General features: G+C 37.6%; 2 protein-coding genes across 3 annotated transcripts in view; one reads left to right on the plus strand and one right to left on the minus strand.

Moving 5' to 3' along the window:
* Nucleotides 1-4226: 4226 nt before the first annotated feature.
* LOC5576642 (activating transcription factor of chaperone) lies at nt 4227-59204 on the minus strand. Of its 2 annotated transcripts, XM_021845927.1 has the most exons (4): nt 59042-59204; nt 49963-50241; nt 49767-49889; nt 4227-6239 (listed from the first exon to the last, which is right to left on the minus strand). In XM_021845927.1, exons 2-4 carry the CDS (start codon nt 50084-50086, stop codon nt 5269-5271), a joined length of 1218 nt encoding a protein of 405 aa, XP_021701619.1. In that variant the 5' UTR covers nt 50087-50241; nt 59042-59204; the 3' UTR covers nt 4227-5268. The 2 variants fall into 2 exon arrangements, with proteins under 2 accessions (XP_021701619.1, XP_021701620.1); XM_021845928.1 differs by lacking the exons at nt 49767-49889; nt 49963-50241; nt 59042-59204 and adding an exon at nt 33974-35237.
* An 11568-nt stretch (nt 59205-70772) lies between these two features.
* LOC5580259 (60S ribosomal protein L7) overlaps nt 70773-72089 on the plus strand; it is an 11950-nt gene continuing 10633 nt past the window's right edge. Inside the window, exons 1-2 of the mRNA XM_001656090.3 lie at nt 70773-70922; nt 71003-71334. Coding sequence (XP_001656140.1) covers nt 71003-71334 — 332 coding nt within the window. The 5' untranslated portion in view covers nt 70773-70922. The remainder of the gene's footprint in view (nt 70923-71002; nt 71335-72089) is intronic.

A 72089-nucleotide genomic window follows, 5' to 3' on the forward strand; every position in this document is an offset into this window, starting at 1 on the left:
GCGCACTTTCACCAAAATCCACCAACATCTGGTAAAATACTTACATTTTTGTTCAAAATTTATTTTTCATATATTGCTACAATAGTAATAAAAAAGCACACGAAGAATTTTCTTGACAAATTTACGTTTGTTACTTTAATAAAAAATAAAATAGCTTTAAAAATATTGAAAAACTTCCAAATTGACTGCCCGTTAGCAAAAATGCTAAGGGAGTACCTCATCACTTAAGTCATTTGAAGCAAATTAAAGAGAATATATTTTCGATTTTTAGTACGTAGGCTCTAGTTTATTTATCGAGCAATCATCACTGATAAAGTGCAACTTATTTTCTCTCTATTTTCTTATTCTTCTTAAGTGCGCATAGTAAGGAACCATTTTTCAACTATGTTCCTTACTATGCGCAGCAATTATAAAACGTTATTTTCAACATACAATCAACCCTCCAGAGGTCGATATTGAAGGGAACCATCGACTTGTCGACACCATCGAGATATGGAATAGAAATTCTTTGGAAAATTATTTGAGGGGTCCATCATGGTAAGGGAAGATTAAAAAATGACCTCAATCATATTTAAAGGATTTCTACACTCCGTCCCCTCAATCCCCTGTCGCGATTTTTACAGTACCTAATGCATGCATTGTCACATTTTCATAGACTCCACCTTCTCGTGAACGATGGACGTAATTTTTAAATGCTCCCTAACCATGCAATAACATAATTTTGATTTTTTGTATAGCTTCATGAGCCAATATCGAGAAATGGGACATCGAGGTTTAATCGCATTTGCAACATAGAAACGCCAATAAAGTGCTGTTATTGATCTGCAATAGGAATCGTTCATTAATTACGTCACGCTTATACAGAGCGGCGATACTTTTCGATTGAGTGATGAACACTACATTAAAAATGGATATACCCTTACGTTTAAACTATTCTGTTCGGGTTCGGGTTTCACATATAACAAACCAGCACCAGGTTCTTATTTATTTTCTTCAAACCCGGATCCGACCCGAATCGAGACAATAATTTGATACCAAACCCGGACCCGAACCGAATCAAAGAAATTTTTCGTTTTATATTTGCTAGTGAAAATACATAAACAGTCAAAGCTTATTTTCCCTTACACGCCAAGGGTGAACGCAAAAAAGACATAGTTTGTACCCTTTTTATATGTTGGTTTAGGTTTTAGAAAACTAAGTTAATTACATGTTTTGGAAATCATATGATGATTTCGATTGTTTTGAGAGTTGCACTTAATGGCATTCAATTGAATTATAGATAAAATTCACTTCACTTAGTAAACTTGTGTTAGAGACATTCGACGCTCCACTGGGGACGTAAAGCCGTATGAAGCAAGAAAATGAAGAGAAATTCGGAGTTTAAATGCTAGTAATGCTATTAGTAAAACACTTCAACTGTTATAAAGAATTTATCGAGTGCGCAGAGTTAGGAACCTAAATGCGCAGAATAAGGAGCATTGCAAAAATCAGTGCGCAGAGTTAGGAACACGGACACCCTTGAGAAAAATTAAAAAATTGCAATAAAAATCATTACTTAGTGAAGCTTTTATATTTTTTCCTTATACATAAGATCAATAAGTATTTGCTTCCAAAATTTCAGAATATTGTTTTTTGTTTTCAATTAATTACAGCTGTTTGAAATTTGAAAAGCCTTAAGTGCGCAGAGTATGGGGCCTTCACGGTATAATTCCGTTTTATTTCTTTTAACTACTCCCAATAAAACAAATATAATCTATTTTGTGATTAAAACTCATTTATCACTTCAAAATATGAGCATACTAGACTATTTAAAGCGAAATAAAAAAAATCAAAAAAAAAAATTTGGACTTAAAAAATTCGTTGTTAGAAAAACTTTTTTCCCTAAAATATGCCCAATTTATAATGTATGGACGACTTTTAGTAAATTTAATTACGAAACTTTTTGCTTAAGGATGATCAAAATCTGAAATGGCCGTTTTTTTTAAATCGACTTTAAAGTTTTGAATAATTGTTTTTTCGGTGTAGAAAATGTTTTTTTTATTTTTTCAATATTTTTTTTCTAAAACTTCAGGAAATTTCACGACAGTCCCCCATACAACACTTTTTTGTAGGTCTTACCGCTTTCGAGTTATACGGGTTTATAAAAAAAGTAAAAAAAAAACTTTGACCCTTTTCAAATGTTAGTCTAGATCGATTTTGAAAATACAAAATATGCAAAGTATCTTAGTTTCACATACTTTTGACATCCAGAAAGTTTCATTGAATTCTGATGGGGTGCTGCCAATCGCGTGTCGAGTTGGCGTGAAATCCGTCTTCCTCTACAAGATAAAAATGCCCATACGGTCATGTAGGATCTAAAAAACGTCGAAAATATTTGAATTGTGAAGTATTGTTTTTCATTATTTTGGACCCTCAAAGTCTATATTTTAGACACCAGGCATTTTTTATCGTTTGGCGACAAATTCCATGACACTGGTTGTATGATATGCTTGCCCAAAGACGGCTTCAATATCTGTGTGTAACGTGTTGTAACGGTTGCATGGATGAACCGATTAAATTAAATTTATTTCGGATAAAATAAAAACATTTTCTTTGTACAAACGGTTGATGCAAGTGCGAAATAGTCCTATCTTCCCAAATGGCATGCGAATTGAGTTGGTCTTTCGATTTAAACTGGGAAATTAGCAGGAAAATGGTCCAGGTGATCCAAAATATATTTGTTACCCTAACAAGAGGTCCTTCAAGTGATGAAAGCAGCAATTTCCCCAGAAACCCATTCCACCAGTTTTATTCTTGATAAATTCTTCAAAATATTCTTGCAAGATTTCTTCTAAGACTTCTTTTACAAGGAGTTTAAAAAAATCCAGGAAATTGAAACATTTCGTCAAAATTCCAGGGAAGTATTTTTATTTCAGAAGAATCTTTGAATGTTTTTTAAGATATACTCCAACATTTTCTTCAAGGATATTTCATCAATCCATCATGTCCATAAAACGCGTGGTCAATTTTACTGGGTGTTTGAACCACCCCCTTCCCCTCGTGGTCATTTGTCCATACACAAATTTTAAAATTTGTATCGACCGTAAATAAACCCCATAAAAAACCGTGGTTTACGAATGACCCCTTGAGAAATCAAACATTTACCTTTATTTTCTCCTAGATCTCCCAAATATTTTCCTGTGCATTTTTCTAAGGATGTTTCCAGAAGTTTTAAGGAATTTATCCAGATTTTTTTTTTCAATGATTTCTCCAGAAAATTGTTGAGGATTTTTGTTGTTGAAAATTTTAAAGAAATTTCTCAACAAACGAGAGGTATTTCTGAAGGAAATCCTCAAGTAAATTCTGATGAACTCTGATTCAGTAAATGCTCCCCAAATCAATTTTTGGTCCCTTGAGGAGGTACTGAAAGATTTTCAAGATGAATTGCTCAGATAATTATTTAAATTCAAACAATTTCCCGGATAAAACCTTGCAAAATTTTCTGGACTAATCCTTAAGGGATGGTACATAAATTATGTCACGCTGTATGTCAACGTTTTTGACCTCCTTTGTCACGTTTTATGTATGAGTCCTCCGAAAATTCTGTAAGGATTGTCACGCTTGGTTTGACCACCTAAACCACCTCCCCCCTCCCCCTTTGGAGCGTGACGTAATTCATTTTCTGGCGTGAAATCTTGAATGGACTTCAGAAGAATCCATGAAGATATGACTTGATAAATCTATTGAAGGAAGATTTTCCTGGAATAATCCCCGGGAGTGTTTATGGAGCAATTACTCATCGGATGCTTTGAGGAGTTTCTATGTAAATGGATGGAAGAACTAATTATAAAATTGGCGTAGGAGCTCTCGGAGGAAATTCTTGTAGGATTTTCTTGAAAAATCGATATATAAATTTCATTTAAACCTCTGGAATATCATTCCTTTGTAGATATTCTCGGAAAAATGTCGGTAGGAACTCATGGAAGAGCCTAGAGTAACAACTGTAGAATTACTAGCAAAATCTCTGAAGGATATCCTAGAATAATTTTCGAGTAATCCCTGTAGAAATTATTGGAAGTATCAGGGATGGAGTGCTGACAGATTTTCTGGTGCTCGATTTATCTGGAGCTCCTTTAGGCATTTGTTCCCTATTGATATAAGATAAAACCATGAACGTTTAACGATCCATATTGTCCCTTTTCTCCCTCATTCAAGGCAATTTCGGATAAAATCATACACCAATCATGTTTCTTCTTAACCCTTAGTTATATTACTCTCAAAGAAAACATCCATAGATTCCAGGTTAAGAAACGTTCAAATGGCATCACGTTGCACAGCAATGTGTTGCTTTCTCGTCTTGCATTGCACTGTTTAAACATTTCACTTTATCCATTTCCGTAACTTGATGTAATATTTCCCAATTGTTTTCTTGATCTTCATGTAAAAATATTGATCTTATTGTTATCAGTTAAAAGATGCTCATATAAACCATACCGCCAAACGATCCCCGATAGAATCGAAACTCGATTCGCTGTGCCGGATAAGAGTAGCATCTTCTGTGCAACATTGTTGCTGAAGAGTCAAAACGAAGTTCTAATTATGGGCTTTGGGAGATCGCACTAGATCTTGAGTGGCCACAAAAGGTTTCGATGTTTCCAGGAATTAAGAAGATTTGATTTTCTAAAAATTGACAATGAATGCTTGTCTCCCGGTGCGGAGGAAAAATCTCGCAGCGAAACGGGTTTTGGTATTCGAAGTCTTTTCCTCTTTATCGGCAACACAGCTATGCCCGAGAGCTCCGCCCCAATCCGCCGCATCTGCAGATCTTCAGTCACGCCAAGCGGACGTCATACACAGGGGGTCACGATTGCGGACGGATCTCTCGCGAGGTGGCAAGTCACGGGTCGAGTGCGTTACATCATCGTTTTTCCAATTGAAGATATAAGATTATAGACAGCGATCTCGAACCATTCCAAGAATAACTACAGATTTCTGCAATATGCCTATCGTCATCACGAATATTACACTCGGTCAATGAATCGTAAGTTGTTTTTAGCTTACTAACTAAACACAAGTTTTGTGTTAATAACGACTACAGCTAATAAGATTCCATAACACACGACACGGCCTCTAACCGTGGAAGTGAAGAATGAAGAATCCTTTCAAAGCAAATCTTACCGATAAGGGGGGGATGAGTTATACAATTATTAATTGATTTTTACTTCGATAATGTACGTGCTAAAATAAAAAATCAGAAATGTATAAGGTACAATAAGTATCTCGAAGCTCTCATTCGAGCAAGCCTTTCGCCTTGCAAACCTCGCGCATCAGGCTCTTGAGATAGCGGATCTCGCGCCCAATGTCGGCAGATTTGCTTTTCAGTTCGTCATTCTTCTCCTTCAGCTGACGTTCGACAATAAGGATCTCTTCGATTTCGGCCTTCTTCTTCTGGCGGTAACGGGTAGCGGCGTTCTTGTTCTGTTCCTTCTTGCGGGATTTCTTGTCCTCGATTCCGCGTACGGAGGGGCGAGTGCGCTTCTTGGAGACGCCACCGCCGGCAACTTTCTTGTAGTTGCTACTCGGGCTCCACTCGTCATCTTGGTCACGTGAGTACGCCGAACCGCAATAGGATGAGCTGGCGTCACTCATGGGGCACGAGCTAGACACCGAGCCATCCTCGGAGGACGAACACGAATCGTCATCGTTGCAGTCGGGGAGGTCCTTCGAGCGGGAACGGATAATTTCCTCCACCAATGCCATGTTGTTCTCGATGTTCTCCTCCTCACCCACCGGTTGGAAGCCGAAGCTGTCGGCCAACTCATACTCTCCGGGAACCTGTTGGAGGGGCTCCACAACGTCCGTTGGGAGTTGCTCCACAACGGTCGGTATCTGGTTCAGAACGATTCCACCGTTCAGAGAACCATCATACCCGTAGAATTCTCCACTACCTACGACCGGGGCTGGGTTTTGCTGGGGCAGCGATAGGTACGTGGGCTGCTCACCGGCACCATGGTACTGATCCTCCTGGGGTGGTGTTTGGGGCGGCGTCAGATGAGTCAACTCCACGTTCTCGTACACGTAGTCAAATTCCATCAGCAGCTCCTCGGTGTTCTGCACCTTGACCGGCGGGCGCTGGTTCGGGAAGGGGCCGAGTTCGGGGGCGATACCCACGAGGGCCGACGGGGCCGCTGGCGCTGAGACATAGCCACCGGCGACGGCGGACAGTTGGGGTATTTTCAACTTTTCACCAAGCCATTGATCTGGAAAAAAGTAGGAAGAAAGTATAAGATTAGAGAATGGCGCTGACTTGGTTGGTTGGGGTTATAAATCCTAAGGTAAAATTTAATCGCTTAACTCACGATCCGGGAACTTACGTTGTATTTTCTTACAGATCAACAGACATTTTTGGATTATCTGATGTGTGCTACGTCATCCAAACTGCTCTGGAGTTCAGAACAATCAGGAAATTGAGTCTTCTGTAAGTTTAACAGAAATTTAGGGATTTTTATCCATATCTGCAATGCTGTATTTTTCTGTTGAGGACTTTAGAATGGTCTAGAACCATAACAGTGGATTGGGGGAACGTCATTTGGCATAAAGTCATTTGGTACAATGCCGTTTGGCATAAAATTATATGGCATAACGGTCGTTTGGCATAATAAACAGTCATTTGGCATAATGGGCCTTTGGAATAATCATTGAAAACTAAGTTGAGGAGAAGTTTTTTGGTGGATACTCCCTATTTTCATGTTACCGCAATTTAGTGGTTTGAGCGCACCATTGAAAATCTGACAATGCTACTATATTTTTGGCATTATCATTGCTAATATTCTCATATGTGATTTTTCTTTCTTTTGATCATAGACTGTGCTTTCTAATTACGTTGTTGAACTAGTGGCTCGCGTTGTAACTACTAACATTTTCATCGACGATTTTCCCTTCTTTTGATCACAAGCTCTTCTTTGAAGTAGCACTATTTATTTTTCTAATTTCTTTTTTTATGTCAGACGTCCATTATGCGAAATGACCTTTATGTCAAACGGAGTAGCCCCCAGTAGATTTATTCGATGTATAAACCTATGAGGGGTATTTATCCAAGATATATTGAATCTTTCTTGACGGTCGTCAGGAATAATTAGATAATCTGAGATGCTGTAGGTCACCCAAATTGTCCTGGCCTTCACAAGATCAACAGTTTTTAATGTAGCGATTTTCACCATAGGGGCTGTCAATTAACTACGTGATCATTTGTTTAGGGATTTTCAGAAGATTTTAAATTAAAATATTAAAGATAAAAGATTTAAACAATAAAATATTTCTCATCAGCATTTGGGAGGGATCACAGCATTTGTTTTACGGGACGAAAGTTATCTTGATATAGGTTACTGTTTTGATTTTCTTATTTCAGTCGGAAGGTAGTTAATCAACAAGAAGAAGCTCGTAATAATTTTTGTTAGCGAAATTTATGTTTATGAGGAACCTACTGGCCTAAATTCATTGAAGATTTTAAAGCAGAGGTATAAAACAAAATAGTTTAAGCATTTTCAACAAATCTGTATAATTGATCGCTGGAAAATTTTCGATTGTAGACAACATTGTGGTAGATATCTTAAAAAATCGTGACTGAATTTCAGAAAAAAAACCTGGCGGAAATCAAAATTCAAAAATAGGCAAAATATAGAAAATCAGGCTAAATTTGTGGAAAATGATTCCAGGCGTACTTAAAATATTTAAATCAGTTGAAATGTAAATATTTTAAGTACGTTTCAATAAATGAATTATTGGAAAACGTGTTCGAGAACTAGCAGAGTCAGAACCAGGTTCGGGAGCGAAAATGAAAACACGTCTTTACTACTGAAAGGCTACACGCCAAGAGAACGAATTTTATTTAAAATTCCATAGCATAAGAAAAAACAGATTGCTGCGATCGTTTCCCATGGCAACGCCTCGACTATGGCTCGTGGCTGTTGCCGTCAACGTTTATGCAGCCATATTGCTCTTCGCAACACAGTGGAACTGATACGTTGATGTTGCACAAAATTGTGCTTCCTCCAACACTCCTCCTCAACATCAACTGTCTCCGTATTCTCGCAATCATAAAATACGTCTTCCGATGCGTCATCGTACTGACCATCAGAGATCGAATCGTATTCGTCATCATCGCTCGCAGGCTTTTTCTTCACGGTAGTAGATCCTTCCTTTTTAATCTTGCTTCCTCGATACTTCCGTTTTTGAATCACCTCTGAGCCAACAACACCGACCATCATGGCACTCTCTTTGAAAACGTTCAAAGTATACAATCCTCCAACATTATCAGCAATCGCAATAGTTTCACCTCCGAACACTAGCTGGCATTGCTTCTCGTCGAATTCAGCTTTTACCTTCTTCGCCGCTAGTTTTGAAACGGAAACCAAGTTCTCCTTCAGCGCAGGGGCATACAAAACGTCCGTCAACGTAACCGAAACTATTTGATTTCGAACAACGCAGTCAATCGTACAGTCCCCTATTCCACCGGTGCGTATCTTTCTCCCACTCGCAGTCGAAATAACCGGGCAAACACTCGTATCTAACTTCGAAAACGCTTTACGGTTGTTAGCCATGTGCGACGTCGCGCCAGAGTCTACCACCCACGTGTTCGCGTCACGCGCACCACTGCTAACCATAAAGGTGAACGAATAGTTTTCGCTTTCGCGCACTATCTTAGCTTCATCTGTCTTCTTTTCCTTTTTCTCACCTCTTTCTTCCAGGAACGCTTTGCAGTTTCGCTTCATGTGACCTTCCTGCCCACAAAAGTAGCAAACTACATCCTTCCGACGCGTGGTTCCACTGGTCCGCAACACCTGCTCGTCCAAACTACTCCTTCGATTCCCTTGCTTATCCGCTTCATCTATCAGCTTCACCTTGACCAAATCGAGAGTCAGCTCCTCCTCGTTCCGGGCCTCCAGAGCAGTAGTCAGTGGATTGAACGAATCCGGCAAGCCACGCAAAATTAACGCCACTTTGAGACACTCTCTCATTTCGAAGCCAGAGTTTTCGAGTCGAACGTACAACTTTTCGATGTCAGCCAGATATGCCTCCATGTCGTCACCGCACTGGTAATTCTGGTTCGTAATTTGCTTCAGCAACGTTACCTTCTGTCCCAACGACGCCTTCTGATGGTGGTCCTTCAATGCCAACCACGTGTCCCTTGCCGTCGCTTTCCCTCGAATAAGCCCGTACTGGCTCTCATCCACCGTCAGCTGAATCGTGGCCAACGCTTTTTCATCTCCTTCGCGCCACGCATCCGTCACCGGGTCGGGTGGAGTACCGGGGTCAACATACTTCCACATTTGCTCGCGTCGTAGCAGTGCTTGCATCGAGAAACACCACGCCTCGTAGTTCGTGTTGGCCAGCTTCACGATTCGTGCCCACTCCATCTTCAGACAGCTTCCGGAAAACAGGGAACTTCTCACCTGAGCTATATTTTCTGGAACGGCTTCTGCTTCTCAATTCCGCGGGTCACGTTTGCTGGGCCGATAACCTGTTCGAGAACTAGCAGAGTCAGAACCAGGTTCGGGAGCGAAAATGAAAACACGTCTTTACTACTGAAAGGCTACACGCCAAGAGAACGAATTTTATTTAAAATTCCATAGCATAAGAAAAAACAGATTGCTGCGATCGTTCCCCATGGCAACGCCTCGACTATGGCTCGTGGCTGTTGCCGTCAACGTTTATGCAGCCATATTGCTCTTCGCAACACAGTGGAACTGATACGTTGATGTTGCACAAAATTGTGCTTCCTCCAACAAAACGATCATATCACTCAGAGACGACTCGTAACCTCACGTTATGTATCTGTTCTGCAATCCTGAAAATGACTAATGACATATTCCGAACACTTAAGGCCAACAGTGACTTCAAATGCATCTGATAGGCACAAATTAGCTGATATTTGTGAAAATTTCAATTTCTTCACAAAGTTTAACTGTTAGCTGTGGGGTTGGCTGATAAAATTGTACCTATATTTAAACTTGTTTAGTAATGTTTTTACGTTAAAAAGTAGAACAACATTTTGATTCAAATGCCGAACACTGTGTTCATTCTGTCTTGTATTCTGATTCTCAGCCAACATGTCAAACCTTTTGGAGAGTCTTTTAGTATATAAAGAAAAAAAAAATAAATTTTTTGTTACAGTGCTTTACTTGGTTTAAGTTATTTTTATAAGTCGGGGCAAGATGAGCACCCCTTATGGAAAAAGGAACATTATTTGGAAATCATTCAAATATGCTTAGCAATGCTTGGACTAGTTGCCTTAGCTCTATTACATTTGCTAATTAGCTTGTATTCATAAAATTGAGTCGTTATATAGTCGTTTCTCATCTTTCGCTCGTATTTCTAGTAAAATAAAACAAGTAATGCATTTATATCTTTTAACTGAGAATGGATTCAACAATTTTCTGCACAAACCAAATTTGAAATGCATAGTTTGATGCAAAATATACGATGCTTATTAATGATAACTTATTGATAATTAAAAAAATGCAATTTAAGAGAGTGCCCTTCTTGCCACGCAGGGCTGCTCATCTTGTCCCGCAGTGTATTTAAGCCAACTGAAAAACATCTATTTTCTTTAGTCATTTTATTCAATCAAATTTTCCTTTTTTTTTTTGAACCCGTTATCTTTATGGGTGATAGAAAACATGTTTATATAAAATATTCCATGTCATTTGAAATAAAAAATAATGGCCACATTCAGTAAAATAGGTTTATCCTTAAGGTGCTCATCTTGCCCCACCATACCCTACCACCGCATCTACGCGAATTCATGTGGATATAAATTAGGGCGATTAATTCGTTACATATAGACGGATAATTTGACGGAAACCAATCAGATCAAAATTATATCTTCTATTCTAGTTGATTCTATTTGGGGCCCCTAAAGTCCGAATCTAGCCTAGGTTTCTTACGAAGATCCTATGTGAGAGTGATGTTCAGGATAAGAATCAAAATCAAAATTTCGTCAGAAATCTGCCTAGCATCACGTGAAAATCCTGGTCAGGATTTTGCGAGAATTGTCATACTAGATTCCGCGAAATCTTGCTAAAGAACTTTGAAACCCCTGTGCAAGTTTGCCAAGTCACGTTAAAGACGTGCAAAAACCGCGACAGCTGTAACAGTTCTGCTAATATCCAGAGAGAAAACAACTCTTAATTTCAGTAATTCTGTCACGTTTAAAAATGAAGGATAGTGAGGTCAATGCCCATCTGACTCCGTGGATATTTCTTCACACAAGTAGTACTAGTTGAGTTGTTTAGGGAAATTAAGTTTTTTGCATGTGTGAAATCAATCTTTGAAAGTGAAACCTCAAGTTTTCATACGGTGCCATGACGAGTTATTATTATATGAATTGAAATGTCGTTAAGTCTGTAGATTGAAATCTTTTTAAATATCTTGTAAGATCAAAATCGAAGCGTTTTTGTGTTATACTCAGAAACATGAGCACTTTCAAGCAAGACAAAAAAATAATAATTTTATTAGTAAGCAACGCAATTTCATTTTTTCTCAAAATAAATTATTATGTCATTCTTTAGATCAAACACACAGACACTTGGAAATTCTATTTTATAGATCATTGTGCTTTCTCCATGAACTATTTTTTGTTAATCAATCGATTGCCAACCAACTACAACAGGTGGGCATGATATGTGAAAAAATTGAGAACCGCTGCATTATGATCACAATAAATCATAAATTATTAAAATTAACACCTTAACACCTTATCGCCAATCACACGAGCGTTAGTCATGTTTTAGTCAAATTATGTAACGCCACCTCTGATTCACTCCCCTCCCTCCCTGCTTCAATTTACAGTTTGTGTAAGGCAAGTAAACTTTCGATAATTAAAGAACTTTCTTTGATTGTAATTTCATGAACATATCATGGTATTGTCAAATAAATCAAGAAAGTGCACTAAGAGGTAAAACAAAGAGAGTGGAACTTGAGTAGCTAAAATTTACGCCAAAACTTATCGTAAGTTTAATGGAACAAATACCTATTTGGATGAGGGCAGTCACATAAATATGAATTTTAATCACTATTTTCCTGCACAGCGGAAAATCCACGATGACCCAAAAAACATCATTTCAAACAAGGTGCAACCCTTTGCTTACGCAATCGCTATCAGCTGCCGTATACAGCGGCACGCACAAAACCCAAACTTTCACAACCACTTCCTCTGCAAGCAGCTCTCTGGGTTGTTGCAACAGTGATACCATATTAGTTATTCATACCCAACCCAATCACGCATAATCGCCGAATTTCAGACCAAATATCCCACACATATCATACGGGACGCAGCTTCACCAGGTACCTACATAAATCTACAAACTCTTCATCAAACATTTCCGCTCGTAACGTGAAGAGTCAGACTTTTGCGCTGCTGCCGTGATTGGGGCGCACGTGAATAGTTTCGTTGCTCCACCGGTGCCTCGTCGCCACCGCCAATCCCTACTTCTCCTCTACCGTTCGACCTTTCGGTGGTGGTTCGTACATTCATTGACACCAATCTTGCTGCACTGCTCGTTACCGGAGACTCAAAAAAACGGCCCAACCCAACCTCTGGCGAAATTCTTCAGCCCCAACTTCTAGAACTAGATCACACTCAAACCATCTAAGCGAACTCTGGCGCAAGAACTTTCTCTCCTCGCGATCGATAATCGGTGACTAATGTCGCTCGATGCGAAGACCAAGCCGAAGGCGCGCTAAACCGTCCCTCGAGCTGCTGCTGATAAGAACATGTACGAACTTGAACCATCCTCACGCGAATATGGCCAGGCCGAAAAAACCTTCGAAATCGTTCGCCATGTCCATCTGATGAACATGGGTCGCTAAATACAATACAGCAGGTCATGAATTTCTCGCGGCTCTTATCTCCGTTACGATTCGCAATAGCGCACAACCGATGAAGATAGGAGATGACGGCCGCGCAATGATTGTGCTTTGCAATCGTTTGTGCGATTATCCTGTTCACAACAAGGAATATGAAATACATTCAACAATAATTTATAATTTCAGAAGAAATAATTATGATTTGACGCCACAATGATTATTGTTAAAACTTATAAGTTTGACTTACGTTTTCGGTTGACAATTTTGTTGCTAATTTTCATAAATCATTCCATGAATTTTTCATACCAAGGCCATGAAATGACGTAATAAATAAGGTGATACTTGTGAATGAGTGCCTTCAATTTCAGACAAGTACAAATTTGACATGTTTGAGCACAATTTGCTGAATTTGTATCATAGAACGTCTAGTTTTGAGTGTTAAAAATGCAGAATTCGGCAACTTTAGTCAACTTGCATGCAAGTTTAGCAGCTTGTACGACAATTAATTTGCAAAATTAGCCACAGAATCCAAGCTTCATGTGATAAACAATACTTATCAATAAAGTGCATAATACTCCCGATGATCATTATTTATTGATGACTTGAAAATTTGTATGTTGCCGTATAAGGAAAAAGAAGAATTGTATGGAGACTGCATGCATGCTGAAAAGGTACATATAATTTATATTTAATCGTGCTAGCTTAACCAAATTATATCTTAAATGAAAGCTGGAATCCTAATTTGCATGCTTGGTACATTAGATCACTAAAAAGATTTGTCAAACTTTAATACTTTAAATTCCATGCAAACATAGAAACCAAGATTATTATAATGACCTTGATAGAAACAGTGTTTTATTCAACTTTGGCTCAAAATTGTGACGCACTGGAACATTTCTGAGAACTGCATCAGCTTTAGCAACCCCAAATTTTCTAGAGACACATAATTTGATCCTTGGAAGACGCGAAAATGCCATTTTTGTTACGCTGTGCTAATCATCTAGTCAGTGTATTTTCCATGGGATACAACTGGATCCCCTTTGAAGATATCTTCAGAATTTTATTATTAAACTAGTACAAATTTTAAATTTTTAATAAGGTTTTTTGTTAAAAAAAAATTTCATGAAAATGTATTCACTGTAGTCTATTCTTTAACCGACACACAGTTAGGCTTACCAGATGGTATCCCTCGGGGGGACATGTCCTCCTTTTTGATCATATGTCCTCCCGTCCTCCCTTGTTGTGGAAATGTCCTCCTTTTTCCAAAGTAAGCAAATATAACTTTTGAAATGCATTCACATAACTTCATTTTCTATTTGTTCAAACATTTCTATCTTCAATTCTGTTGAAGATTCAAGCTGTTAGAATTAAGATTAACGAAAGTTCACCAGGTTTTTTGAACACATGTGTAGTTAACAATCCATCTATCTATCTTCTATCTTCTAAATAAATAAAAATGGAATAGTGTTTGTATGTCACGAGTTTGCTTGAAAACGGATCGTTGGATTTGAATGATTCTTTCTACATTTTGTTTATCAAGAGTTCCGACGTTTTTGCGTGTATAATAAGCTGAGGATACTCACCGGGAAAGTAAAAAAAGCGAGTAAACGGAAGTATCATTTTGTATGAGACATTTCATGGCCAACTTGATGGCAAGACGAAGTTTTCCGGGACCACTAGTAATCAATATTTTGTTGAAATCGCTGTATAAAAAACTGTCAATATTTTAAAATTCCAGCTGTTTTTTTGTGGTTTTCGTTTGATAACAATATTTTTAAATTATTTTTGGAGTAATTCAGGTATGATTATACTATTTTACTAAAGACTCCAGCACTCCTATAATCATTACTTGGGTCCCAAGAGTATTAATACCCCGAGTTTCCATGTAAAGTTAATCTGCAATAAGGACGTGGCCAGAGCATATCAAGATTTTGAAAACAAAAAAGAAATCCTCCTTTTTCAAAGCCAGTCACACGAAATGTCCTCCTTTCCAAAATTTTCATCTGGTATGCCTACACACAGTGAGCATAATACCGTCGAATGAATTTGAGTTTTGAACAGAAATCTTCGTAATTTAATAACCATTGGATTACCGAACAGCTCAATATAAGCGTCAATTTAGAAATCTTCTGCTTGAAGTGTCAATGATTACGTTCATGGGTTCTTGAACGTTAAGATTTCAACCACGAATTTGTAAAAGCATATCAAAGTTTCCCTGAGTAATTTCTGCAAATATTCTTCCAGAAATCGTTTTATCTTGGCATTTTTTTAAGGAATCGTTAAAGAGTTTCTAAAGAGAGTTACAACGTAACCTCTGATGAAACGCCTTCTTGAGGGATACCTGATGAGCAGAATAGGACAGAACGAATACAACATTCTTAGAATGAATGAACAGAATTCCAGCTAAGATTATCATTCAATCTGGGGCAAAGTTCTTTCAAAGCCATCGGCAAAGTTTCCATATAAACCTGAGAAGGATTTTTATGAAATCCTAGACATTCCCACAGATTCCAGTATGAAACCTAGATATATTTGTAGAAATTCTAAACGCAATTTTGAGGCAAGAATCTCGCAATATTAAGTATAGGATTGTCACGTACCAGGTTCGAATTAGGATCAAATTCTTTGTGAATTTCTGACATAACTCTAGGAGTGATTCCCATAAAATCCTGAATATCATTCTCAGAGAGTCCGGGGCTTGATTTTAAAATAAACCCTGTGCGAGAGTCTGTCGTAACACTGAGTACAATTTCACAAGATTATCACTAAATCCTGGGAAAAGTTATTACAGAATCCTGACCAAGATACTCTGCTGCGATTATTTCTTTTTAAATTTCCTAAGTAAAATATACGGTTTCTGTTTATGGAAATGTGAAATTACTGGTAAACCTAAAATGTTGGCCCGCCACATAGCATTGTTTTTGATACGAGACCCGTGCTTCAAGAAGGTTTGGCAGCCCTGCTGTAAAACATAAAAGTTAAATATTGATGCTTGAATTAACTCCACATTATGGTATTTTCAATGTCAGAATACGATTTTTTTTTCTGAAAAAAAGTTACTTTAGTGACTTTTTATAGTGACCAGGTCGAAAATAGTGACCAAATCATTACCAGCCCTGCTCCAATTATATTAACAGAATTAAATCATTTAATATTACAACAAAATCGAGAAAATCTTTTTGAATAATAACAGTAAGTTTTACGGTCCTTTATCTTGAAATTTTGTTGATGGTACCAGACATTTATCCAGAGATTTCTTTAGGAAATTGTCCAAGAATTCAACAAAAACATCGTTCAGGTGAGAATTTCCTGAGTTCCGCTTATAATATCTACAGAAATTACTACAGGAACGTTTTGGGAAATCTTGTAAGAAAATTCGTTAGGGAAAAATTATAATTCTTATATCTGTAATGCTTTAAACCCGATTTTCTGTCTCATATTATGGTCGATCAAAAGTATTATTTCTTCTTCTTGGCATAACGTGCCCACTGGGACAAAGCCTGCACCTCAGCTCTTCAATGATCATTTCCACAGGTATTAAATGAGAGCTTTCTTTGCCAAAGTTGCCATTTTCGCATTCGTATATCGTGTACGATGATGATACTCTATGCCCAGGGAAATCAAGGAAATTTCCATTACCGACCAGGAATCGAACCCAGACACCTTCCGCATGGCTTTGCTTTGTAGCCGCGGACTCTAACCACTCGGCTAAGGAAGACCCCGACGGTCTTTCTAAGGTATAGAGTATCTTCGAGCTTTCACACATGCAAAAATGATCTATTAGTCATGAAAGATCTGTACCGGTTGGGACGAAACTCCAGAAGGAAGTGAAAGAGCAGATACAAAATGTTGTTGACAATGGAAAAGATTATCCATTGATCATAAGTAATAAACCTACTTGTAAGAGTACTAGGGAAACATAATCCGTCCACTCTCTAGTCAGATTCGAAGATCTCATTAAACAACTCAAACAGATCGGCATTACCTTGAGGCGATAATCATGTGCATGCGGCGTGCAGCGAAAAAGGCGAGTAAAATCGCACGTAATCTACGCTCCACAACCAATACACACGATCCCTGCCGCCAGAGTCACTAGAAGACCTCAATGCAACCATAGCAAATCGTCAATACAGTAGTTGACTGACACAACGCAACAACACAACAAACCGGGACCATTTTCTGATAATGAATGGTTCCTCATGTGTGGTCAACGAACGGTTTGTGCAGGATTAAGCGGAAGAACCTTGTGCGATTTTTTTTATTGCGAAACTGCGCAAACAAGAGCGACATTTGCCACCGGTAGCAGGAAGATTTAGTCTCTTATCTAACACAAGTCAATAGAGCGCGCACTGTTTTGGAGAAAATGATTTGATTAGGGCACAATATTTCATCATCCACAATCAATACCTGCCGAGGACATTGCGGGGGGAGTTACGGCCAAGCTTCGAATGATCATTGTTATCAAATGTTATGTAAAGTGAAAGTAAACCGAATTTCAAAACAACCTATGGACAGTTGATGTGAAGGGAAAGCTCATAAATTATGCGACGAAAATGTGAAAAAGACACATTCTTGTAATTCAGTTGTTTAGTAATGCAAAAGTTGCAGTTTTTGTAGATTGCTCAAAAGAGTTAATTTTTCTAAGTGTGACACAATTTCATTAACCTTCAATTTCTTAATTTTGATATTAATTATGATTGAACAAGATAGTCACAATGGCATTTCGATTCACAGCTCATCCTGAACTAAACATTTAAAAGTTCAATAGCAATTTCTATATTAATAGTTTCAGAAATGTAGAACAAACCAATTGTTCACAATCAGAATCAGAACGGAAAATTTACACATCGCTAGAATTTCGTGCATTTCCAAAACCACTGATAATCGGTTAAGCCCTCGCGCTTAGTCAAAAGTAGGTCAGAGCCGTGCATTAGACGACGTACGTACGATATAGAGCTACCTCGAACACGCCTCGATGGAAGGGGTTGTGAACCTTGGACCGTTTGTCATAATCGAAAACAACATTAAAGCTTCGACGCGTTTGTCTGTCATTATCAGTGAACGTCGTCGGTCGGCGTTGAGCTACATCATTGTCGATGCGTTTGCGTCCGATTTGTGATCACTCTAATCAGCGTTAAGTCGGTCGCCTTTAGGACGACCCAGATGGCATTGTCCACACTGACACTGACGGACTGGTTTGATGCGTTCCACTTGTAACACTGACTGTTCGAAGACAACGGATGCAGTGGAATTTCCCAATCTGCTGGAAATGTTATTGTGTTGAGGAATTGAGTCGAATAGTGATCCGATTATGCTAGATTATGCAAGTTACAGGATTTAGCCTGAATTGTATAAATCTCGCATAACTTGTGATCTCGCCTTAAAAGCTATTGGTAACCGAGTGTGTAGCTCATCGTTTCTAAGCGAATAAATGACCCAGAATGGAAACTATCACCACTGGGAGGAGGCTCTTCTCTTCATCGTATCATAGTTGAATAACGTGTAAATCGATTCGTGTGCTCGGTAACAACAATCTACACACTTGGTTACCAATGGCTTTAAGGATCACAGGTTATGCAAGAAATGTAGTAATTATTGGCTAAAGCATTATCTAGTTCGTTAGATTGTAAGATATGAGTCCTACAACTTAATGAAATAGATAATGCTTTAGACTAGTTTTTCGAGCAACAAATCTAAGCAGCCTTAAGCCCAGGTTCTACGAGTCAAATGAGGAAGAAAAGGGTGTCGCCAATCGTGATCAGATAATCATCAAATTCGGTAATTTCAACAGCCATTATCTCAAAAATTAGACGTGCTATGATATTTTCGAAAACGGGAATGAATTCAACAACCTTAGATTCAGTATATACCGGTATGTTGATGTTTAAGACAAAAAAGTATTCCGCAGTATTATCAAGGATAAGGCAGAGATATAGAGAAATATAGCTAACCGGAAGAACGTTACAAATGTGAGAAATTGACAGAATGGCAGAATAAAACAATCACTCACATTGAAGAGTAACGTTAATCTTCGTGTCACCAACAGGTTGACATTGTTGCGGTTACGAAACGAGATTGGAATACCTTTATCTTTGAAATCCAATAGCTCAGATCGCTCAGACCGCGAAGATGTTCCCGCGGCGATGTCGTAGTTCATTCTGTTGCCCCATTCCCTCGGAGAGTTACGCATATCATACCAATCCGTTTGAACGGAAGCATGTATTCAGCATACACCCCTTTTTCTTAAAACGATAAACATCAGCAACAGGTGTATTGAATGTCAGAAAAACATGCTGGGGAATTCCCCAAACCCATGCGGCCGCGCGCCCTCTGTTGCGTTGTTTACGAAGATTGTTGACGCCGGCAAGGGAAGAGAACGGTGGACGGGGGCGGGTTGGGGTGAGAGCTTGTAAGAGAGTATTTACGATAACCGGTAGAAGCGTTTATCGTTTAAGCTACTTATAAGGAAGTGGGTACAACCTTCTGAAAGGTGCATCTGCTTCATGGTAATCGTCACGCTTTCGCGGAACGTGACATGTTGCTTCTTGTTGTGGCATGATTAAGTTTGCACACTATAACCGGTTTGATACCTTCATCATTTTAATACTACTCCTTCACAGACATGTTTAATTCCAAAATGGAAGAGGAAGAATTCCGTTGTAGTGCAATACACGCAATTATCGGAAAAATGAACTAAAAAATAAATAAACATAATAAAAAAACATTCTGCGGTATCTGGATGTGGAAATGCCTTTTGAGTATAATATGTTGACTGTTTCAGAAATTATAGAAAAATGAAACTGAATACATATTTGAGTGATCAATTTCGAACGCTGAACTTTAGGTACACCTAGGAAACCTTGTCTTGTTTCTCAATAGGCTGTTTGAAACAAAATTCTACTAAAAAAGTGTCAGTTTCCTACCCCTGTTTTTCATATTATTCCTGTGAAGTTCTACAAGTTTGTGTATACATTAACACGTTGAAAGACTTCAAGAACCTACTGTGAAAGAATCAGGTGAATCCGTTGACTCGTTTTCATGTTATTTCGTGACATACAAACACCATTCCATTTTTATTTTTATTTATATAGAAGATAGATAGAGATAGTTTTAAGTAAATTTCAGTTGTAGAAACTGAAATAATTGAGGATTAGCACTGAATTTGTTTTAATTCGTTGGAAATAGTAGTATAAAATAAATTCATCAATTTAGAATGCTTTACGTTAATCACCAAGTTGCTTGTTTGAATTTCTTTCGCAGGGAGATGACATAAACCAAGCGGATTTTGGTTTTCACGCCGAACAGTAATCCATCTCAAAAACATAATATTCTTATGAAAAAAAAATACACCAAAAAATATTGAGGCACTACTGTAAAAGTTTCTATACGGGTTATTACAGAAATTTGTTAGGAGATGTCTCTAAGCACTTCTATCTAAATTTCTCCAGGATTTCCATTACGACATCTATCAATAATCCTCAGTTTTTTTCGGGTGTGCCTCTTGGATTTCTTTCAGCGGTTTATCCAATAATTACTCCAGCTATTCGCTCTTAAATATCTGCAAGGATTATTTCATGAACTATTTAGGGTTCTTAGCAGTATTCGCAAATTCTTTCAGGAATTCTTTAGAAATTCCTATATTGGTTGCTCCCGGTATTTTCCCAGGAATGTCATTTAGGAATTAGCCGGCACAAATTTGTTCAAGGGATTTATCCAGTATGAAAAGAACTAAGATTTTTCCTTTAGAAATTATTCCAGGGTTTCATCAGGAATTGCCATAAAGATTTCTCTATTTGTTCTTCTAGGAATTTCTCCAGAGATTCTTCTGGGAATTCATATAGGTAATCTACTAGTGAAGATAGTCATCGAGGAATTTCATCATATTGTTTCCATGGATTACTCCAAGATTTCTTTCAGCATTTTCTTCAAGATCGTGAAATTTACCAGATTTATGTTCAGGAAATTTTTTTCATGTACTACGCCAATGATTCACGATAGAACTCCATAGAGCTCATCTTCAAAAGTTTCCTAAAGAAATTTCTGCAAGCCACACTATGAATTCTTCCAGAAATTCATTCAAAGATTCCTTCAGAGGATCCCTGAAGACATTTTTCCAAAGATCACTGGAATGCTTTGCGAGAATAATCCATGATTTCTTCCGACGTTTCTGTAAAAGAATTCCAGTAATGATTTTTTTTTAGAGATTACTTCAAAAAATGTTCCAGTTAGGTATTCCCTAAAATCTAAAAAGGTCAAGATATTCCTCCTGAATTCGTTCTCAATCCCTTAAGTAAAAAAATCTCAGAATCCAAAGATGGTCATTACAATGGTCGTCTTGTGATCCTAGTCTCTTTTTCAATGGAGTTAATCTCAAGAAGTAGTGAGTAAATAAAGCTGTTCTTATTATTTGCTGCTTTCAGCTTGTGCATAGTACTGAAATAAAAATTTCCCTACTGTCTGTTATTTCCTTCGTGAGATTCGTGCATTTAAAGCTTCAGTTCAATATTCTAGTTTGTGAAACAATCTCAAGAGGAATGTTTGGAGTAATCAAACCAAACGTTTCTGTAGAGATTATTCCACACATTTATTTAAGAAATCTCTTAATTTTCTTAAGGATTTATTAAGTGATTTTCCCTTGCATTCCCTGAAAGATATGCCTGAGAATTCTTCGGGAAATTTTATTTGTCAAAGATTTCTTCAAGAATTTTATTTTGTTTTTCAAGAATCTCCATAAGGACTTCTTTAAATTTGTTTCCAGGATTCCTGCAGCAATTAACATCATTCCAAATGCATGAGACAAATATCACCTATACTTCCAACTGTAAAATTGACTTAAAATTGAGACAATATTTTTTTTTCAGATATTACTGCAAAAAATGCTTCGAAAATACCAGCAGCTGTTTTTAGAAACACCTTCACAATCATCAGTAATTCCTAGAGTAATTCTTCACAGATTCTTGGGAAAATTCCTACAAATTTTCCAACAAAAATTTCTCCAGCAATGTTGAAGACATGCTCCATGAACAGAATTCTAAAATTTGTAATGAAATCTTGTGGAATGGTGTTTTGTATATCACGAAATTGTTTAAGAAGGTGCTATCGGATTTGGAATATTCTTCCAATGTTATGTTCTCAAAGTGTTCCGACGTGTTTGCGTATTTAAAAATACTGAGGATATTGAACAGGAAAGTAAAAAATGGCAGTGAACGGAACTGTCATTTTGTACGGGACGTTTCATGGCGTTTTTCGACAACCTACATGATAGCGAGGCAGTTTTCCTAGACCACTAGTATTTGATAACACGAAAAAGAAGTTCTTGAAACTACTTTGGTAAGTTTTCCCCCTCAAATAACAAAATTAGTTGTTACAATAATTAAACTTGAATTTAAAAAAATGCGTTCAAATCTCAACCTTGACACCTTTGATCATGTTTGACGTTCACTTCGCTGACAATTATTTACTGGGGTTTAGCTTTTCAATACTGGGACAGTTCTGACCGTTCGGAAGATACACGATGAACATAATTCCCATAATTCGCCCTAAATTTGAGTTGAAATCTAGGCGTGTGGCATAAACTCGGAAAAAAGGTTTTTTTGTACTTAAACCAATACATCAGAAAATTGAGTAAACATATTTCTGACATAAGCTCTGGTGTTTGGTGCAAATATTGACAAAATAATTTTCAAACCAAATGTTATTATTGGACGGCCCCTTAAAACAACCCTTCAAACAGCCGTATTTGTGATTGTACAGGTTAAATCAGTTATATTTTTAAACTGTTAATTTTCTTCACGCCGATGTACGCCGCCGTGACACCGGTGGAAAAATACCGCCGTTGGAAAAAATGTCGCCGGTGGACAATGTCCTGGCGCCGCCGCCGATCAAAAAAAAGGGGGGGAATGAGACAAGGGTGGTACTGCCGGCTCTTTATTGCTACCCTATCGTGTCGCTGGTTCTAAAATGAAAACAATCATACAAAATATCGACCAAACAATGATAAAGGTGTAATCAATTTTCTCGAAAACATCTATTTTGTGAATTCAGCAGAATTTTCCAAACAAAATGCCAACAGCGCACTGCAAACACGTAGCAAATAACTGCTTGCAAACATTTTTACTTTTCTGCGTTAAGCCTTAAAACTGGTTCTGGATTTTCCATTTGACAGCCGTCCTCCACCCTTGGAATGAGAAAAACGATGGACGTCATATTTTATAATCATTCTTAGCGAACAGAAAAAAATACATATAAAAATTATTGTTGCCAACCATCCTCTGCGAGACACGTAGGATTGATTACTTTTCTGACGAGTCTATTTGAATTTTCAAGGTACATAAGTTTTCGAGAAATGTCCTCAATTTGTTTCACGTTTTTCATGAACAACCTCCTTTACCTATCATCCTTCCTAATCCGAAGCTACGCTCTGAATAGTTATAAACATTCGATCACACCTGTAAGTAAAAATCGAACACGAGTTAAACGCAGCATATGACCGGATCGAGCTCTTCCAGGCAACACCTTGTCGGGTGGATGGGTGAAGTGTTAATCCATGTCAGAGATAGGTCGTGCAAGTCGAACAATGAAGCTGTCGTCATCGCCGACTAGCGGTGCATTTGAAAGTCTAATCTACCGATTACAGACTTAACGATTTAATCTTCGTAATCTTCAGATTCCTTATGAATTTAGCGATACACTAATTGAGTGAATTGTGAGCGTTCATTTCCGAATGTACTTGGCGAAGGCGAATCGGAACGTTTAGCTCTCACGTCCGTTTATCTGTGAATCTCCGGGCATATACCAGGCATGTGCGTCTGTGTTTGATTGCTCAGAACTTAGCATTGTTCTGTTTGCAGTTCAATTATATAAATGGCAACTGGGACCGAACTGGATCGGTGAGCCGTACACTCCAAATACCGCGGGAACGGCCGAGTCAGTGGAAACCGGTTCCGATCGTATCGTATTTTATGAAAGCGATTCAAGGGTAAACCATCTAATTTGAATGATACCTTTTGCAGGCATGTCTCAGTATTCCGATGGAAAACAACTCTTCCGCGGCCAGAAGTACCTACACCCTTCGAGCCCAACGGCACTGGTCAGCTGCCTTCGGCGGTTGCAGCGTCAGTTCGAAATCAACAGCACAATGAATCGAACAAACATATTTGACCCGTCCTCATTTTGGCCGTTGCAGCAAAGTGACTTTAAAAATGCTGAACTGTTGGCCAGTAGAAGTAATAAATCAACGCCGCTTATCAGCTCGCAAGTCGCACTGCTACTGATTGACACACATGACACGCCAGGAGAGCTGGAGATTCACTTTGGTGGCTGGAGCTGAGGAAGGAAGGTTCAAAGTTTTTGAAATGTTCGTTTCGGTTGTATTGGTTGAAAAAAAAAATGCAAATTTTCGAGCTAATTTTGGTTTAGGAAAAAATCGTAGTGCATGGTATAACGTAACAATCTTCTAATCTAAATTTAGTATGTTTAGGATCGCAGCCTTAGGACTAATGTGGTGGATTATCGAAGATTTTCCCTCAACTTACGTCCAAGAATATTTGCTTTACCATTGTCGATGATAGTGATGTAGCAAAATGTTTCTTAAAACGCTGCTCCCGCTCTTTCTCTCTTTCTTTCAGTTATTCGACGGTGAACCAACTGGCAACTGATAATGTAGGTAAAACGGTACGTTTGCTTGGTGGTATCTGTTGTACGGTTTAAATTTGCCACCCGAAGCGATAAGGGAAACGGATTCGAAGTGATAATGTAGATGGATGATGAAGCTGCTCACTTGCGCTGGAATCATGAAGGACAAATGACAAGCTGGACGTTGCTAGAAGTATGAGATGAAATCCCCGGATGCCTTATTGTTAATCGTTATTCAATCAAATAACCCGACCAGCGAATTGGAACAGATTTTTGATTGATCTTGTTGAGGGAACAACCATAATGTTAATTAAGAAAATGGTCGAACATATAGCTATCTATAAAAATGAGGATTAGCTCAATTTTAAACAACAATAAACAAAGAACCTAATGTAAACTGTGCAGTACTGGGTGTCGACATGAACTTTCGAAATTTTGTATCTTCACCATAGTTCGATCGACTTTGATGAAATTTCACAAGATTCACAAATGAGTTGTATTTTTGATTTAGTTACTTTTCGATAACAGTTTCAGACTTGAAGACAAATTTGTTGTTGTACCTAGAGCATTTCTAAACAAAAATGGTGGGAAATGCAAAAAAAACCTTATCAATTTTTTGCCAAAAAATGTCATTTTTTAAGACAGGACAATAATGTGAAACTGCTCGTGAAAAAAGCTGAGAAATAGACACTGATCTGATGGGACGTAATGCCAGAAATAAGAGAAAGCATATGAGATGATTCACTTCAATTCAGTTTAATGTCGAAAATCATAGAATTCAAATCATCGTTCCAAAATCAGCCATTTGGAGCCCAATTGAAACATGACACCGAGTGTCAGAAAATAGCCAGAACCATTTCATAATTCATGACACGACAGCTTGGAATCAAAATTCAATAGTGTACCAAAACTTTGAAGGCACAAATCTCGCAAAAGAAGCATCAAACTACAGTGCAATTTCTATTCCAGATTTGTACACCAGAAGAATATTTAAAATGAGAAGATCGAATTTGAACGTTCATTATTTCAGCAGATTAGTGCCTTTGAAATCGTGAGCAGGGGCACAAGCCGGCCATTATGCTAGCCATGTTTGGATTCCGACATGTATCACCTTAACCCCTCTACCGGCAGCCTCATTTTTACACCACAAAAATTATTCAAACAGTGATAACTTTTTTGTGTAGTCTGCGTCTACATTTATCATTGGTCATATGGTTTTGAAGATATTCAAATATTTCTTGGGGGACCGACATTCCCCTTACAAAAATTCTTTAAGTGCCATTTTGCTTCTAGTTAATTTATATTTAAAAAAATAAAAAAAATTGGGCTATACAAAGTCAGGTTATAAGGAGCTTCTTTGAAAAATCATACAAATCGGTTGAGTTGCCAGAAATCTTAAAATTACAAAACTATGTTTTTTGAAGTTTTTAAGATCGTTATACGGCCAGACTGGTACCAGACACATAAATGTTCATTGGGTACTTTAAAACGATTGCACCAATTTGCTTCATTTTTTCACAACAAACTCCCATGGAAATATTGTTTCGAACAGCATCGACATAGATTTTCAAAATAGACGAGCTTCAATGTGTGAAAAAATGGTGCAAAAACATCGAAAAACGAAAAAGTTATCGCTGTTCGAATATTTTTTGTGGGAAAAAATGAAGCTGCCGGTAGAGGGGTTAAGGTGACACACAATGGCCGGCTTGTGCCCCTGCTCGCGATTTCAAAGGCACTAATCTGCTGAAATAATGAACGTTCAAAGTCGATCTTCTTATTTTAAGGTAGAGGGGTTAATAACATCTTGGTGAAAAATCATGGATTTTGAGCAGTCGAAAGGTATCAGTGCATGATATTCTGGACGTGGTCCCTTAGCATCCTAACTGGAACCGATATCCGGAGTCATGGCTGGTCGCGGTCAGACAGCAATATAATAGTGACTTAAAGTGACCAAAATGATCAAAATAGTGACCAATTAGTGACCTAAAAGTGACTTCAAAACTACAAGTATTAGCCATAAAATAGACTAGGAATGAAAATACGTTCTACATGGATGTTAACCAATGTACATATAAGGTGAATTTAGAATATAGAGAAGAGCAGTAATTATTACAAATATTCATATTCATTTACAAAAGCTTTCTCAGAAAATTTCCGTAGGTAATGTCTACGAAATATTTACCTGTGGTCTTCCAGAAAGCTAGCCCTATTTTTCTTGACACTTTTTCAAATCCTAAATCAGCCTTGAATTTAATTATCAACCGATCACGAAAACAGTGACCATTTTTATTTAAAAAAAAGCGACTTTAGCTGTTGGAAATAGTGACTTTTAAGTGACCATGTCGAAAAAAGTGATCAAGTCACTAAAAATTGACTTGCTACCAGCCCTGCCCGGCGACCACAATAGTTTTCAAACTGAAATAGGTGATATTTTGCATCAAATAGATATCCAACGATCCTGACAATACAGAATTTTGAAACTTTATTTGGCCCCCGTACAGTAAAGGTTTAAGCCATATTGTGTGGAAGACATTTTTTGTGTAAATATTTTCATTTTAAAGCCTTGATTGAAACTTTCTTTCTATTAAATCTGCATAGTTGTGGAAACATAACTGCTCTAAGCTACTAGTTTATAATCGAAAAAAACACGTTTGAAGTTCAAAATTTATGGTTTACTTTCATTGAAAGTATCTTCTTCAAAATAGTACTTAATGTAATTAAATTTCAACTCCAAGTTTTGTTTTTGGGCGACCTTGAAAGTCTTTTATTGATACATTACTTCAGTACACTAGTTCCCAACTTTTTCAGAGTTGCGACCCTCTTATTCCACACCTTTTAGAAAAATCATGTCTCCAATATTTATTTTTTATTAAAATAATAGAAGTAGTATTCATAATGCTGTTAGGTGTAAACAACATTCTTTCCAAGATAATGTGTTTGTCATAGAGCTTAAACGCATTTACTACCAAAAATCGCAAAAAAAAATCATAAGAGGCTATTTCAATTTTACACACTTAGGTTTTTTCTCGTTGTTCGGTAATTTTTTTTACCGGAAACGTACTGTAAATAAATATTTAACTGAAGTTTCGGTATCACAAACGAGATTTACCGAACACCCTTGAATATACAAGAAAATCAAAACAATATTCGTCGACTTTAGCCGAACTCGTCGTTTTATTTACCGAAAAAACTGTAAATCGTTTAGATTCACCGTAGACTGTAATTTTTTACCGTACTTCAGTTCATAGTGCCACACCGCTTTACCGAACAAATTGTGATTAGATATTTTTGAGTCCACCATATTTGTTTTGATGTGCTAGTCAACATGATAGTATCGCATCCGATAACGTTTAATATTCTGTGTTTCTGTGTTGTGGCCATGGACACTGTCTTCTGAAAAAAAAAATAAATGAAACTACAACAACAGGATGAGCGCCTGGAACTACTTTTCCGTAAGTACGAGCTGAGGGATTCTATTAAAAAAAACTATTTTTAAGATCGAATGAAATATTTTCGTTGTAGTATCCAACTGCCCAATTACGGTTCCGGATAGAATCGTCACATAAACGAGCATAACCACCCATGACGGAATCGGTGACGCTTTTGTGCAAAACCGCGCGTTAGAGTTGTTGGTGATGCCGCTAGTGGTTTCCCATTTTCATAAACAGACAAGCAGTCCATTTCATACGAATTTAAAACGAAAACGCGAAATAAATGGATAAACTTTTACTATCAATATGAAATTTGTTATTTTTATTTTGTTTTGATCATCCAATTCTATTCCGACTGCCTGCTGCTACGAACAATGCGTTCGTTAGTTTATTTTCCAATTCGTTCGGTAATAATTCACGAGCATATTGTAATTTTTTGACAGCTGCGTGTCGATTGAAATTACAGATTGTTCGGTAATCCTTAACTTTACCGGAAGCATTACCGAGCGCTCAGCGGTTTATATTTCGGTAAAAAAATTACCGGAGTCGGTGATATTTTCTAAGTGTGTATTTATCAAAGAGGTTTCCTCTACAATACATGTAAGATTTCTACAAAAAATATAACGAAAAATTTCATGAGAAAGGTTTTACCAAGATGTTGCTAATAATTGTTCAAAATATTTGCCGTTAGTTTATCAAACTTAATCGAAGATGGCAAAAGAAATTATCATGATATTTAACCCTTCAGTCGAAGCGCGGTTTGCAGCCGTCAGAACCACCACGCTGATGCTGTGCACGATAAGCGAGGTTATTTCACCACTGTTGTACAAAATACAACAGCGCGACGACTGAAGCACAGACAAACAGACGTAACACTGACGAAATTTCCATCGACCACTCATTTAATGATCATTTCAAATTCGCTATATTACAAATCTCACAACTAGTGGCGCGCGCATCGTTTTTCTTCGCGTTTGACGTTTCACACTACCGCCATCTGCTGGTCTTGTTGCACGAAACACCTTTTCGTGCAACATGCTCACTAGATGCTGATGGTGTAAACTGGGTGATGGATTTTGAATACATTTGTTCTAAGTGTTACGTCTGTTTGTCTGTGACTGAAGTGTTAAAGGAACCTGACATTTTTTGCAAAAGCTACAGGTTCATTTAGATTTAAGTATTTTATCCCATCTGCTGATACCTTCAAGATGAATCGTCAATACATACATTGTCGGCGCTTGGGTTTGAGTTTCCAACCAAATTCCTGGAAAATTTACTTTTATTCAAGAACTTTTGGCTATAATTGGGGTTTTGGGAGCAAACGTCCCGTTTTTTTTTCTTATTTGAAGAATAAAAATGCTATTCGTTATCACCAGCAACAAATCTCAGAATCATTTTAATAGCCAGATGTAAAAGGATTATATAATATCAAATTGTAAAGACATTTTGAAACTGGGAATTACTTGACAAAACAGCTGGAGAGAATTACGAAAGAATACTGGGCTAATATATAAAAATGGCGAAACAAACTTTCAAAACTGAAGCTTCTTTCATTCACCACAGGGTTATTCTGGTAATACGTCTCCACTGGGACAGAGCCTGCTCCTCAGTTTAGTGTTCTAAGATAACAGTTATTAAGGTATATAAGGTTATTATAGAACGAAGCCACATCTCAAATTTTCAAGAGCACAAGACTTGAGAACCAAACAGCGATCCGCGTTGAAAATATATCACATTGGTCACCACCAGCAAGCAAGCAAGTTGATTGGTTTTCAACGCGAACTGTTGTCAGATACTCTCGTCTTGTGCACTTGAAAACTCAAAGTTTGGCTTCGTTTTATAATCACCTTAACTGAGAGCTTGCTTTGCCTGAGTTGCCATTTTCTCATCCGTATATCGCGTGACAGATACGATGATACTTTATGCCCAAGGAAGTCAAAAGAATTTCCATTACGAAAAGATCCTAGACCGATTGGGAATCGAATCCAGACATCTTCAGCATTGCTTTTTGTCGCCAATGTTAGCACTAGACTAAGGATGGCACCTAGATTTATTACGTATAATTCTCGAAACCTTTCAGCATTAACAGATAGATTTGTAAATCCCTCCCTGCCTGTTGGTAGGGCACGTTAACAAGAAATTTGCGGAATATACCTAGGGTGGGGCAGATTAGGCTTCAGTTTGCAAAGATTGTTCCGCCCTTTTCATATATTAGCCTAGAATTATGTCTTAGTTCCCTACAGCCAATTGCCAAATATTTGAACGAATGTTCTGGAGAATATAAATAATATTTAATTTCGCACGTCCCACGTCCATACCGGCTCAGACTGGAAAGCTTTCTGCAAGAAGCTTTTGTGTGCCTAGTGATTACACACTAGACTCCATTGTCTGGCTGTGTTGTGTGCATCTCTCGAAGAACAAAATGGCCGCTTCAAATATAGATGTGTGAGCACAGACTGACAGACGTAAAAGTTTGAGAAATTTATATGATGCTAATCATATTATCATCCATCCATCCGGCACTAGATGGCGTTACTGTGCAAACGTCAAACAGGGGCAGTCCATAAACCATATAATCACATCTCGGTGAGTCGAGTACCGATGCATACACATTTGGCGACGTCCACAAATTACGTAACGCTACGGGGGGTGGGGAGGACCAAGCGTTAAAATCATAGAAATGTTTACAAATTTCAGGGCTGGTAGCAGTTAGACAGCAAAATAATAGTGACTTTAGTGACCAAAATGATCAAAATAGTGACCAAAAAGTGACTTCAAAATTACAAGTACTACTCATAAAAATGACTAGAAATGAAAGTACGTTGTATGTGAAATGAAAATACGTTATATTTGTAACCAATCTACATATTGGGTGAATTTAGAATGTAAAGAACTGCAGTAATTTCAAATCTTAAGCAATAAGCTATCCGGAATGAGACAAAAAGATGGCGCATTGGAGATTCTACACATCATTTTTAAACGAGACGATCATTAACTTGATATAGGTTACTATTTTATATTTCTGATATCAGTCGAAAAAAAGATCAAATACATGAACTACGGTACTCGTGATAGAATGTTTAGAATAATTCTTGTTCCTGATGAACTTACAGGCAAAAATTCATTGAAGATTTTGAAGTAGAGCCGCAAAACGAATTACTAGAAGCATTTCTCAACAAACTGTGGTAAAAATCGTGAATGTATTTCAAAGTATTCTGAAAAAATCCTTACAAAATTACAAGTTCAAAAACGAACGAAAAATTAAAACTCAAGCTAAATTTTCGACAGAATTTCTGTAAAATTAAACCATTTCCTCCAAATAAACAACGGTAACTCTAGAACACAACTGATTATTGGCGAACTCGAGACAAACCAAATTTGATGAATGTCTTACATAAAGATTTACCTTGCATAAAGAAATAACTAAATTAGAAATTTGATTTGTGTTGCTCATATGAGTTGCTCCATGAACAGGTGGATTGAAGGAAATCCACCTGTTCATGGAGCAACTCATATGAGCAACACAAATCAATTGATTAATTATTATCGTCCAATAATGTTCAAGCATAAATTATAGTAACGTGTTTTTTGTATAGAAAGAGTTGACCAAAACTGCCAATGGGTAATCAATGAAAACATGTATAGTTTATATCAGTGATTCCCAAAGTGGGCGAATTCGCCCCCCTGGGGGCGATTTTCAGGCTCAAGGGGGCAAAAATTTGTAAAACAGAATTTGGGGGGCGGAAAATCAAGAAAGGGGGCGAAAAAGCTAATATGGGAGCATTTGAAAATAATTATTCATAACCTTTGGAGGACACACATCTGAAGGTTAATCAATTCTAAACTTAAATATTTCCAGGACTATTTTACCTAAGATCGTTATATCTCTAATCATGGTCAATTTAAAATTATTATAGACAACATTACATGATTGTCAAACTCAAAATATTTGTGTTATTCATTGAGCTTCCTAAATATCATGTGAGTTTTAAGAATGGTCAGCATTTGAGATTTTCACGAGATTTTGCAGATGCCCAATATATATAAGGATATTTTTTTGTATGTGAACAAAAAAGGTTTGGAAGTTAATATTGCTGGCATCCAGATTTTTACAAAATAAATCAACAGTACGATTTGTGAGTTTTTTAATCATTTTTCAAAAAAAAAATATGGAAAATTTAGCCTACAAAAATCGCGTTCCAGCGATGCCAAAGACAAAAGAAACTCTATTATTAAATAGATATGAAGAAATTTCAGATATGCGTTGTATTTGTACCTCCAGAACGTCCGAAAAAATCGAGTTTTTCTTGGCGTTAGAAAAACACCCTTTTGATAAATTAAATTGAAAAATGAGTTGAAAAACATTCTGGATTTTCATATAATTTTCAGGATTTTTGGATTGGATAAAGGAAAGCGTTAGAAACGTCAGGCATTTATTACTCACAATTTCTGAAAATTATTCCAGTAATTTTAGAAATAGCGGATAAATGACAATTCACGGGGTGAGATCTTTCAAAAACGAACGCCTATGAATACATTACATTTGATAAGTTGAAACTGGAGCTAACTTTTACCAACTAAATCAGTGGCCTGCAATGTACGCAACATATTTTTAAAATCGATATTATAATTTACAGCCTAGGTCACTGATATTTAGGAAAATATTTTTAAATGTACATAATAGTTATTGTATTATGATTCTTTGGATATGCTAGTCAAATGCATTTTTTGAACTTATTAAAATATTTGAATTACATATCAGGGGGGCGATTCCAGATTAATATTGGCCTCAGGGGGGCGAAAGTTGAAAAAGTTTGGGAAGCACTGATTTATATGTTGTCTGCACTGATTTATTGTAATGTCTGCAATGGTTCCTAGGACGAGTTTATGACAAACTCTTTGAATTTTTGTTGTTATTTCTAACCGTCTGTGGCTTATTCTCCGGTGGAGTTTTGATGATGTTCTTTCAGGAGGCAGGTTTAGGATTCCTTCTATAACCGCAGATTACTGCAGAAAGTTCACTGGTAATTTATTCAGCACGTCTGTAAGATATTAGTCCTGCTTTGTGTCAAAATTAATCAAAATATTTCGGACAAAAATTTCTTCCCGTTTCCCGAAGTCGCTTTCTAAGTTTTGTCAGAATCTTCTTCTAAACTTTTCCCAGGAAATTTTTACATTTTCCGTTGGAAATGCCTATGGAATATTCACCTGAATTCTTCCAGAAAGTTAGTCGGGAGTCTCAATTTTACTTGAGTCAAGAATCTTAACACTTTGATTTCAATATCACACTATAGTTGCCTTGATAATGATAAATATCTATTTCTTTTTGATTATGTTTGAAAGCTATCCCTGCCTTAAATTTCATTATCATCAGATCACGAAAAAAGTGACTTTAGTTACCATTTTCCTGAAAAAAGTGACTTTAGTGACTTTTTGTCGAAAATAGTGACTTTTTAGTGACCAGGTCGAAAAAAGTGACCAAGTCACTAAAAAGTGACTTACTACCAGCCCTGAAATTTCCATACAAAAACCGTTACGGAGGGGGAAGGGTCAACAATTTCCAATTCCAGCGTTACGTAATAAATAGATGCTGCCTTTCAAACAATTTGTGTGATGCACGAGGGTGAAAGATGGTATATGCTCTTGAAAACAGTGCCACGAGATTTATGGACATCCCCATGGGAGAAAAGACGATGCAAACGAAGAGAGTGCTCAGGACGGTCGACTAGAAATTTTTGAACCAATCATTAATTGACGCAAATTGAATAAATTGTGACATCTCTTTGTCTGTGTATGTTAACCATATTTTAATTCATCACCGGATTTAGATGGATTTCCTACAAATAGAATTCCACATTCCACCCGTAATCGAAGCTGTAGAACATAAATTTGAAATGCAAATCCCCGTATTCCAATTCCAATCCCACCTGGACCGCAGGACGTCACCCAATATCAAGACTCGTTCAGTTGTGAATCAGTTACAGCATCCCACCCCCACGAACCCCTCTTAAAAGGAAGCAACGCCTGTCAACTTGGCATGATCGTCCGAAAGGAATACTAACCGTAGACATTCATTTTGGCTCTGCGCAACGGTTGGGATCGCGCGTCTTTTAAATTGCTGCTGAGCTGGGAGTATTTCCTGCTGCGGCTGTCTGTTGCAGTTAGTGCTGCTTGCTGTTGTTCCTACTTGTGCTGCGTAGTGTGCTTTTTTGTTTTAATTATTTATAAGGCGGTTCTCGCCACCGACACGGCGACGACCACTGGTCAGAGGGGAGCCGACTTTGTACAACGATTTGTCGGTGTCGATGTGAATTATCGAGGGGAAGGCTGCAGGCCTTTGGTACGATGAATATATTCGAATGGTTTTGACTTGTTTTTACAGCCTAGTATTGCAAATAATTATAACTAACGAAGGGATTTGTGTGTAAATATGGCTCGAAAATTTGACTACAGCTCTATTGGTTTTAAGGTCTCAGCGTCTTGGGTTGTCTGACATTCACTGAAAGTCTCTTTTGTTGGATACGAATAGATATTTTAAAACCCTTAATTGATACGAGTGGGGAATAGAGTTCATACAGAATAAAATGCTATTACGTAGTATTCTTAGAGAGAGTGTATCCAAAACGTTTAATCTTCTTGTCGTAGTATAGCTATTCGAAACAATTTTCCAATGAACAAAGGCTTTTTTTGTTGGTGCGGTAAAATACTAAACACAGCAATATCAGATCACAGATATCATTTCACTTCTTCTCGCTCTTCTTCAGATCCTTTCTTCCGGAGGTGTGCCAAAACAAATTACGTGATTGCAATAAATCTCTCTCTCTTTTTCGCCAAGCGATTCCTTATTTCCTTTAAAATAATTCCCACGTAGAGTATCCTTCCTTCCGAGTTTGCTTAATCCTTTCCCGTAAGTCCGGCTGAGTAGATATCCTCGTTGAAGAAAATACTCCCACAGCTCTCAGGCAGCAATTTTTGCGCGTCTCTTAACCAGCTTTTGTGAGTTGAAGACAATCTCGCGATTCCAGGTGTAACGATAAGCGAATGCGACGTACATGCTCACGGGTAGCATACAGTCCAAGGGGAACAGATTTACATCAACAGTCCGGCAACGAAACTCGGCTGTAGCCCCAAACTCATCACTCTTCTGCCACGCACCGATGACCCAAGGAGTCAATTTCTTCTTCGTAACTTTCCCACAAACACAGAAATTCTACTGCGATAGCAAAACGATTCGACGCAACACGCGAACGCGGTATTTATGCTCCAAGAGGCGTGAATATGCGCAACAGGTTTAAAACTGAGAGGAATCGAAACGACACGTATGCCACGACGCTGAGAAACGAACTGAGTGGGACCTTTTCGATTGGGTACACTGAACCAAGAAATATCATAGAAAGTATTAAAACCCTCACATACCCTACCAATAATTGAAATCCGATTCAAGTTATGTGCATCCATTGATATTTATATAAATAACACACAAAACACACTATGATATTTGATACAATTCATTTACCAACACTGTGGATTCTATATGAACAAAAGTCATGTATCAAATCCAATGAATGTTATGTGATTTGCCGATGTGAAAATTCAGACTGTTTTCTTGTTTTATTTGTACCTTCGTGATGGCGGAATTGGGCTTTCAATCTTTCATTGTGATGATTAGAACATGTTTTAATTTAAAGTGACATGAGTTGAAATTATGAAATAGTAAGCTTATATGTAAAACAAGGGTTAGTAGAGAATTTATTAAATAAATTGGATTATATAAATGTAAATAATTTTTTGCCTTGAATTTACAGGAAACATCACCTCGATTGGAAGCTGAAGATGACGAATAAAGGACGGGAGGAACAGAAATCAATTTCCCAATTCCCAGAAACCAAACCCAATTCGAACTCAATTGATTGTATATAGTTTTTAGGACAACGCACATAATTTATTAAATAAACAGTTTTAAATTATAATTCTATTGTTTTTCAATACTACTAAAAATCATCGAAAATTTATTATACTTTCACATAGAAATCACTGACAATAGCAATATTTGTCATCTGAATTTTTCATAACATTTATTGACAACATCTAATGGTTTTCATCTTCAGTTTGCATGAAATGTATGTGTTTTATCAGATGAATCTAATCAAGCTGAAATCGCACAAGTTTATGTGATAAATTGATGAGCGTCATATGGAAAGCTATATGGAAAAAAACTATATGTGTTTTCAGATAAATCTGATATGATTACTTGGTTCAGTGTAGGAAAAGCTTCGCATTGTCACTCCGTAGAGGTAGTATAACCAGTATAACAGACAAGTAGATAGAGAGTGATTCCAGCCAGGCTCGCACCAAGACAACGCAAAATATGAATACTAGCCGGACACCGCTCGACCGTCACTAATTCATTAACAATATTTAATAAACAACTAGACGGGCAGCCCACTTACGCAGACCACGGCAATTAGGGGCGTATGTGTGTTGGCGGATGACAACCCCGCCGCGCAGTTACTACCACAGCCCAATCAGAGAACCCTCAAGGGAGATTGACCTACAACATTGCGATCGGATCTACTATAGGGTGGATACTACCCACTTGGGGACCTTTATGGGCGTCAACGTGAGCATCATGGGCCAGGTCCGTGGGTACTTTGTACCAATATTTGGGCATGACTTATCATTAGTACAACGTAGACTCATTCTCGCTTGAGCTGTCTGATATTGAACATCCCTAACAGAGTTCCCGACTGATAACGCTTGCTTCAAGCTGATTATCTTCTTCCAGGAGCCCAAATAGCCGTACTGTAATCGCACAGCTATTCAGCAAGAACTTGCTGATAATGATGGGTTCCAATTCCACAGGTCAAGGATCTTCTCGAGTTTGAAATTTTCTCGACAGCCCAAAGGTTTAGTATCTTCGTTAGTGCTCAACACATGATATGAATAGGTATATACTATTGCAAAATTGGTTATTTGACACAGAAAACTCACAGATAATAACTGGGAAGCTCAGAAGCAGGCTATGTTCCAGTTGGAACGTGAAGATAGGAAGAAGTAAAAGTAGAAGGTTCGGTTATACAATCTTTCTGGGATCGGTTGGATTGGGAATCACATAGCAATATCGTTACCAATGCCTTCCTTTCCAAAGACGAAATTTCCAGAGAAGTGTTCATGCCTCACGAGCCATAGCAAAAGCATGTATTCATATGGTGTTAAGGGGCTGTTAATTATTCACGTAAGACAATTGTTGGAATTTTTTAAACCCCCTTCCCCCTGATTAGATGTTTCGTATGCAAAATTCCAATAAATTGTATGGTGCTTCATAAATCTCTTTCTCCAATTTCCTCTTACGTAATTATTGGACGCCTCCTAACAAATTATTACCAACCCATTTTGAGTTGGCCATTTCACAGATGACTCAACATTTTTATTCAATTTCAAGATTGATATTGATGCCAATAAGGCTCTTTCCACAATAGTTGAAGAACTTTACTTACTTTTGGAATTCAGACAGAGCCTGCTTCTCAGCTGAATGTTCTTATGAACACTTCCACAGTTATTAACTGAGAGCCAATGCTGCCATTTTCGCATTAGTATATGGTGTGGCAGGTACAATGATACGGGAAGTCATGGAAATTTCCATTACGAAAGATCCTGGACCGACCGAGCAGCCATTCAATGAAAACCCGTACCCTTAATTTTCAAGGGCTAGGGTAACCAGCTTTTCCTTCGCGCCAACAAAGATATTTACTGAAAGTTGTAGACTGAAATTAAGGGGTGGGTCACCAAATTCCGTGAAAATTTGCTAATTTGTTTCTTATCCGAAATAAGGATACACTTGTTTGTAGATTTTTGGATTACGGTGACCATTTCCGAAATAGGGTGACCAGAAAAATAGCGACTTTGCTAAAATTTTCTTTAAAAAATATATAACCTTTGAACGGCTTGACCGATTTTCAATTTTGGACGAAATGTAAGCTAAAAATTTTGACTTTTCAAGAAAAATATAAAATTCCAAGAAAAAAAAACTTTTTTACATGGAAAATAAATAAAAAAATTTCGTTTTTCCGTGTTTTGAAGACCTTGGGACATAAGGGGCTATTGCTGTTCTTATTTTTTTCTTTAGAGTTCAGAAAATTTTACGTTTACTGCCAAACTTTCAGCGATGTATGTTTTTTAGTTTTTGAGATTTATTTTTTTTTTTAAATAAAAAATCAGCCATTTTTTATCGGCACACACTATAGGTCTCAGCGCATTAGATTTTTTTTAAACAATCAACTTGTGAACAGCTCAACCGATTTCCAATCTTTTTTTATGGAATGAAAGCTTAATATTTCAACTTTTGAGCAAAAATAGAAAACTGAAAAAATATGTACATGAAAAATTATATAAATTTCTAGTTTGCCAAAATTGAACCATGCCAAAATCGTACAGCATCAAATTGCTTTCCAACTTCTGCACAATTTTTTTTGAAGACACAATCTTTCTAGGTGGTTAGAATCATGAGAATAGAATTTTTATGCACACTAGCGCAACGTAACGGCAAAATTGCACACCGAATAGTGCTGCTTCAAATTGCTTTCAGCATTCTGAGGAACTTTGTTGAAGAAATGATCTTTCTAGGTGGTCAAAATCATAAGCTAGAGCCTACTAGAATATGACCAAATTGAATGCACACTAGCGCCACATTGCGGCAAAATTGCGCGTTGTATGTTTCACTAAATGAACGCCACATTATTTGGGACAACTTTGCTAAGGACCGCAACTTTGTAGAAAATAAAGATTCCGAGATATTGAATCATAAATATTACAGCTATAGGTTAAGGATGACGCTAAACTTTTCAGAGTGCTGTAATATTCAACTAAGGTGTTGCAGTATTAGATGATGCGATTCTATACTTATGGTGGGTAGGGTACATATTATTATTATTTGTTACCAATAATTCTCAAAAGTTGTCGAATGGAGCCTATCCTTTTAACCAACCTACCCTTCTTCTTCTTGGCATTAACGTCCCCACTGGGACAGAGCCTGCGTTTCAGGTTAGTGTTCTTATGAGCACTTCCACAGTTATTAACTGAGAGCTTTGTATGCCAAAATTGCCATTTTCGTATATCGTGTGGCAGGTACGATGATGCTCTATGCCCAGGGAAATCAAGGAAAGTTCCATTACGAAAAGATCCTGGACCGACCGGGAATTGAACCCAGACACCTTCAGCATGGCTTTGCTTTGTAGCCGCGGACTCTTACCACTCGGCTAAGGAAGGCCTACCCTACTAACACAATTATTCCTATTCTGTAACGTCTGTGACGATAGTCTGGGTTCCCTGTATCTTCTTAAGTTAACGTTGATCTAACATTCCGTCCCTTCCTCAGCGATTGTAAGGACATGGTCAGGTACACACACACACACAATTTGTACAGTCGTTTATGCTATGCCAAATTCTTAAGGTATTTCTTTCCTACTTCGGATTGGACATTTGAGCATTGTCTTGGAAGAATCCTGTTGGATCCATTGGAAGATTTCCTATTGTAACAACTGGATGAATCTGTGCGAGAATTAGTGAAAAAAATATCTAGAGAATATCCTGGGATAATCTCTGGCAGGGTTGGGAAAAAATCTGAAACTCACTCTACAGTAGCCAAACAAAGCCAATCACAGTCAGCGAAGCCAGTGAAACTCACGCCCATCGCTGCTGTAGGCAAATGCCTTGAAAATTGCAAAACACCCGTTGCTAAGGGCAACCCGAAATTACTGTAGAAAAATGTTCTATTTCCCGCTGCATTTCCCGCATTTAGAGCCTTCAATGACACTCATGGTTTAGAAAATTCGTGCACCCAACAGAGGCTACTTGATGAGATTCACGTTTTTGAACTACTGTACTGGGAGAGCCACGTGATTTTCGCGAAAAGTCAAGCCTACTACTATTACTATTCCCAGCACTGATCTCTGGTAAAATTTTCATATTAATTTCTTTTAAAATTACCAAATGTAGTATGGTTGGACTGTTGGAGTGGTCAAAGGTCTCCTTGAAAAGAAATCTGGAGAAATTTCTGGAGGGATTCACGGAGGAGTCGCTGAAAGTATTCCAGAAGTAATCTCTGAAGACATCACTCACAAAATTCCTGATGCTTTTCCTCGACGAATCTGAGAAAAAATACTTGAAGAACATATGAAATGGTCGCGTTATAGAGTCTGAAGGTTCACTACAAGCAGAAAACTCTATGAACGCTTGCACAGCCAATAACAACTCACTACAAGCAGAAAAAAGAAAAGAAAAAAAGTGACTTTAGAGAAAATTTTGGCTAAAAAAAGACTTCAATGACCTTCCATTGAAAGCAGACACTTATATTGAAATAGTGACTAAGTCTCTGAAATAGACCTACCCTGCTACCCCAACAGAAAATTATCCCAAGATCTTCGAAGCTTCCCCAACGCTCCAGAGAGTCCATTCTCTAAGATTTGGAAGCTTCATAGCGACAGCCGGAATAGCATCTCTGAAGAGTGGCTTTTAGACTTAAGAGGTCTCGGTTTGTTCATCTTTACTAACTGATAGCATTTTAAGGTGAAAATGAATCGCAGCAACACCTCAAACCTTCAAGAGCACAAATCTGGAGAACCGGACAAATTTCAGCGTGAATAACTATCTGGTTTTCCAGATTTTGAAGATTTCAGATTTTTCGATTCATCTTCACTTTAAAATTGATAACGTCATGAAAGCTTCTTCTTCTTCTTGGCATTAACGTCCTCAATGGGACAGAGCCTGCTTCTCAGCTTAGTGTTCTTATGAGCACTTCCACAGTTATTAACTAAGAGCTTTCTATACCAAAGTTGACATTTTTGCATTCGTATATCGTATGGCAGGTACGATGATGCTTTATGTTCAGGGAAGTCAAGGAAATTTTCATTACGAAAAGATCCTGGACCTACCGGCAATCGAACCCAGACACCTTCAGCATGGCTTTGTTTTGTAGCCGTGGACTCTAACCGCTCGGCTAAGGAAGGCTTGGAATAAAATCGGGAGACCTCGGCAAATTGTCTAAGTTATATTGTTTTTAAAGAATTTGATTATTTGTTCAGCGATTACATAGAATAAATTTTATTTCCAGCATATCCAGAGAAGCCGGTTCCTAGCCCTCACTAAACCTATGCTTGCCTGGCACCACATATTAATTGCGTTGACAAGCTTGATTCGTAATTGATTGCCATTTTTTTTAGCCAAGGTCACCCTCATACCGTGATATCGGCAGGGCGTACCTACCTACCCAATAAGTGGATGAGATGTGTGACGGCGTTTACAAATCGCACAGTCTCTTAACTCAACCAAAACAATCAGGAAACTGCTGTAAACCAACTGTCGATTAGCACACAATTTATCATCTATCGGCAACGGCGGCGGCAGCAGCGTTTCTCGCGGTAGAATCAGAACAAACCAACACAAGCGGGTTGCGCAAAACGAGGGCGGGTCACGACGACTATCGCAAACCGATTAGCTTCGATTCCGCGTTCAATTAATAATCAATGTAGGTACATATGCCTTATACGACAGCGGAGCTTTTGCCTCGTTCCGGTAACTAGTTGATACACTCGAAGTGAGGGGTTTCTCGCTATCAAGGGATTTTCGCGATTTCTGTTTTGACTCTCGATTTGCTCTCAGGTCTAACCGGTGTATCATGGGGGAGAAAAATCACCTTACCATACACTGTGTCAACATCCCTAGAAAGGTGCCATGATCTACACAGGCCCGGTGTAAAGGGGCAGTATAAAATATAGCATAACTATTCAATATTATAAGTCAATGATATTTTTTATTCTTCGTATCTACATCTCACAGCGAGGTTTCGGTCTTTTAGTGCTCTTCAATTAGTTACATAAAATCATGAATGATTCTTTTTTTAATTCAACTAGAAATATTTTTTTGACGGCTCGGTACATCAGAAGTTTGTTATCTCTCACTATCTTCCATGAATAAAAATAAATGTGAATTGACGGTTTTAGACCAATTTTTGTGCTACCAAAATTGATTGATAATTGACCATCAGTCAATATTTCATAAAAAATACTATTCAAAACTGAAGTTCAAAACGCCAGTTCATGGCACGAAAAAATGCATTGAATTCCCTCCCCATACCTCAAATTCGGCACTGGGTCTTCGCATAACTTGTCCGTTCCGCATGGCTTATTGTATCGACGAAAGCAGAAGGCTTACTACTGGCATTTGCAGAATAACAATATTTTTGTGTACCAGCCTTGAACTTGCGACTAGATCGGTATCCATAGAGCAGTCGAGATCTATTTTTGTGCTGTTTTCGATCAATGAAGTCAACCACCAAGGTGGTAGGTCTCCCTCAGTCGACTTACAGTGACGAAGCATTTTTAAGCCACATTTTCAACCGCTCAGCAGCAAGCAAGGTGCTCCAGATTGTGCTGCTAAGGTTGAAAGCCTCAAAATATTATGGTGACTGGTTGAAACCAGTTTCCAGAGTGTGCAGAAATTAAACGCTGCCGATGATCATGGAACCACCACGTGACCAGGGCAGGTCCGAATTGATTTTGCACTGCAATGGGGTGTAAACACACGCATTCTTACATTGTAAAAGGACCCGGACTAGCTCTTAATCGCATTTCGGTAACTTTCCATCGCTTCAATGAAAACGACTTTTCGGAGGCGACAACCAATTGAATCTGTTATCTTAACCAGCTGGGCGCTGTTTATTATTTATAGATGCAGCCAGTTTCGATTAACAAATCCAGTCGAATCCAGTTTGCGAGATTGTGCATAGAGTGGCACGGAAATCTTTGCTAAGTGGAGTTTACACAATCTGAGAGAAAAAAATGGGTGGCTAATTTTCGGAAACATTCGTCTTTATGATTCATCTGAATTTTGAGGCATTGGGAGAAGATGTCTGATTTTTTTCGGAATAGCATTTCTTGGTGACATGAATATGAAATGCATAACATACTGCTTTGGATTTTACAACAAACATAATTAATTTACTACTTTCAATAATACTAGTTCAAATATGAAATTCAATTTACATTTAAAACGGTATATTCCTTGAAGATTGCTTAAGTTGTTTGAAATAAATAAATTAGGTGTGTCGATTTGTACACACAATTGTCACGAAAAACGCTATTCCACTCAAATCTGAGTTGTTTCAAGCTAGTTTCGTAGTTAACATCTCAAGTAGTTTGCATGTGATTCCATTAGAGAACTTAACTAAACATTTTAATTGATTCCAAGCAAGATTAAGTTTTCTCAGCTCAAGTATGAGACAATTGTATTTATCCAAACATTTCTTATTAGCATTAGCATTGAGCAATTTGCACAAACTCGTAGGTGATATAACCCTAAATTGCTATATGAGGGTTGTCTCCAATCCGATACCATTAACAGAGATTTTTGATTTGGAAGACCTCTAGATCCTCTCATAAGTCCCAAGTCTTCCAGGAATTGATCAGTATACTGCTCACACTATTATGGGTTACCTATTCATGATTATTAGCCACACTGCTTCAAATCCAAATCAAATGGAAATTACCCATAATAGTGGGGAAATTTCTTCAAAAATACTTACAGGGATTTCTCAGGATATTCTACAAAACTCTCGCTCTTCAAGAATACGTTCTGAAAATCAAGAGATTTCTCCTAAGTGTTGCGATTTCATTTCATATTGGTATCACCATGTTGCAATTTCTAGTCTGGCAAGAACAAGTAGTTTGATCCGTGTTTCGTGTCGGAATCGATAGAAACTGACGTTAGATCTTTGCTAATGCATTCTATACTATGTATATGAAGGATAAGCGTCGTGAGAAGTATTCGCGCAAAAACTGAAGGTGTTAATTGCGATGGATGGCGCCACTGCATTCGGAATCATCCGTAAATCACGTAACGCCGTAATGTTTTAACTGAAATAGCCGTAGTGGTAAAAACGCAGCTATGCAGCAAAACTATACTGAGAGTCACGGGGTTGAAATCTGTGCATGAATTATACACAATCTTTGATGGGATGTACGCATAATCCAGGCCAGGGTTGTCATCAAAATTAGGCAGATTTTGCACAAAATCTTAGCATTAGCATTATGCATTTCGCACAAATTCGTAGGTGGTACAGTCCTAGACCGTTGTATGAGGGTTGCCTCCTTCCCGCCCGTTACCAAAGTCAAAGATTTGGGACGAAACCTTGACTCTTTAACAATAATGACGGATCTTTCAAAAGTCGAGAGCTGTCCTGGCCACGTCCTTGCGAATGCTGAGGAATGGGAAGGAATGATAAATTGAACGCCTACTTAAGAAAGATGCAGAGAACTCTACGACCTTTCATAGGTGTTACGGGATGTTATGGAATGTTGATGGGATGGGAAAGGCCATAGGATACGTTTGGTAGACGTTCTGGCACATATAAATAATATTTAGGCGTTGATTCATATTGGAACAAACTCAACGAATTCTGCATTTGAAACCTTTGGCTTTCGGAAGCACACTGCCTAGCAAATACGAAAGCCGAGAAGAAAAACATTCCGGCGACGCAATAATCGAACTCGCTTGCTTGGGCTTTCGGAAGCACACTCAGGCATATTTTGCACAAAATCTTGGACAGGCATTTATCAGAATTTTGGACATGATTTTCACGGAAAATTTGTCAGTATTCTCACAGAATGCAACTTTCTCAAAAAATGCCACTAAATTCAAGTTATAATTGACACATAATCCTGGGTAGTATTTTCACATAATTTTAAAAAGGTTTTCTGAAATATTTTTTGACAAATTCTAATGAAATTTTGGAAGCATTTTCATAGAGCCATTCATAGTAGAATTTGGGAACTATGGGATTCTGACGTATTCCCAATCACAAAGTTTTTTTTAATTGGGCCGCGGGTTATAAGATTTGGGTTTGTTGTATTTTTATCAAAGAGGGGGTTCGGTGGAGCAAACTGAAAAGTACATTCATTTTTGCATGATTATGTTTGCACCGTTGCATACCGAAGGACACTCAATTTTTTTATTCATCCCAGTAAAAGAAGTGGGGTTCGTTTAAGATTGTTCATGTGTTAGTTGTCAACCTCGCAACTCAGCAGTCAAACAATCATGGATGAGTAGGCTCATCTGTTAGATTAATTGTCTCGTAATCCACAGTATTCTCGCATAAAGCCATGATTTCTAGTTACTCTGGTAGAATAATAATAATAATAATTTTTGACCTAGACAATAACATTCAGTTTTCACGAGTTTTTGACGAGTTTTATGACTAAATTATTTTTTACGACTTGAATGTGATTGAAATATTTTGCATGAAAATCTCAAGCGTGAAATTTGCGAAGCAGATCTCCAATGAGTTTGCTATCGTGCTCATTGATTGAGATTTGAATGTGAGTCTGTCTAACAACACTGTTCTAAATGCTACTGTAATTATAAAAAAGTGAAACTAATTACGAAAACCAAAAGCAATATTTTGAGCCATTTATTGAGGATTTTTTAATGTAATTCTTTGAAATATTCTTCGATAAATCACAGTAATAGCACTTAAAGTGGTAACTGGATTAGTTCCTTGAAGAATTTTTCAAATGACTGAGGATGGTACACAAATTATGTCACGCTAAATTTCAACTTTTTCGACCCCAAAAAGGGGGGGGGGCTTTGTCGCACTTTTTGTATGTTGTAAGGCTCGCACACCTCCCACCAAATGATGCGTACATAGAAGTATTTCAAGTAGAATTTTTGGAAGAATACTGAAAAAATACAAAAAGGAAGTATAAGAACGGCAATCCAAAAGATCCCTTGAATCGAAGAAGCAAACTCCGTTCGCCAAAATGTTGCACGTTGGATGGGAGAGGAGAAACTCGAATGTCGTTTCCTCGTTCCAAATTCAAAAGTACCCTCACCGTATTGCTTACCGAAAATTCACAAAAACCCGGTAGCGATGCGACCAATCTCGTCCAACACCTGTGCCCCAACAGAAAAACTGGCTGCTTGGTTGGTTGAAGAGATGAAGATGTATCCAATATCCCACGGTAAGAGCGTTAAGAATTCAGTAGAGTTGGTAGGAAAACTGAAACACGTTGAGCTACGACGAGGCGAAATTTTGGTATTATTTGCTTTTCCCAAGCAAACCAGTAAAAGATGCATTGAATAGCTTGCAAAGTCATCTAGAACGAAATCGCGTACCTCTCAACCAAATTGATGCGTATCTTCTAGTTGCTGGAGCTTGTATGAACCAGAATATCTTCTCGTTCAGGGGTAAGTTCTGCAAGCAAACGTTTGGCGTCAGCATGGGCAACAAACTGTCCCCACTATTAGCGGAGGCTTTCATGAGCGATCTAGAAGCAGAGTTGTCAAAGCATAAACTTTTCCCCAGAGTTTGGAGGCGCTACGTGGATGACATTTTTGCTGTTGTAAAAGAACGTTACCTGCAGCAAACACTCGATATGCTCAATGCCCGAATTTACGGTAGAGAAAGAAAACGAGGGCCAGCTCCCGTTTTCAGATTTGTTAGTCTCCAGGGGCCCAGATAGCTGTAGCGGTAAACGCGCTGCTATTCAGCATGACCAAGCTGAGGGTTGTGGGTTCGAATCCCACCGGTCGAGGATCTTTTCGGGTTGGAAATTTTCTCGACTTCCCAGGGCATAGAGTATCTTCGTACCTGCCACACGATATACAAATGCAAAAATGGTCATTGACATAGTAAGCTCTCAGTGAATAACTGTGGAAGTGCTCATAAGAACACTAAGCTGAGAAGCAGGCTCTGTCCCAGTGGGGACGTAACGCCAGAAAAGAAGAAAGAAGAAGAAGTCTCCAAAACAACAGACAATCCACTAAAGTTTGCTATTTACCGAAAACCCACGTCGACGGATCGGTGCATCACGTCGGATTGAAACCATTAAGGCCGCACGGGACGTCATTATAATCATCCTATCCATTTGAAGAAGCAGATCTCAAGTACCACTCCATATATGGATGTGAAAAATTTATCACTATATTCTATATATGTGGTGCACAATCGATTAAATTTTCAGCTTCATCGGTTCACTAAAGCTCGAGATTTGCTTCGGCAAAGTTTTGATGATAATTGTTAGAGTGAGACAAAAGATAGGGAAAATAACACGGTCTCCCGTGTCCCCTTAACGATGGAAAAAGAGGATTTTGTGGCAGAACGAAAAAGAATTCACTCTGCAGCCGAAGTGAAAGGACACGGTAGACTTCGTTGACAAAATCCTCCGTAAACATGAGCGAAAAAAGCATAGACAGACTGCCACAACTCTTCACCCTGACAAAGAAGAAATAAAAAGAATAAGTCTTCCGTTTTACCCCCGAATGACATGACAAACCCTATTCAGGCGGCTTTGAAACACCATGGTATTCATGTGGTGTATAAAAGCGGCAACACACCCAAAAAATGGTATACAAAAAGGAACTCTGGACATTTGCTGAAATCGTCGTAAAAAATCACTAACACGAACTTCAGATGCATTTTTGGATACAATTCTTAAGAAACAAAAACTTCTAGTAGAAACGTGAAGAATTGTATAGGAAAATCTGTTAGGAATTGCAGTAGAAATTCTTCGAAATTATGACTGGAGTAATTCCTGGAAAAAAATCAATAGATTATTTGGGAATTTCTGACAATTTCCTGAATAAATCCTGTTAAAGATTTGTTTAGAGCAAACAAATGGAAAAATTCTTTACTTATTGGACAGTTCTTACATAGAGCCTTGAACTGAACCTTTAACTGTAGTTTTGAACCGAAAACTTTTTACTACAGTATCACTGCAGTAGCTTCCTTTTCAAATTATGTCAAACGTCCATTATGCTAAATCACTGTTATGCCAAACGACTATTTTGACAAACGACTTTATACCAAACGGCATTATGTCAAATTGCATTATGCCAAACAGGGTACACCCATTGAGATGATAACTCCCATAGAAACTCTCCAATAATATTTGAAAGAATTTCTGGTGAAATTTGTAAATGAATTTCCGATTACTAATCTAAAAGATTCGTTTTGTTTTTCTTCCTCTAGGCGTAAGGAATCTTTATAACAATTCCTGGAGCAGTTACTCAGGAAGCATTTAAAGAGTCCAAGCTAAATAGTTTAACTTCTGGAAGCACTCCAGAAGGATAGAAGAGGAATTCTAGAAGAATTTTCAAAATAATTTCTGGAGGAATTCTCAGATGTATCTCTGGTTGATATTTTTGGCGAATCCATCAAAAATTTCCGGACCATATTTTCAGATATTTTCATTGGTTCATCGGTGCAATTATTAACAATACAGGGTGATTACAATTTCCTGGCTGTGAAGTAAACGATTCTAGTAAACAAACGCTTGTATGATTTTTAATTCCTATATCTAGTTTTGTACATCTACAACATTTGCCTTGACAAAGTATAGATTGAATCTTTCTTTATTTACCTTGATATTTAGCAAATATGTATTTTCACCAAAAACTGCATAAAAATTTCCACGATTGTAAAAGTAAATGTCCATTACCTGTTAGATTAGCTATCGAGTGTGTTAGATTTTACGTAATTCCACTGGTGCTTCGGGTGTCACCCGGATAGATTTTTCTATAGTGAAAAGTGTGATTCTGATAATTTATAATGAGAAAGCATATTAGTTACGGTTATGAAATCTGATGGTGATGATCAGTACTTTCTTAAAATAAATGAAAAAAGTGACAAAACCCCATTCGATTATGATCATTGTGCTACGCAAAGTTATCTAAAATTGAGGTAATTTGTAGTTCGTCACATAAAAAATGAGAAGAATCGGTTGAGAAACGGCGGAGATATAGCTCTCTGAAGTTGACCATTTTGTATGGCAAAGCAGCTTTGGTGTATTTTATATGTCCGATACGGTATTATTACGGTATACTTATTGAAAGACACATGCCGTAACATGAAAATACAAAAAACATGTCCTATTTTATATTTACAAATTCTTTGTATCGTTCATCACCAGTGGTGTTGACATATTCCAAATTCAGTCTTCATCTATGTCAATAGATGACTTTATAATTGAGGTCTTTAGTAACAATGGATTGGACACTTACATTCCTTCCCTTCCTCCGAGACCGTAAAAACGTGGCCGGCGCCATTATTGACTTTATAATGCTTTGAATTCTGGAAATTGTACACTGAACACGGTAAGCTGTGCAATTTTGATTATTCTGGTCAATAACGGAGTAGCAACTACGAATTGTACGGTCATCAATGCTTATGCTCATGCTCAATACATGTTTCTGGATAACATGCGTGCCAACTGTAATGCTTTGAAAACGTGGCTGGCTATTAGAGTGAATAAAGATATATGTTATCTATACATAGTCAGGCCATTTCGAGTGTAGGTAGTTTCTTGAGAAGTTGAAGAAGAAATTTGTGGAGCTGTCATTAGATAAATGTTCAAACTATCAGTATATGCTTTGCCTTGAAACTCAAGAAATATCTATGGTTGTTTTCCCGTAAAATTTTTTGAGGTTCAAATGCTGAAATCTTATCTATCTAACGATAATATATAGAATAATTGAAGCTTGTATTGGATAACTTCTTCTAAGACATCAACTCTTAGTTACATTATCATGTCCAAGAGTTAAAATGTCTCGTTTTTCCGCGTTGATCTCTTTTATCTAAAGTCATTGGACTTCATATCCATTGTCTATTGTGTCACATTTTATCGTAATGCGATTTTTTGCAGAAAACTTGGTTGAAACTTAGTAGGTACCTAGTCTGATAAATGACTGAAAAATACTAATTTGGTCAGACATCCACAATTGTGAGCAATAAATAGGTACTCTGTAGAACGTGAGTTATGCGAAAACATCCAGTATCGTCCGAATAAATAAACAATGATCACCTACCTTTCTCGACTTTCTCCACTGGTGGCAGCGCCACCACCATGGTAGTGTCCTTCAAGAGGTCAGATTTTATGACCGGCTTGGTTTCGACGACGATATCGAAGAGAGCGTTATTAAATAGGCCATCTAAAATTGATACGAAGTAGGAAACAAATATGAGTATCAAAGTCTGTAGATTGAAGCACTCGACTCGTCCTACCATTGCAGAAATCGTAGTCTTCGAGAATGAGCTCCTCACCAAAGGAGGAGTGCTGGGAGGAGGGAGACGATGGCTCCATCTTGCCCTCCCAGTCGAAGGTGTCCAGAAATTGGAAGGACTCCATCGCGGCTGTTGTAGTGCTCGGATGTTGTTAGATGTTCGAACGGCGATGGTTCAAATTGTTCCGATAATGTGGTTGATATAGATTTTGATGATGATTGTTGTTGGGTTTTGGTCGCTGGGGACGCCATTTTGCTTGTGTAGGATGCCATTTTGGCTCTGCAAATGGATAAAAAACGGAAGAGTTATAGTTCTTGTAATGCTTATCTTATATTAATTAAAATAGTGTTAAAATAATCGAATATAAAGGACGTTTTTATCCAAACAAAACTGACTTAAATTAAATTGAGCTATGCTCATTTCATACTTCCAAACATTGCTAGTCATCTAACAGATGCTATTTCTTATCAGCGGTCGTTCGTTACATCAAACGTAAATCACCTTCTTTGTTTACAAATCTCGCTGATTAGCTTCAAATAACTACGTTGCGATTAAAATAGAGTTCATACGGTTGAGTTTGAAAACATGCATCTTCTAAACAATTCAAAACATTGATGACAGTCAGCTGGCTTCGTAAAACATGCCCCTAGTCGGCAGACATAACATTGCCATGAAACTTGATTTGTGGAGTCGCATAAGAATTTACATTGTAATTGACCATTTAATCGGCTTCAAAGTAGGTATTAATATGTTAAAAATGAGCTACTCACATACGAAATACGAAACAGTCGAAGCCTGAAGTTGTTCATAAGACTAGTCTCGAGAAAAAAATATTAGCAATAAATTCAAATTTAGTTATGGAATGATTCTAGAATCTAGATTAGACCTATTCAAATGTCTGGAAGTTCCTCAGTCAACCAATATTTGGATTTTTCATGTCAAAATGAACTTCTGGTCAAAATTTCAGACAATTTGGAGAAAATTTAGATGTGCTTCAAATCAATTATGTGTTTTTGGACTATTCTCAAGCTTTGAAAATTCATAATTACTGAACGGAACATTTAAAGTTATCGGAAATACCTCTACATAGTAGTTTATTCAATTCTCCGAACTTTTGTCGAACACGGTTTTATGATTGGAGCATGTTTAAACAGTTTGGTTGAGGTTTGTGCTTCAAGGTTCTTGGAAATCACTATTTTTAGGGAGTGTTCTCCCTGAAAAACATACTTGTATGAAAATTTCGGATTTTGAATTTCCAGAACATGATGACTATGTATTTCTAAAACTCAATCCCGTTTAAAGATACGTTTTATCTTATGAAAATAAATTGTAAAAAATAGGCAATTAGGTAGCACATTCGTAAATCCGCTGTGGGTGAGCCAAGAGCACCACCGTGAGCTTCAAGGAATGTAAAAAATGAACACGTTAGCACTGCTTTTTCAAAGTCGATGATAATGATTGTTTTCAAATCGTTCTGAATAGTAAGTGAAATACGATCAAAACTATCATTACTCGGAAAGAAAAAGCAATGCCAACTTGTTCTATTTATTCATTCGACGGTACATGTGTCATACACGATTTAACTTTAAATTTAATTCAAGCAACTTGTAAGTTATTAATGGTTTATGATTTCAGAGATTTATTATGTTTGTTTCCCGTTGACTAGGGCCTGGAAAAATAATGCCAAAGTGTGTTTTTATAGCATACATATTCAGAAAACCGTAATTTATGGGTACTGTGGAGAACAAATCTCGAACAAACGATGTTTAAACTTAATTTAATCTTATTGACGTGTACGACAAACTTTAACAGAATAGAATTAGCTTTCAATTTTTATTGTTTATTTTTTTAACAAGGGCTATGTTAGAAAAATACACATAAAAATACAAATTACCTTACCTATAACACGCTTAAAACCGCACTTCCATTATTATTGGGACACACACTACCACTGGATCAGCCACCCTACTTGTTTTCTAAATACAAAACTTGAGAAATTTGCATGTTTAAATTAAATTTGTGACAAATATTAAAAAAAAAACTGATCAATGTTACTTCAGATTACGGTATGTATGTATTGTTTCAATGCCAGTATAGATCCCCTCTTAAACATATTTTTTGTAAGTTGATGCCATAGCCATGTCAAGCAATGGTCCGAATGTGGGTCATGCACCTAGCTCGAGAATCTGGCAAGGTGAAACGGTGCATGTTGAAAGCATGCAGCATGAACTTATACGCGATCGAATGCGCCAGGTGTATTTTTCACGCACAGCCAATGGAAATCTCATGCAACAAACACGTATGTCGCGCGACATATAACTTAGCCATCAAAAGTTACAGTGCTGTTCTGAATAATAGCAGCGCATGTCGATTTTCATACAAAATGCTCAACTTTGACATGTTGTAGTTTTGTTCCCTTTCAAGCAATCGAGTTGAAATTTTCTCCACAGAACTACAAATATGCCCAATTTTGTAAACACAAAATTTCAAAATTTTCTAAGCCCCTGCCGGAAAGTGAGATACTAGGTGAAATTGTTCGAAAAAATAGCAGTTTTAAAAATTTGAATTTCGGCTTGACATTATAGTTTTAAATTGTATATCTCTTACCATTGGAACAATCTCCTCCTACTTATCAAACCTACATCTAAACCGAAAATGTTTAAAATATTTGTAGATGAAAAATTTTAAAATGAAAAACTGCTATTTTTTCGAAAAATTTCACCTAGTGTCTCACTTTTCGGCAGGGACTCAGAAAAAACTGAAATTATGTAGTTACAAAATTGATCATATTTGTAGTTCTGTGGAGAAAATTTCAGCTCGATTGCTTGAAAGGGAACAAAACTATAGCATGTCAAAGTTGAGCATTTTGTATGAAAATCGACATGCGCTGCTTTTATTCAGAACAGCACTGTACATGTGGTCAAAGGGACGATTCAAATATGACGTCCATGGGGCTTTGCATTGTTTTGATTTCACATCGGATTTTGACTTTTACTGGCCTTGATGTTTACAAATTTTATGGAAGAATGAAAGAGAGAGGAAGATTTTTGTGCAGATCCCCATTGTTTTTCGGGATTTCTAGACCCCCTTCCCCCTCTGTCGCGCAAAGCAAAGCAAGCGTTTACTATCACTGAATACAGTCATAAATCGATATCAAGTAAGCTATAAGCTAATGTTAAAACCAACATTTTGTCATTGCTGTATATTAGTATACATAATTCTCATTTATTTTTGTTGCAAGTATTCTCCCAATGGAACCAAGCCTACTACTCACTTATATTTTCTATGAAAACTTCAATAATTATTCAGGGTGTCTACTCATTAACAGAAATAAAATTCCCTGAGATTTCCAGGTTTTTCCAGGTTAAAAAAAAATAATTTCAGATTGTAGAAATTTTCCAAAATACATAAATGAGTGACGACTAAAAATTTATTGCATAAAAAAGTGCTTCAAAGCACTTGAACAAAAAAAAAACGATGAATTTTAAACTATTTTTCATTTAAATAAACAAAAAATGTATTATTAGGGCCTGTTCATAAATTTCATAACGCTGAAGGGGGTGGGTGGGTGTCCTTGAAATGTTTGAAGAAATGTTTGAAGAAAATAGTCTATTCGAACTTAAGAGAAAAAAAAACCTTTTCCGTCATAAGATTTTGGTTTCTCATTTGAACGGACATTCCTCTAAGAATGATTTAAGTATTTAAGACTTTTCTGGAGTCCCATGACATTACGACAAGTATTACTGCTTGTTTTACTGTGGATTTCTTTCACATCTTACTCCAACGATCTCTACAGGAGTTTGTTTTGTGATTTTTTTAAGAACTTTCTACGAAATTATTCCAAGAATTTAGTTTTGGATACTTTCAAGAATTCAATCTGGAGTTTATCTGGGGATAACCATAGAAACTCTTTCGGAGATTCCATCAGGAATCTCTCCAAAGACCGTTGGAGACATTTTCAATGGAAGTCTCGTGTTCTCAAGGAAACAATCCATTAACTTATTCATTGATTTCCCTAGTTCTTTCTTCAACAGAGCATTTCCAAAATTCAAATCATTCAGAAATTCCTGATGTTTTTTTTTATTTCTCAAATAAATCAAAAAAATATTCTAGTCATTATTCCAGAAATTTCTCCAGGGAATTTGATTCAGATTTTTTTGAAAGAAATTTTTAGTAAAATTCCGCATGGAATTTCTAGAGATTTTTTTTTGTGTGAGTGTGCCTAAGTATGCCTTGATGAATTTTTACGAGGATCTCTGAAAAAACTCCTGTATTCTTGATAAAATTCTTCTTAGAAATTTCTTGATAAATGCTAATATAACTGAAAAAAAATCGAATCTTTGTGTAATGTCCTACAAGACTTTGAAAAAAATCGGAGAGACTTGCTGGAGAAATTCATGTATGAAAAATTAGAAAAACACATGTAAGAATGACTGGAGTAATAATTGATGTGGAACCTTGAAATGAAGGTTTGAATTATCCATGGAGTTTGGAAATATTATTTGATAGGAAATCCAGGTCAAATTTTCTAGAAAAGTTCATCAATGATTTCATCGAATAACGCGTAAAGGAAGCAATTTTGAACAATTTATGAAAAAATCGGCGTTATCGAAACTATGGAATAAACATTCGTGGAAGAACCGCATATCCTAATGTATGTGGTAAATCTCATAGAAGTAATAACTGGAAAAATCGGTGAATTAATCAGTGGTAAATACTTGAAGGAAATCTTGGGAAAATTACCGCCATATATTTTTGTCAGAGTTATCTATGTTAAAATTACTGGAGGTAATAATTTTGCAGTGCTCTACGATTTTCTTGACACATTTTGTGAAGGAATTTATTTGAACACCCCTTGAAAAATTGCTGGTAGCATCTCTCGAGATGTTCATAAAGGTATTCCAGAAAAAATCTCTAGAATACCTGAAGCATTGCTTGTAATTTTCTCCAGAACTTGTGGAATAGTCGAAAAACATTTTTGTAAAAAAATTTAGAATGTTTTCAACCAAGTTTCATGTGCTCATGAACGACAACCAGCTTTAAATGGGAACTGTACTTGCCTTTATCAACTTTCTAATCTTAAGTTAGGATTAGAGTTAATTAAAAAATTAAGATAAGGATGCAATTATCTGAACATGTTTTATGTTGGACTAGTGGTCCCGGCAAACTTCGTCTTGCCATCAAGTAGGCTGTTTAAAAACGCTTCGTTCAAAATGGAAGTTCCGTTCACTCCTGTTTTTTCAACTTTCCCGTGAAATATCCTTTGCTTTTTATATACACAAACACGTCGGAACACTTCAGGAACATAACTATGGAAGAATTTTCAAAATCCGATAGCCCGTTCTCAAGCCATTTCGTGACATACAAACACCATTCCATTTTTATTTATATAGATAAATGAAAATCTTTAAAACAAAAATAAGGACTGAACATCTCTAGTAGCTTCTTGACAGCGGCGCAGCCGAAAATTTTTATAATAAAAAAAGATTTTCTGTCACAAAAAGGACAAATTCTACCTTGTGTTACTGATTCAAAATAATTTCCCTGATTATGACCAAAATTCCCTGCGAATTCCAGGTTTTTCCAGGTTGAATAAAATTCCCTGATAATTCCAGGTTTTCCAGGTAGTAGACACCCTGTTATTGATTTAGACTTTGCATTCAAAAAGACTAGATTAAACTAGATTAAAAGTTGGGTTGATTTGCGGCTCCGTGTAATACGACTCAGCCAAACGTCAAATCGACTTATCCCTACCAGAGAGCGAGGCCATTCGCGGCAGCCATTAGCGCTTTTAAAAAGCTGGCTAGTTTTTTAGGCTGCGCCGCTATCAAAACGCTATTTGCGATGTTCATTCCTTTATTTTTTTAGTCATTTTTATTTATTCAGCATAAAAAATGTAGATAATGAAGGAGAACTTAAGATTGCTCCATGTCCAGATGTCCAGCACTTACAATTCAAGCAAGGGTTATTAATGTAGATTGGTGTGAAATTTTCGGTGTCAGCTGCAGGTAACGTCTATCTTCTGGCTCGGTACAAACGAAAGTGATCGATCTTCTGTAATTTATTTCTTTTTCAACGATCTCTCAGGAAGAACTTTCAAGAAATTGGTCAATTATCGATCCAATTTCCGTTAAGATACCTACCAGCAAAGATCGAATTTAAATTTGCCGTGAATTTAAATGGAAATCTAACAAGCATCTCGCCAAGAACCTAGCCAGGAATCCTTAAGTACCCTTCTAGAATTGTGATCTTAATCGTTAACTATCTACCAACTCACCAAAAATTAGTCATGATGCAAAGTACGAGTGACAGGCAGCCGGGCACCTCCCGGAAAACATTTCTAATTTCTCTCATAGGGCTTGAAATTTAAGAAAACCGGTAGTCTGATGTTTGAAATACATATTTTCCTGGAGTGATTTCAAAATCCCCGGGTACTTTCCGTATGTTTTCCGGTCATTTGTAATTTCCAGATTTTCCCACTTTTCCCGGATTCGCCGGATGGATGGACACCCTGAAGCTCGCCATAAATTTATCTATTTATTTTTCGATTGATTTTCCTAGGACTTTCTCCAACATTCTCGTTTAGCACATCTTCAAGAATTCAAAATTCCTCCCTTTATGAAATTTCCTAAAGAAGTCTTCAATCATCAAAAGTCATTCAAAAAATCACTTCTTCAGATTTTTGGAGAAAATTTTGAAGAAATCCTCGAAGAATTTCTAAAGAAAATTCTAGAGTAATCTCTGATGAAACTTTCGTAAACTCTAAAAAAAAAGAACTCCTGGATTCTTGATGAAATTCTTTCCAGGATTTTCTCAATAAATTGCTAAAATGACTTTCAAATCTCTGAATAATGTCCTACGAGATTTAAAAAAAAAATCCTTGAAGTAATTCTGGCAGAAATCCTGAAGAAATTTATATATGAATGGTCGGAGCAATAACTGCAATAATTAAGTAGTACAGTAAGGACCCGATTTTGTCAGCCCCTCGATGAATTTTAGACTGACAAAATCGGGTCATTTTATTTTGTTCCTGTTTTTCAAATTTTGTCGTGTTACAAGGTTACATGGACTTTTAAGAGGGCGATGGACATGGGCGTAGCCAGTTTTTTTTATCAGGGGCTCATCCCTCTCTAATATTGATAATATCGATTTTTAACTCTTAATAAAAGGCATTGCCATTGCTCCCTCTGGCTACGCCCATGCGTGCATGACGTCAAACATCATCATCAATTTTAATGTAAACGAGGTAAAACATGACGATAACAATTTTTTTGACAAATTTAAAATAGGCTGACAAAATCGGGTCAAAAAGCTGACAAAATCGGGGGTAGACAAAATCGGGGGCAGACAAAATTGGGGGCTGACAAAATTAGGTCAGAACTGTATTAACTTGTGTGGGACCTTATATGAAATTGTGAAGAATTCATGATGATTTGGAAATTTTATTTGGAATCAATTATTCGAAAACTGTTTAAACTGCAGCAATAATATGTTGATGAAATGCTGTAGGAATGCCGATTTTAGAGCGATTCCAGAGAGTAATCGTAGATGATTTTTTGTAAAATAATCTCGATGAAAATGCCCGACATAAAAGAAAAACCTGACGTAGGAAGGGTAGGGTTTCTGCAAAAGGTGTCCGAACGATTTGTTTATATTTTGAAATGAACCTGTCGGAATACTTCTGTATGATCTGTGGAAAATCTTCTAGAAGTAACAACTGGGGAAATCAGCGAAAAAAACAGTGAAAGAACAACTGGAAGAAATCCTGGGATAATTGCTAGGATTGTTTTCCGAGTAATCTATGCGAAAATTACTGAAGTTTGAAGCGTTGGAAGGATTTTCTGGAACAAATTCTACAGAAATTCCTCTAAGCATTTCTTGAGAAAACTGTGGTAGCATTCGTGGAGAAGTTCTTGAAAGTATTTGAGAAGGAATCTCTGGAGAAATCAATAGAACTCCTGAAGCATGGAGATCTAAAAAAAATATCATCAAGAACTTGTGGAATAGTCGCGTAATAGTCTCTGGAATTTTTCACCAGGATTCACTGCAAGCAGATTAAGTTGAAAAAGTTCCTTTAAAGACCATTATCATTTAAATTGATTTCAGACATTTTATATTTAAAAAAAACCCCTTTTTGAAGACTTGCATTAGAATGATGATCAAGACTCTAATCAGAGACCTGCGTACCTGAGAAATGTACTATTTTTCGTACCTGTTGTAATTTGTGCTCTTTTCCTATAAACATTCTTCAATGGCACAATCCATAGATTTCTTATGGAACTCTCCAAAGTGCAAAGAAGTAAAATATTTTTTTAGATAGTTTTACGATTAAATATCATGGGAATTATTCGATTGCTTGTATATTTGATTGCCTTATCGCGAATCACTCTCGAGTTCTAAAAACAGTGCTTTGATTTAAAAAAAAATAAAAAATCTATCTATCTTGCCATAATGGCAACATTGACAAAACAAATTTTAATGTTCTCAGTTAATATTTGTGCATGTTATCATAGCACACTAAGCTGAGAAGTAGGTTCTGTCCCAGTAAAAACGCAATGCCAAGAGACAAAGAAGAAAGCAACAACGGTTTTGTTTATGTTTACGTATTGTCGCGTGTTTTTTGTTTGACCTCCAACCACCCACCACCACCCATGCAACACGCTTTCCGAACCATGTGCGCTACATCCCACTTCTCCATGTGCGACATTTTTTATTACTGTCGTCATGCAACATTTTCCCCCTTCTGTATACATAGCTAGATGCAAGCGCTCAAAATTACGTCATTTTTCTGAATAATTTTTACCGCGCTTTCGTCACAGGAATCGCGTCATTCAGTACAAGGCATTTTCCGGACCACGTGCATGTAATTTGAATTCCAAACAAAATGATAACCGATGAGATAAAACACTTTCAACAGCAGAAGCGAAGGTAGAGTTGTGACGGCGGACAAGTTGCGTAGCATCAGTATGACAAGCATATTTTTACCACCTCATCATACAACATGGCGCCGTGACGGCGATTCGATCAGGTAAAAGTTATACCACCAAATTCCAAGAAAAATCTAGCATCCTGTACTCACATCATAATCCACTAAAGTTTTCCTCTTTTGGTTGTACTGGGGCACCAGCGGTGCGCTGTTAGCTGCTAGCTACTAGTAATCCATTTTCACCTTTTTATAAGCACAAATAAAATTTTCGACACACTTCTTTGAGGCAACATTAGGAAATGAGAGAGCTGGCGAGTGATTCATGCTCCGAAGGGTCCCCCTTTTTCGCATTCCTCTTCACACAGACGGTGAGTATCTTCTCTCACTTTTCCCAAAGTGAGAGCCCATGTTTACACAAAATTTGCTTCGGTGTGCGTATCGTTTGTTTAGTATTGGTGTTGTTTTGACGTTTCGGAACGTCACCATTTTGAGAACTCTACACAAAATCACGAATGAGAACGTGAAATCGCGCCTCAACGGCCAAATATAGGTCACTTCCGGAGAGAGATTGCACGGAAATTATATCTGTTTTGACGTTAACTACGTCTTACGGCAATATTGCGCACTTTGTTCACTACTGGACTCCGCACTTCATAAGTGCGACAGCTCATGGAGTGCGGGATGAAGTGCGAAACGTCAAACGAAATGTCATGTTGTTTTGTTTTGATCGTGTCTGCTGCTAAAAGTGATTGTGTAAAGAAGCATTTGATACGAAATTCAAAGTATTTAAATTATGTTTAATCAAGTTTCTAACAACATTATTTCGAATATTCAGTACCGGAGAGCTAGCTTAAATACAAAATACCACTGTTTGTATGGCTACTATTTTCTGGGTTTGTCTAGAGCCCGGTTATCCGTCGTCTATCGGAAAAGTAAAACTACGATCTCATGCTGGATCCACGAATATGAAGAAGGAGGATTTCTCACGGAAGCGCAAAGAGCAAGGGTGTTCCGGAAGTTCAACGTCGAACACCGAAACTGGATCATTCAACTTTACCTCTCACAACCCGTGCTTTTCTTGGACGAATGCTGTGAACTCTTCTTAAAGCGTTTCAACATAACTATCAGCGCTGCTAGTGTTTGTCGTATATTGCATGCGGAAGGACTAACATGGAAAGTCTTGGAAAGAAGGGCCATTCAAGTAAGAGAAGATCAAATCTTTCATTTCTTTGCTGAACTTTGTTCTATAGAATGGGATCTGTATAACTTGGTCTTTCTCGATGAAGTGTCTTTAGATAGCAGAGATATGCTTCGTAATCGAGGTTATGGAGTAAAGGGCAAGAAAATTATTTTCCGAGGTGAATTCGTGCGGCGACCGAGGGTTTCGTTTCTTTGTTTTTTGGGACTGCAAGGGATGCTAGATAGCTTCCAGACCGAAGGAACTTTCACACGACAAATATTCTTCCAATGTTGTCGATCGTTTGCCCTGAATAACGAAAATGTTCGTAGTTATCCCGGTCGTAATTCCATATGGATCATGGATGGTGCCAGAATCCATTGTGATGAAAACATCATATACTATTTGCGGTCTATTGGAATCATACCAATATTCCTCCCACCATACTGCCCATTCTTTAATCCAATAGAGATTATTTTTGGTCTTACGAAATCTCACATGCGCCGACAGTACAAAGAAAACAGCAATGAAAACGCCTCACATATAGCTATTTCGGCATTTACTGCATATTCAACATTTGACTGTACCAATATATATCGACATTGTGGATATCTACCTAACGGAATTTTTGATCCCAGTATTGGACTTAAGCAGAATACAAATAATTTTGATTTCGATGCATCAGAAAACTATGATAACAGTTAAAAATAAAAAAAAACGAAATGCAATAAATATGGAATATGTAATCATTCAAATAACTTTATTGAACATTGAACTTGAAAATAAAGGCCCAAACGCAATGATAGCGGAACCGCAACGGAAACGGAATTGGTTTAAGTCGACAAGCATGCTATATTTAGTTCATACTGGCGAACCAATTTCGTTTACGATGCCGTTCCGCTACCATTGTGTTTGGACCTTAATGCTTACATATGATCAACATCTAACATATCCGAAACGTTTCCAGAAATAATGCGACTAAACTCATTTTCTTCGGGTCTTACTGCAGAACTCATAGCATCCACAAGGCTTGAATTTACTGACGTTCGAGTGCGCAAATCCACTACACGATTTTTCAGGCGTTGTGCCATAAACAGCAGCTGTTCAGCATCTTCCTCCAGTGCTTCCAACGCCGAAACAAACCCTTGGTTGATTGTGTTGGCCACAGTCAAGCCACTCCGAACAGACTCTAACTTGACAGCTTCGGAAATCGGAACGCTCCGAAAGAATTTTAGAAGATGTTGTGGTGGCATTTGAGACATCCTATGGTCGCGTTCGTGTGCCGGCCCTGCATGGATGTAGTTCGCCCACAATCTCCACGCACTTGATTGGGCTTGAAAATGATGATCATGTTTACGTCGAAGTTCCTCAGCCAATGAAGTTAAAGCCTGGGTGTTTGGCGCACCTGACCTATCCGCATTTTGATGACGCACCAGCTGCTTTTCGACAACTTCCCACAGCGACTTGCATGAAATTGAGGTAGAATAAACATGCACGTGGATGCGTATTTGTTTCGATCTCCAGCTAGCAAGTAGTTTGCTATTCACCTTTTCAATGTTCACTCGCTTTTTCTGGCTTTGGTCCTGAAGAACAATGAACTTGGTCATGTCCTCGAACACTGGTTCTTCATCAGCCCATGTTGGAACTTGCACTCCGTTGTTTTCAATAAAAATCACTTCGCGACACAAAACAGTTTTAGACGTTTCCCAGATGCCTGTTAAGATTTCGTTAACAGTGTTTCCCGAAATCTGTCTGGTTGCAACTAATCCTCCAGATGTTTCTCCAACAAATCTGCGTCTGTAGAACTGCCCGTTAAGAGTGAAGTTAGCAGCTGATGCATTCAACTTAATCTTCTTGGTTTTTCGAGCAGCCTGGGATTGATGTCGGGTCGATTCCACTGTCCCCCTCTGCATTGTTAGGTCCTGATTCCTGATTCAAATCCTCGCTAGTCATCTCGTCATCGTATACATATTCAGGATCAGTATAATCGTCCAAGGCCTCCACAATGTATCCATCTTCTTCCGCTCCGTCACTTGAAGGTGGCGAGTATACATTACCCTCGGGAGAATTCATTCTTTAGAAGCTGGTAGTAAGAAAATCAAGTAAGGAATCGGTTCCATAAGTTCTATATTAATGTATTTACCTGGAGGTTTCACAACATAGCAATATTTAAACAAACAACTAGCTGAATCATTGCAAAAAACACATTTCTTTCTTTTGCATATGAAATCGATAGCGAACAAGAATAAAAACAAACGATTTGTTTTGATGAAGATGGTGAGAGAGATGTCATACCGTGGGCAGGGCTACCAGATTGGTTTATTTTTTATTCGATATTTATTGTTGATTTTCATTCCTATTGAAACCAACGGAATCGTGTTTCTTTTTTTATTTAAATTGTTTCAAGAGTACTAAAATATATTATTTGTTTGTTTATGCATCTATTATCCTAATTATATCTCTCCAACTCACACTCATCGGTTTTTAAATCTAGTATATCAATTCCAAATAATTCCAATCACACTTTTTAATTTTTGGCAACCGTTAATTTCCTCCGATAAGTGCGACAATGGAATATCAGCAAAAGTCCAATAAGAGCCGCAAAGGGCAATATATACTGGGTGTCAATTGAAAATCTAAAATGTTGCGACCGTCACGAAATTATGTAAGATTTTAGATACTAATAATTTAGCCATTTACCGGTAGATTTTCAATATTTTCCCACCAATCGGTCGGGAATTTACACATTTTATTGAAATTAGGAAAACTGTTGATTTTTGACGATAGACTGTCGAAAATTGTGAAAATGTCGACTCCTTTCTTAAGCAACCAAGCACGTGGGTTGCGAAGCACACTATAAAAGCAGACCAATTTCTGCTTCTTCGCTCATTCTTCTTTTGACGTTAACTACAGTGGTCCAATTTCATATTCGTACAGGACACTGGCGTCACATCAAGTAAGTAAAAAACTATTAAATGATATGTTGAAATTTAAATGCTTCATCTATATTGATGGCCATAGGTGTCATCTATTATTTAACAGTCATAAAATGTTTCCATTTATATTCATCTTTGGATTAATGGAAAAGTATTGATTTTATGGCTAAAATTCACCCAATCTCATATTCGTACACTTATCAAAATTTAAACATACAACATTCAAAACTGAATTTTAATGCTCTAGTTGATTGCCCAAGTGCTATATTACGTTGTTCAGACGTTATAGAGTACTTTTGGACAATTTATAAGCGGACATATATGAAACTTAGGTATAATTATTAGAAATACCAGTTTTTCAATGATTTTTGCTATAAAATCCAATAATTCTAGCAATAGCGTTCATTTTTGTTGTAGGATTCAATCTAAAATATATATTGGTGAGCACTGAAAGAGTTTTGGTTAAAATATATTCAGATTACAGAAATCATAAAAAGTGTTTTAACCCCCTTGAGTTTAGAAAATTGTTATGTCATAACTTCAAAACTCTTCTAAAATGCTATTTTCAAACAATGTAAACCAAATTTTCATTCTAAACAACAGTAAAAGGTTAATTTCAAACTTGACTGGAGAAAGAACATTAAATAAGAACTTCGTTTAACAACAACGTACCCTCTGCTGTACATATGCTGCACATACCTTTACTCAATTGATGTTATCTCAATATTCAATTATTTTTGAATTCATATTCAAATTATACTCAAAAAAGGACCCTATTATGCGGTCTATTTATTTTATAATAAAAATACAAAATATTCTGAATGAGCGGAGAGCATTGATATATTTTTTACTAGAATATAACCTGTTGTTTTCATTATTTCAAACAACGCATGTGTTGCGGTTACGGCAAAAATATTTATTCTATCAATCTCTATGATAATGTTTGGTAGTTAAATATGAAATAAAAATAATATTTGCGAAATTTTAAAATATGAACATTAACTTTGGATTATGTACATCCATTTAAGAGCCAAACTGAAAGAAATTGACTAAAATTTTTGGTTTTAGATTTATTATAAACGTTATATTAACCAAGATTGTGAAATATGAGATACCGATATCCACTCGTAAGGCCTCTTAAACTGATTATAAGTTTTTGAAACTCATTCAGTATTCGTATTAATCATTGTTAATGAAGTGAAATTGAAAAAAATACGTTATTGTTCGATTTACTAGATTATTTTTAGCAAAAAACATTGAAAAAATGGTATTTTCCTTAAATTTACTTAAGTTTCATATACTTCCGCTTATATGTTTTCCAAATGTACTCTACTACATCTGAACAACATAATGATGATATTGCACATACAAAATAGTTTTGGTTGTTGTATGTTTGATTTTTGTTAGGTGTACGAATATGGGATTGGTTCAATTTTAGACACAAATTCAATACTTTTTCATTATTCCAAAGATTTTAGAGAATGAATAGAGTTTATTATTGCCGAGCAATAGATGACACCTACGACCTTCGTAATTGATAAAGTTTATCGAAGTCCGTAAATCGTCCGTAAGACGTACAGTGACTCAACCTCATTTTCGTACGAGGCACTGTTTCCACATCAGGTAGGTTTAAAACTATTAAATGTTTTAAACCTACCTGATGTGGAAACAGTGCCTCGTACGAAAATGAGGTTGAGTCACTGTACGTCTTACGGCAATATGCTGGGTGTCAATTGAAAATCTAAAATATTGCAACCGTCACGAAATTATGTAAGATTTTGAATACTAATAATTCAGCCATTTACCGGTAGATTTTCAATATTTTCCCACCAATCGGTCGGGAATTTATACATTTTATTGAAATTAAGAAAACTGTTGATTTTTGACGATAGACTGTCGAAAATTGTGAAAATGTCGACCCCTTTCTTACGCAACCAAGCACGTGGGTTGCGAAGCACACTATAAAAGCAGACCAATTTCTGCTTCTTCGCTCATTCTTCTTTTGACGTTAACTACGTCTTACGGCAATATACTGGGTGTCAATTGAAAATCTAAAATGTTGCGACCGTCACGATATTATGTAAGATTTTGAATACTAATAATTCAGCCATTTACCGGTAGATTTTCAATATTTTCCCACCAATAGGTTGGGAATTTATACAACATTTTACTCAAATTAAGAAAACTTTTGATTTTTTACGATAGACTTTGGAAAATTGTGAAAATGTCGACCCCTTTCTTACGCAACCAAACACGTTCAAACACGTGGGTTGGGAAGCACACTATAAAAGCAGAACAATTTCTGCTTCTTCGCTCATGCTTCTTTTGACTTTAACTACGTCTTACGGCATTAAACTGGGTGTCAATTGAAAATCTAAAATGTTGCGACCGTTACGATATTATGTTAGAGTTTGAACCTAAGGAAGGCTGCAACTAGGACTAAAATTCAAATGCAGAAAATCACTTGGCGTAGTTAACGTCATGCGGTCGTGTCTTGTACACAACCTCCTCTGTTTTTTTCATACGCTATGGAATTTTAAATAAAATTCGCTCTCTTGGCCTGTAGTCTTCTAGTAGTGAAGACGTGTTTTATTTTCGCTCCCGAACCTGGTTCTGACTCTGCTAGTTTTCGAACAGGTTATCGGCCCAGCAAACGTGACCCGCGGAATTGAGAAGCTGAAGCCGTTCCAGAAAATATAGCTCAGGTGAGAAGTTCCCTGTTTTCCGGAAGCTGTCTGAAGATGGAGTGGGCACGAGTCGTGAAGCTGACCAACACAAACTACGAGGCGTGGTATTTCTCGATGCAAGCACTGCTATGATGCGAGCAAATGTGGAAGTATGTTAACCCCGGTACTCCACCCGACCCGGTGACGGATGCGTGACGCGAAGGAGATGAAAGAGCGTTGGCCACGATCCAGCTGACGGTGGACGAGAGCCAGTACGGGCTTATTCGAGGGAAAACGACGGCAAGGGACACGTGGTCGGCATTGAAGGACCACCATCAGAAGGCGTCGTTGGGACAGAAGGTAACGTTGCTGAAGCAAATTACGAACCAGAATTACCAGTGCGGTGACGACATGGAGGCATATCTGGCTGGCATCGAAAATTTGTACGTTCGACTCTAAAATTCTGGCTTTGAAATGAGAGAGTGTCTCAAAGTGGCGTTAATTTTGCGTGGCTTGCCGGATTCGTTCAATCCGCTGACTACTGCTTTGGAGGCCCGGAACGAGGAGGAGCTGACTCTCGATTTGGTCAAGGTGAAGCTGATAGATGAAGCGGATAAGCAAGGGAAACGGAGGAGTAGTTTGAACGAGCAGGTGTTGCGGACCAGCGGAACCACGCGTCGGAAGGATGTAGTTTGCTACTTTTGTGGGCAGGAAGGTCACATGAAGCGAAACTGCAAAGCGTTCCTGAAAGAAAAAGGTGAGACGGAAGAAAAGAAGAAAGATGATGTTAACACAGTGCGCGGAAATGAAAATTTTCTTTCACTTTTATGGTTAGCAGTGGTGCGCGTGACGCGAACACGCGGCTGGTCGACTCTGGCGCGACGTCGCACATGGCTAACAACCGTAAAGCGTTTTCGAAGTTGGACACTAGTATTTTCCCGGTTATTTCGACCGCGAGTGGGAGAAAGATACGTACCGGTGGGATTGGCGACTGTACGATTGACTGCGTAGTCAGTCGAAATCAAAAGGTATCGATTACGTTGACTGACGTTTTGTATACACCCGCACTGAAGGAGAACTTAATTTCGATTTCAAAACTGGCGACGAAGAAAGTAAAAGCTGAATTCGACGAGAAGCAATGCCAGCTGGTGTTTGGTGGTAAAACTATTGCGACTGCTGATAATGTTGGAGGTTTGTATGCTTTGAATGTTTTGGAAGAGAGTGCCATGATGGTTGGCTCCGAGATTATTCAATAACGGGGAAGGTATCGAGGAAGCGAGATTCGAAAGGCAGGACTACCGCGAAGAAGGAGCCTGCGAACGGTGGTGACGATGTAATTCATTCGATTTCTGGTGGTCAACACGATGACGCATCGGAAGACATATTTTATGATTGCGAGAATGAGGAGACAGTTTATGTTGAGGAGGAGTGTTGAAGGAAGCACAACTATGTGCAACATCAACGTTTCATTTCCACTGGGTCGCAAGGAGCAACATAGCTGCGCAGACGTTGGCCAGGCGTTGTCATGGGAAACGATCGCAGCAATCTGTTTTTTTTTTTCATATGCTATGGATTTTTAAATAAAATTCGCTCTCTTGGCCTGTAGTCTTCTACAGTGAAACCTCCATAAGTCGATATTGAAGGGACCATCGACTCATGGAAATATCGAGTCATGGAACGGCAATTCTTTGGAAAGCTGCTTCTAGGGACCATCATAGTAACCATGAAATTATGTGTTTAGTATGGTTCCATGAGTCGATATCGAGTCATGGAACATCGACTCATGGAGGTATCACTGTAGTAGTAAAGATGTGTTTCATTTTCGCTCCCGAACCTGGTTCTGACTCTGCTAGTTCGCGAACAACGGTTTTTGAGAATCTTTCACGCCCCTTGATTTAAACTCAAAAGTTGGGTATATTTTGTTTTTCGTGTCCCTTGCGAAATGTCAGATAGGAACAACCCCAGGGTTAAAACTAAAAGCCCTGTGGCATTTTTGTCGATAAAGTGAACATCAAACATGATCAAAAGTGTCAAGGTTCATATTTGGCACCATTTTTAAAATTAAAGTCATATTTAAACTTTATAGCCGTGATTTGAGCTGGAAAACTTACTAAAATAGTTGCAAGAACATGCGCTTTCGTATTATTAAATAAACATAAGAATCCATTAACCATTTTAGGACCTGTGCCGACAAGACCTCTCGTTTCGGCAACGCTAACACCACTACAACGACCAATGACAGTACGGAGATAGAGAAAAATGACGTTACCGGAGAAATTTCAGGCAACTAGGCTTAGAGATATCTAAAGACTGCATCGTCATCTAGCAATATTTGCATACACTGTAAACTCGACATTACTCTTTAATGAGGGAAAAATACCCATTATTTGCTGATGTATGGAAACGTCAAATAGTGGGTACTTATTTTTTCCCAAATAAATGGTATTTTGTATCCTTATATATATTCCGGTAGTGTACTCGATAATGGGTGAAAAATGTCTTGCAACGTGCAATACACTATTTCTTCATCAGAACAGTGACTGTTAATCTTTGAGATTTGTTATCGTTAATTAAAATTCAAATAGTTCCAACCAAGGTAGGTACAGTTTTTATTCCTGCCGTGAGCTTATCAAACAAAAAATAATATTTTACAGGATACTTTTGCGACCAAATCCATCCCGTTGCATGTCCCGCATATTAGGAAGCAGTATCCACGATTGCCATGCCAGCCGCAAAATTATTCAGCATTAACGATGAATCACATACGAACTATAGTAAAATGTAAATATTTCATTGAATAAAAAGTTGTGGTTTTATTAAGTAGTTGTAATAGTTGATAATTTACCGAAAATAAGCATTAGAATCAAGTTCAATTTTCATATTTGCAAAAAGAGTAAATTTTACTCTGTTTATCAAAAAATATGTTTCGGATAGTGGGTAAAATTTACTCGTTAATCTGACGTACAAGCCGTTTACTCTTTAAAGAGTAAAGACCCTTTACTCTTTTTATGAGTTAAACTAGTTTCTCTCAAAGAGGGTACTTTTTTACCCTTTAAAGGGTACTTTGATCTTACAGTGTATGAAATTTAATTCACCAGTGAAATTCTTTAATTAAAGTTTATTTCTGTTGTATATTGCATGCAAGGTGCGTGCTTTTGCTAAGTTGTCATAGAAACTGACGTGTGAGTATTTATGCCCTCACGTTGAAAATTTACACGACAATCTATTCGTCAACAAAATGAACAATATGAACAGTTCTATATAATATCCAAAACAACAATAAACCAACCGTACCATGGGTTTATTCATTTATTTAATAACGCCAAAAATGGCCATTTTTGACACCCACCCACCGCCTCGTTACGCTTTTTGTATGAATATTCTACAAATTTTGTATGAGCCGTAACATCATGAGGACACCCACCCACCCCCTTTAGCGTTATGAAATTTGTGAATGAGTCCCATGAACGATTTTTACAGTTCGAGAAATGGTATTTTGGTAGTGATCCTCTATAGAGAGATACGCGGAAGCTGACATTTCTGTCAAAGCGTGAGCCAATCGAGCAGCGAGAGCTGTCAAAGCGTGAGCCAAACGAACATGCGTTATGTTTGTTTTGAACTTTTCTTGGGGAGTAATGTAATCCGCTTGAAATGATTTCGGTGAAAGTTGTTTTGCATAGAGCAAAAATATGAAATATTTACCTATTTTGAATGTTTGTCAATGCGATATTTAGTCAGTATTTTTTTTTTGCTGTTTATTAGTTTGGAAATGTAGCTCAAAGATCTATAACGAAACAAAATACACTTTTTAGCAATGAGAAAGTCATGTCCGTGTTATAATATTATTCTCGACGCCGAGCAAACTCAGCACTGCTGGTCTGTTGCCAAATCATTCAATTTTTCTTCCGCTAATCTCTCATATAAAGGATCACTAGTATTTGGGAAAATAACAATATGGGAAATAGGCGGTTAAGTTATGTAACCAGTTGAAAACGACGATTTTCTCGTATAAAATTTTGCCAAGATGTAGAAATACTATCCATTTATTGGCCAATCTACTGTTATCCAAGTAATCGTGATAAAGTTGAACACTAGTTTTTTTTTTAAGAATGGCAAACAAAGCATATTATTAATGTTGTCCCACTTTATCGGTCGAGTTATATAAAATCGCAAAAATATTTTTTATTGTTCTGAAATTTACACAGCCAATATGCATGTCTTAGTCGTAATAATAATGATAATTTGTTGGTGAAAATTTTTAAGCGTGCACACGCTGTGCGCTATTGAAAAGTAGAGCTGATTTCATAACGCCGGTAACGCCTACCGTACAAATCAAATGAAGCTGTCACTTTTCCGCACGGAAAAAATGTTGCGCTCAATTATTCCGCAAGTAAAAGTGACTCTTCGCTTATACTATAGATCAGCTGTTAAAATTACTTTGGTAAAACAGATAAATTTTACTTGAGCGCTTTTCGTTTCAGGTGCATATTGACAATTCGAGTGACAATTTAGTGCTTCGCCGACGCATAAGGAATGCCTTTGTCGGCGTAGCACTTCGGTAGAATGCCGACGCCGAACTTCGGCGAACTTTTGTTGATGATATTGTCGCACCGCCACCAAACCGGATCGCGCCAGTGAGACTCGCGACGCGCCTCAACTCGCGCGATTTTGAAATCAGTTTTTTAGTGTGGCGCTGCATTCTTACGATTTTTATGAACACAGCGCACTATTCACATATTAGCTGCGACGCACGGGGCCCGAGAAAACAATAATTATAAATAAATGTTGGTCTTGATTTCTACCGGATACATAATATTTCATTTCTCTTATGAACTTCGGTCTAAAGTCAATCTGAATGCACAATATGAACATCGGTCTAAAGTTAATCTGAATGCACAATACCAACCACGCATAAAGCGCCGCAATGAGGCTCTGCACATAAATGTACCTCTTCTTTTCGCTCTTACATGAAATTTGTAAACAACAAGGCCAGCACAAGTCAAAATCCCATACAAAATCAAAACAGTGGAGTGGTCTATTCAAGCATACAATTATGATAAAATTTTCGTTTCAATCCCACAGTGCAACCGCCATCAAAACGCCACCAACTCTCCATTTGTGTAGACATTGCCCGTTTTGACAGTTCCCATTTGCGTCCTCCGACCCGAGCGCTGTCAAATTTCAATACTGCCAACTGATGACAACTTCCTTCTTTTTCGGTCTTTTCGACGTGAAACGTGCTGAACACTAGAAAGGTGCTTTGTTTTTCTCTGCGAAATAGTGGTGAATTGTGTCGGAAAATTGTGATAAACCGGTGTTTTCGCTTGCTTTTTAGATGCCAGCTGCGGCTAAGACTGCCCCGGCCACGAAGGCCGCCCCGGCCGACAAGAAAGTTCAGGAGAAGAAACTGCCAGCGGTGCCGGAATCGAAACTGAAGGCAACCAAAGTGAAGACGATTGCCCGTCCCGGCAGCCTCCACAGGCGTCGTCATCTGTTGGCTGTCAAGCTGGTCCGCCAAAAGCAGAACCTGCTCCGTGCGGCCAAGTATGCCAAGAAGTACATCCGGATGGACCGCGATGTGGTCGAGAAGGCCCGCGCTGCCAAGAAGGCCGGAAACATCTACATCCCGGCCGAGCCGAAGGTTGCCTTCGTGATGCGTATTCGAGGGTGAGTTGGAATTCGTTTTCTTTTTGTTAGCGGAAGAAGGAATATTGTGCAAGGATGTGTGGGATGTTCTTGTGTGAAGTGTCTGGTGATCATTGTGGGGAATTGAAAACAGTGCCACAAACGATATTGTTTTCGGAAAGAAACAATCGGCGAAAGGTTAGGTGCAGAAATGTGTCAACAATGCTGTGGCAGCGACCGTATAATGGCGAGGAATTATACCCGGCGAGCATGCTTGCATTTAGTGGCCACGATAATTCTCGCATAACTTCTGATCTCGCCCTAAAAGCCATTGGTAACCATGAGTGTAGCTCGTTGTTTCTGAGCATTTGAATGGATTTTCATGCTATTTAACAACGCTATGAGGAAGAAAGGATCATTATCTACCTGCCCGTGATGTTGGTTTGGATGCTTATTCCTTCTTCTGCCCAGAAACAACGAGCTACACAGGTGGCTACCAATGGCTTTTAGGACGTTATCTCAGAGTATGCGAGAATTGGTCGACTTAGGCTTTTGTCAGCCTAGTGATGTACTGAATTGACGAATAAGAAGAAGTTTACCAGGCAGGGCTGTTAGCAGGTCTTTATTTAGAGACGTGTTCACTAGTTAATGCAAGACTTTAAAAAGTCTATACTTCCAATGGAAGAAAGTCTTTCAAGTCTCTATTTTAGTCATCAGTTTTTTTTTTCTGATTCTGCTTGCAGGGAATCCTGCTGCCAAATTAAATGTGTTCCAGGGAAACCTTCAGAAACTATTAC

This window comes from Aedes aegypti, chromosome 2, assembly GCF_002204515.2.
Source record: "Aedes aegypti strain LVP_AGWG chromosome 2, AaegL5.0 Primary Assembly, whole genome shotgun sequence".
Classification (NCBI taxonomy): domain Eukaryota; kingdom Metazoa; phylum Arthropoda; class Insecta; order Diptera; family Culicidae; genus Aedes; species Aedes aegypti.

What these genes read in the sequence shown, in the direction of transcription:
- LOC5576642 (XM_021845927.1), bottom strand. Translation starts at nt 50,086, where the DNA reads ATGGAGTCCTTCCAATTTCTGGACACCTTCGACTGGGAGGGCAAGATG. An exon ending in AGACTACGATTTCTGCAATG is followed by an intron (nt 49,890 to 49,962) that starts GTAGGACGAGTC and finishes TATCAATTTTAG; the next exon opens with ATGGCCTATTTAATAACGCT. An exon ending in AGTGGAGAAAGTCGAGAAAG is followed by an intron (nt 6,240 to 49,766) that starts GTAGGTGATCAT and finishes ACTTTTTTCCAG; the next exon opens with ATCAATGGCTTGGTGAAAAG.